This window comes from Primulina huaijiensis, chromosome 15 (genome assembly GCF_012295235.1).
Source record: "Primulina huaijiensis isolate GDHJ02 chromosome 15, ASM1229523v2, whole genome shotgun sequence".
Lineage (NCBI taxonomy): Eukaryota > Viridiplantae > Streptophyta > Magnoliopsida > Lamiales > Gesneriaceae > Primulina > Primulina huaijiensis.
Window position 1 is genome coordinate 15339260 of NC_133320.1, and position 72089 is coordinate 15411348.

A 72089-nucleotide genomic window follows, 5' to 3' on the forward strand; every position below is an offset into this window, starting at 1 on the left:
TACAAAATTAATTACAGTGAAAAATGAATAAAAAAGATTTTCAATATCAAATTTTAGCTATGTTTACATAAAATTTTTGAAAACTTATGGTTCCCATGGAAGGATTTAAATTCACGTAAAGAATAATTCAATTTTTGTAAAACTTAAGGTTTCAATAGATTTGAAGTTAATAATTTGAAACCCTTAATAACAAATTTGAAGTCTACTTGTTTATTAACTAATGCAATTGATTTCAAATTATCTCAAAAGAGATTCATTTAAAATTCTCGCTCAAATCATTTTCTCAAATCCAAATCCTCGATTGAGGTTGTATTTAGATTGAATGGGTTTAAAGTTATAGATTTCAATTCAAATTTTTTTGTTTGGAAAAATTCATTGGACAACGTATTTGTAACATGAATCAGTTTTTTTTAGTGTTTATTACGCATTTCAATATCGGATTATTTCAACTCATCTTTTCATATATCTTTCAAATCCAAATCCTCCACTTCAAACCCAACTTAAATTAATCGTGCAACCATGCTACAACTAATGAAGAATGCCAAGATTTTGCATTTATTAATACCAAATTATGAATTTCAAAGGAAAAAGAAACTAAAATCTCAAAGGGGATAGGCTTATCCAACTCTAGCATACGTGGCACCATCGAATGGGATCTCATATCCTTTCATAGAATATAAAAATCCACGTGGCAGACCAATATCCAATCAAAAAGATCAAAGAAACTCCACTCAGCCAAATAAAAATCAAATTAGTTTATTTCAGTACATTACTCGAACACACATCTTGCAATGGCATCTCTTGCAACCTTTGGCGCCGCCGCCGCCACCGTCAACGGCCTCTCCGGAAGCTCCATTACCGGAACCAGGCTTCATGTTAAGCAATCCCGTGCCGCCTTCCGGCCAACAAACTCCCGGTAACACGGTTAATCAATCAAATTTTATGTGCCTATAAATTATATATTTGTGTCATTTACTAAAATTTAGTAAAAAAATTATTGTAATGTTATTATTTTATACGACAACATTTTTTATGTACAACATTTAATGTATGCATGTATAGTATAAATGATTTGATCTGAGTTATTTTAAATTTTATAATGTAAATTAAAGTTGAAAAAAATTTATAAAAAAAAAATTAAATATTAAAAAATTGTGCAGGGCTGGTGCTGTGGTGGCCAAGTATGGTGAAAAGAGTGTGTACTTTGATTTGGATGATATCGCTAACACCACTGGACAATGGGACGTATACGGTTCGGATGGACCTTCACCATACAACTCCTTCCAGGTATTTTTAAATAATAATAATAATAATATATTTAAGATTTTGTTGATTTAAATATTTTTAAATTGATTAGTTAGAATAAAAATGGAAAACTAAAAGTAATAAAATATTTTTAAATTGATTAGTTAGGTAATACTTGTTTATAAATTATCAAAATTATTAATTGCAGAGCAAGTTCTTTGAGACATTTGCTGCTCCTTTCACCAAGAGAGGTCTGTTGCTCAAATTCTTGATTTTGGTCGGAGGCGCCACACTTGCTTATGTCAGCTCCCATGCCACCGGAGACATTCTGCCCATCGCCAACGGCCCTAAACTACCACCCACACCCGGGCCTCGTGGGAGAATCTAATCTTGTCTTAGTTCTTCGACTCTTTTTAATCGATCATGTATCATTTCAACAATCTTTTGCAAGTATGTCCAACCTACTTATAATCATACTATTTGTCACCAAAACTTTGATTTCATGTTCATTCGACTCATGCATGTTGTGGAACAAAATGGGGGCGACCAGGGGCGGAGCTAGAATTTTGATTCAGTGTAGGCTACGATATACTATAATTAATAAAACAAAAACAAAAAATCTTTTAATCATAAAACATCACAAAATAACTACGTTACAATTGTTCTTTTCAAGTCTTCATATTTTGAAACTTTTGTACAATAGATTCATTATCAACGTTACAATTGTATCCTCAACATGTTGAAGTGTAGTTTCTTGATTAACTCCCCGGCCACTTGAAATCTCACCTCTCTCCAATACATCAACAATAAAATCTTGTTTTTCTAGTTTAATTCTTCACAGAATGTGCCAAGATGATGGTAAAATGAAAGGTTGAAACAATTATAAAGCTATCAACATATAAATCATAATCAATATCTATCACCACAATATTAAATAACAACCAATATATTACATAAAAGTATTAGAGGCGGAAATTAGGAACAAATGGAACAGACTACATAATACTAAAATATTAAATATCAATCCACATAATTTATACTTGCAAATTTTTGCTCTAAATAAATATATAATATTATCAAGCATATAACCAAGCAAAATATCCATTTTTTTTCAACCATTTGGCCTCTACATTCAAGACAAAGGAAAAAAAACTGGAAAACCGAACAAATTTGTACATATAAACAAAATTAATTCATATTTCATGGCAATATTTATTCAAAATTTCAATTTGAAACGTAATATCTTATCACAAACAAAATTATTTGCCTACATCTATTTTACATACCTAAGTAAGAAGCCCAATCTATAATGAAATTAGAAAAGTGACGAGCATGGTGACTGGAGTGATATTTATTCGGCCGCACGAGTCAGGAAGAAATGGTTTGTGATTTGTGAATTGTGTGATTAGTTGAATTTGCAAACAAAATTAAAGAAAATGATTAGGGTAAGAGCTTGTGTAGAAGATTTTTAAAAAAATTATTTATTTGGCCGAATTATATATACTACTTTTTTTCTTGGGCTCAGCCCACACTGGGCATCAGTAAGCTCCGCCCATGGGTAGGGGTGTTCAAACTTCAGATAAAACCGAAAAAACCGAAAATCCAAATCGAAAGAACCGAACGCCGAACTGAACCGAAACCCGAATTTTATAATTCGGATATAAATGTTAAAATCGAAGTTTATTTGGTTCGGTTTCGGATTATATATGTCAAAATCGAACAAACCGAAAAAACTGAAATTTCATTAAATTAATAATTTTTTATATTTTTATTTATATTATATATTTTGATATGATATTTAGTGAATGAAAAATTATTTTGAACAATTTTTAGTTGATTGTTGTTTGTTTAATTAATTTAGACCTTATATTTAAATATTTTACTAAGAAAACATGTAGAAAGTTAACATATTATATTTTACAATATATTTATATTATTAATTTAAATAATTATACCAAAACCGAATTAACCGAACCGTTTTTGTAGAAAACCGAACCTAACCGAAGAAAAATGGTTCGGATATCGGATTATATATTTCTAAAATCGAAAACCGAAATAAAAAATCGAAAACCGAACCGAACCGACCCATGAACACCCCTACCCATGGGGGCGACAAAAAAAGTTTACATTTATCGTGACTGAGGAAAATAATATTTAACCAACTTTATCTCGAATTGAAATAAAAATCAATCTACTTGATATTTAAAATTGATCTAGATCAAGTCCGGTTTGGGTGATGAATAGAATTTATGTATTTATTTTGTTATCATTATTATTAAATAGAAGATCAAAAGAAAGTAATGGAAAATTTGTTAATCACACGATAAATAAACTTGTTTAAATGTTTACTAAAAAATTTGAGGAGATAAATTTTGTTTAAAAAATATTTTTAAACCGATTGTTGAGTAACCAGAGTCACCACTCACTGGACCAGCCGCGGCCGCTTACTAGGATAAGAAAAACATCTTCGTGTTCCCCAATCCCCTGTTGGTAGAGAAAATGCGAGCTAGCCAAGGGGTTCGGATGCGTAACGGAGTGCAATCATTCCACCCCTGCCCCGGCTGCACCACCACCACCTGTGACTCCTCCAATTACAACCCGTTCCGAGAGGTGCCCATTGGAGACGGATTCTATGAGGACACGTTGTATATTAAAGATAGTGTACATGTTCCGCAATTCATTTTCTCTTGATGAGTGATAAGGCCAAATCGTACAAAGATTTTAGGGATTTGATTTTATAATATTTGTCCTTATCTAGAATTTTTATCCCTAATTATGTGATTATTTGAATTAATAATTTTAGATTTGAATAAAAGTGAAAAATGTTTAAATTGAGAGATAAAATAAATTTACTAGATTTCAAAGGAAATAAAATATAAAAAGAAAGGAAATATAAAATAAAATCTTCTTATTCAACGATGATATTGAAATTTTCGAAAAATCTATGTAAATCTTGTTAAATATCTTATCTACACTTTTTCTTTATTGGAGATAAGCTTAAAAAGATTAGAAGGAGAAGGCCCATGGAAGAATAAAAAAGAGGGCAAAAGCGTACAGAAAAGGGGGGCAGCCGAAACAGCAGAAAGGGAAGAGAAGCGCATGAGAGGAAGGGCAGAATAGAAAGCTACTGTGAAGTAGCACCAGCGCGGAAGAAGGAAAATAAGGGAGGAAGACAGAAGATAAAAGCTGGAGGAATTCCTCAACACACGCCAAATCACTGAGAATTCTTTTCACTCTGTCTTAACTATGTGTTCTTCATTGAGTTTAAACACTGATTTTGACTTTTATTTTAAATTTATGGAGTAGATTTTTATAGACTAAGGCCACGATAAGGCCGAGACAGATTATTTTTGATGTTTTAAGTTTGATTTAAGTAGATTATTTATTTTATTCATTGATTGATGTCGTTTATCATGTGTTATTTTAATCTGGCCAATTAAATAGAATATTTGTTGGTTAATCTAAAACCGGAAGGCGATAGATTAATATTTGCTTCTTACTTCAATCAACACATGGTTAAATTGACTAGAAATAGTATTCGATTTCAGTGTGCGACTTTAGGTTGAAAAACTGGAATTTCACAGCGATTTAATGCGGTTGAATATAATTAAATTCAGTTAGAAATAATTGGACTGTTAGATTTAATTAGATTTATTAATTCGAGAAATCGTTTAATAAATAATTTTGATAATTCCGTCGTGAATTAGATAATTAATTTATTGAATATGAATTTGACACGTAGATTATAATTTGTCTCGGTACTGTTGTGCGCCTTAGTCGTTTTAAATAATTTGAATTTTCGTCGAATTTAATAATTTGGATTTTTTGTGATTTAGTTAATTTATTTAAATTATTTAATTTAGTTTTAATTAATTTATCTCCCCTCAATTGAATTTATTAGTCTAAATTAGGAAAAATAATTAATATTCTAGTAATTAAACATCGATCTCTGTGGGTACGATACCTGGACTCATCATCCAAATACTATAACTTGACCTAGTCCGCTTGCTAGATTTATTCCCAACCGAAATCGTCGGTCAAGTTTTTGGCGCCGTTGCCGGGGATTGAATTGTTTAATATTAGGATTTATTATTTTCTTGAGATTAGGTTTTTATTTAATTTTGTTGATTTTGCGCATATTCGTACGTTTAAAGTTGGTTTATTTATTTTCAGGAATTATCTTACTGTGCATGAGCCATGCTAAAGGAAGGACAGAATTGGAGCCATTTGATCCAGAGATTGAGAATACTTTTCGACGGAGACGTAGAGCACAAAGGGAGAAATCCTCAGACTTTGACGTGGAAGAACAATTAAAACAAGAGGAGAAAGTTGAAACAGCAGGGATGGAAGTAATGGACAACGAGGAGGATGATCGCACTGTCTATGATCTCACTAGACAAACCACTGGAGGTTATGGTTCTAGCATCACTCGCCCTACTGTGGAAGCAAATAATTTTGAGTTGAAGTCATCCATTATTCAAATGATACAATATCAAGTGAGATTTGGAGGATCGCAGACTGAGGATCCTAATGCACATCTGGAAGGATTTTTATCTATCTGTGACACAATCAAATTTAATGGAGTGAGCACTGATGCCATAAGATTGAGACTATTCCCTTTTTCTTTGTATGGTGAAGCAGCAGAATGGCTTAGAGATCTACCAGCTGGTTCTATTACTACGTGGAATGGTTTGGTAGAAATGTTCATGAATCAATATTTTCCACCCACCAAGCTAGCACAACTGCGTATGGATATTTCATCTTTTCGCCAGAAGGATGGGGAGACACTTCATACAGCTTGGGGAAGATTTAGGGAGATGTTGAGGAGGTGTCCTCAACATGGTTTCTCTTCATCTGAGCAAGTTCAGATTTTCTATAATAGAGTTGATCTTTACGTGCGTTCCATGCTAGATGCGGCAGCCAATGGTAGCTTATACAGGAAGACTCCACGAGTTGCACTGGAAATAATTTCAAATATGGCCGAGAATAGTGCAGGTTGACCGGACATTAAACGAGAAAAGAAGGCTGGAGTTCTTGAAATGGATGTCTTGAATGCACTTACTGCTAAGATTGATGGGTTGGCCCATAAATTCTATCAGCTACAATCAAATCAAGCAAATCAAGTCCAAGGAATAGTCATGGAGGAACACCCATTTTTGATGAAGAAACAGTGAATTTTGTGGGGAATCAATGGAGGCAGCAATCCAATCCATACAATTCCACATACAATCCAGGATGGAAGCATCACCCTAATTTGTCTCGGAAGAATACAGAGAATTCTCTTAATCCAACACATATTCCTCCACTGCCCATTCCTCAACAAGTGAGACAACAAGGATTATTGGTACCTGCAGCACCTCCAGGATTCAAGCAAGAAGATCAAAAATCAATTTATGAGGATTTTATGATGAAACATGTTGTGGGGATGGAGACGAGACTGCAAAATAATGATGCTATCTTACGCAGGTTGGATGCTCAAATGGGTCAAATAGCCAATCAGTTAGCAAATGGACCCCTTGGAACACTACCAAGTGATACTGAGAAAAATCCAAAAGGAGTGAATGCAGTGAGTACAGTGATCAAGGCCGAGGAGGAGGAATCAAAGAAGCTGAATTCTATAGATGTGGAAAAGAATGATGGAGGAGTGAAATCAAAGACAGAAGATGCAAAGGAACAAAACACTCACACCACCCCTCCATGGAAGACAGGTAAGAAAGGTAAGGAATTTGGCTCTAATGATAATATTGACATTAATACACTTCCTTTTCCTCAAAGAGCAAGGCAACTACAATTGGATCAACAATTTTCAAAATTACTTGAAGTTTTTAAGAAATTGCACATAAATATTTCTTTTGCAGAGGCTTTGGCTCAAATGCCTTATTATGCTAAATTCTTGAAAGATATTTTGACTAAAAAGAGGAAACTTGTTGATTTTGAAACTGTTACGCTTTCTGAGGAGTGCTCAGCTATTTTGCAAAATAAACTTCCTCCAAAACTTAAGGATCCAGGTAGTTTCTCCATTCCTTGCACCATAGGTAATTCTAATTTTAACAAGGCATTGTGTGATCTTGGTGCTAGCATAAATCTTATGCCTTATTCTTGTTTTGAGAAATTGGGGATTGGAGAAGTGAAACCAACCACTATTTCCCTTCAACTTGCTGATAGGCCTATTAAATATCCTAGAGGGGAGACAGCGGATGTTTAGGTTAAAGTTGATAAATTTATATTTCTAGTTGACTTTGTTGTGCTAGACATGGAGGAGGATCGTGAGATCCCCCTTATTTTAGGTCGTCCTTTCTTAGCTATTGGAAGAGCTCTCATAGATGTGCAAAAAGGTGAGTTAGTTTTGAGGTTGAACGATGAGAATGTAACTTTTAATGTTTTTCGTAGTATGAAATATCCTGTTGGATTTTCTGATTGTTATAGAATTGATGCTATTGATGATATTGTTGAGTGTAGTGTGCAGGATACTTTGATTGAAGACCCACTGGAAAAGCTTTTAGTTAACCCAAAGTCCACGGAATCAGACAGAGGAGAGGTGGAGGAATGTATGTACTACTTGGAAGGATCAAAGCCTCTGCCAAAATCAGTAAATTCGAAGATTGGGGAGCTTGGACATATTCCAAAATCACTCAAACCTTCCATAGAAGAACCCCCATTCCTCGAATTCAAACCACTTCCTCCCATTTAAAATATTTATTTTTGAAGGAAGAAGATAAATTGCCAGTAATTGTTTCTTCTTCCTTGACAGGTGATGAGGAAGATAAACTCTTGAGAGTGCTGAAGAATCATATATGTGCCATTGGACGGAGCATAGCTGATATCAAGGGGATTAGTCCATCCATGTGCATGCACAAAATTTTAATGGAGAAGGAGCACTCTCCCACTACTCAACCTCAAAGGAGATTGAATCCAGCTATGCAAGAGGTCGTCAAAAAGGAGGTAATCAAACTCCTTGATGCATGTATGATCTTTCCTATATCCGATAGCAAGTGGGTAAGGCCTGTGCATGTTGTTCCTAAGAAAGGGGGAATCACTGTTGTAGAAAATGAAAATAACGAATTAATCCCCACGAGAACTGTGACTGGGTGGCGTGTTTGTATTGATTATCGCAAATTGAATGATGCCACAAGAAAGGATCACTTCCCTTTACCTTTTGTTGATAAAATGTTAAAGCGTTTGGCAGGTCATGCTTTCTATTGTTTTTTAGATGGTTATTCTGGATATATGCAAATCCCCATAGACCCCGAAGATCAAGATAAGACCACTTTTACTTGTCTCTATGGTACATTTGCTTATAAAAGAAGGCCATTTGGTTTGTGTAATGCTCCTGCCACTTTTCAACGTTGTATGATGTATTTTTCATGATATGGTTGAAAAGTATATTGATGTCTTCATGGATGACTTTTCTATTTTTGGTTCTTCTTTCGACTCCTGTTTGGTTAATTTGTCAAAAGTTCTAAAGAGATGTGAAGAAACAAATCTTGTACTTAACTGGTAGAAATGTCATTTCATGGTAAGGGAAGGAATTGTCCTTGGTCACAAAATTTCTGAAAAAGGTATTGAAGTGGATAAAGCTAAGGTAGAGATCATAGAAAAGCTTCCTCCTCCCACTAATGTCAAAGGAATTCGTAGTTTTATTGGGCATGCAGGTTTTTATAGGCAATTTATCAAGGATTTCTCAATTATTGCTAAGCCTTTAACTAATTTGCTAATGAAAGATGTTCCTTTTGTTTTTTCTGATGATTGTTTACAAGCTTTTCAGGTATTAAAGCAAAAGTAGACCACTACCCCGATCATTGTTGCACCAAATTGGAATCTACCTTTTGAACTCATGTGTGATGCAAGTGATATTGCTTTAGGGGCTGTTTTGGGGCAAAAGAGGGAAAAATTCTTGCATGTAATCTACTATGCAAGCATGACACTTTCAGGAGCTCAATTAAACTATGCTACTACAGAAAAAGAGTTGCTGGCTGTTTTTTTTGCTTTGGACAAGTTTCGGCCATACTTGGTAGGGAGTAAAGTGATAGTCCACACGGATCATTCAGCTTTGAAGTATCTCTTAAACAAGAAGGATGCCAAGCCAAGATTGATAAGATGGATCCTTCTATTGCAAGAATTTGACATAGAGATCGTGGATCGCAAGGGGACTGAAAACCAATTTGCTGATCATCTATCAAAATTGGAGAAGCCCGAGGAAGGTAAATATGTAATTAGATATGAATTCCCTGACGAGAAACTTTATGCCATCTCTAATTTACCATGATATGCTGATTTTGTCAATTATTTGTCATGTAAATTTATTCCTTCTCATCTTACATATCAGCAGAAAAAGAAGTTCATTTCAGATTTAAAATATTATCTTTGGGAAGATCCTCTTTTGTATAGAATCTGTGCAGATGGCATTATTCGTAGGTGTATTCCAGCGGAAGAGGTAAGTTCTATACTTTCTCATTGTCATAGTGGTCCAACTGGAGGACATTTTGGGGCAAGTAAAACAGCCACAAAAATCCTCCAAGCTGGATTCTACTAGCCTACACTGTTCAAAGATGCACACACTTATGTTTTGAATTGCAATGAATGCCAACGTGTTGGTTATATTTCAAGGAGACACGAAATGCCATTGAATAATATTTTAGTCTGTGAGTTGTTTGATGTGTGGGGAATTGATTTCATGGGGCTTTTTCCAAATTCCTTAGGAAATAAATATATTTGGTGGCTGTGGATTACGTATCCAAGTGGGTGGAAGCAAGTGCTTGTAGAACCAATGACTCTAAGGTTGTTATCCAATTTTTAAAGAAAAATATTTTTGCAAGATTTGGCACACCTAGAGCCATTATTAGCGACGGAGGAACACATTTTTGTAATCGCCATTTTGAATCTCTTTTGGCTAAGTATGGGATCACGCACAAGGTGGCAACACCTTATCATCCTCAAACTAGTGGTCAAGTAGAAGTGTCAAATAGGGAGATTAAGAAAATTCTTGAGAAGACCGTTGGATCTTCGAGGAAGGAATGAGCTAGTAAATTGGATGATGCATTGTGGGCATATAGAACAGCATTAAAAACCCCTATAGGAACTTCCCCTTTTCGCTTGGTCTATGGAAAAGCTTGTCACCTTCCTGTTGAACTAGAGCATATGTCATTATGGGCTACTAAATTTTTGAACTTTGATGTGCAAGCTACAGGTGACCAGCGTCTTCTACAACTCAATGAGCTGGAGGAATTTCGTCTTGATGCATATGAGAATGCAAAAATCTACAAGGAAAAGACAAAGAAGTGGCATGATGAAGGATTGTGCACAAGGAATTTGAGTCTGGACAAAAAGTTCTTCTTTATAACTCTCGTTTGAAACTCATGCCAGGTAAACTTCGTTCCAAATGGTCTGGGCCTTTTACTGTTACTGAAGTTTTTCCATTTGGTGTTGTAGAAATCCATGGAGATTCTGGAATTCCCTTTAAGGTGAATAGGCATCGACTAAAAATTTTTAATGAAGGAATTGTGGAGCAAGAGGAGCCGAGTACTCCTTTGCACGATCCAACCTAATTTATAAAGGGAGTTGTCTACCTATAGACAAGAAATGTAGAGCTTGCTGGGAGGCAACCCAGTGATTTATTTTATTTCGTTTCATTTTATTTTATTTTATTTTTATTTTTTTCTTTCTTTTTGAGTCTATTAGGTTAATCCTCTGTGATTTTGGTGTGTGTAGGGAATATTGGAATGAAGTAAGATGACTTAGACTCTGGAATAGATACACTGTTGAAATAAGAGATTACCAGCACTGAGGAATTCCACCATCCCCATGTTGTACTCCATGGATCTTAAAGCACACTGCCAGGGAAGTGTTTTCTTACTATTTTACATCCAAATTCTATATACTTTTTGAATGGCATGACACTGAGGGCAGTGTAAATCTAAAGTGGGGGGGGGGGGGGAGAGATTTGTGTTTGGTTTCACGTCACAACACTTAGCATGCTCTTTAATGTCTAATCCTCGAACATGAAAATTTTTTTTGGATATTCTTTGAGAAACTGCACCCTCGTGATTACATGACACACTAATTGATTTTCTAGATTTTTTATCACTCAAGAGATTGAATCTCACCTAGAACTGATTGAGATACGTTGTAGTTGTAGCCGAAGAATTTAAGCAGAAACTAGTTTTGTATCATATTTTGAGATATCATCTATGCACTTTAAGTCATACTTATATGAACTCATTGTGAATTGGCAAGAGGTGTGCTCATATAAAAAAAAAATAAAGAAACAATCTAGAACTTGTTTGATTATCTTTCGAGGCGAAAATACGGAGGAAAATGACTTAGGGATGATTTAGGCGATCTTTGGACTGTTTGAGCCTTTCGAGCCTACCTATGCATTATTATATCACTAGTATCCCATTTTGAGCTTATAAAAATCGAATGGAGTGTGTCAACGACATACAATTAGCCCCCATTCGTATTCCTTCAAAATCCCACATCAATTACCCAATTTTAGCTCATACACTATCCCTCTACCTTAATTATGAGAGAAATAAACCCCTTTAGTGCTTTAAAATTTTCAATAACTCCCATGTGTTGATAATTGATAAGAATAGTTGGAGGAATTTTTTTAAAAAAAATTCATGAAGGAATGGAAGGGGATTGATGAAAAAAATATATATATAATGAAAAAGAAGAGGAGGAAGGATGTTGTATGATGTGGTGATTGAAAAAACTAAAAGAGAATGTAGTTGACAAAAAAAAAAGGCGCTGAAGGAAGATGAAAAGGTTAGATGGAAGATGATGAAATTCAATGAGGAGGAAGATAAAAGATGAAGGAATGCGCTGAAGGAATAATTGTTTATTTTCTCTCATTTTGAATCTCCCTAACTTTATTGTAGCCGTGAGCCGTGGCCTAACGTTATAAGCTTGAAAAGACCTATTAACCGGGTCATATTCCTCCAATATTTAGTGGAGAAAGATATGAAAGACAAGCTTATTGAGAGTTTCTTTGAAAAAAAAAATTTCAGAACATATGAGCACTCCTTGAACTAAAACACCTTTGAGGAATATGAGTTTCGACTTCCACACTACACACGTCTCATTATCTTGATCTTTTCTAGTGAATGCTTGAGTTTTAACGTTGCAACGAAAGTGAATTTTATGATTTTCGAAGTGTGATCTTTTGATTGAGTGTGACGGAATTTGGTAGGTTAAAAAGTGTTGATTGTGTAAACTTTTGTGGTGAATCATTGAATATTCCTTCGTTATATTTTCTGATTTGTTCGAGGACGAACAAAGGCTAAGTGTGGGGGGATTGATAAGGCCAAATCGTACAAAGATTTTAGGGATTTGATTTTATAATATTTGCCCTTATCTAGAATTTTTATCCCTAATTATGTGATTATTTGAATTAATAATTTTAGATTTGAATAAAAGTGAAAAGTGTTTAAATTGAGAAATAAAATAAATTTACTAGATTTCAAAGGAAATAAAATATCAAAAGAAAGTAAATATAAAATAAAATCTTCTTATTCCTTGATGATAGTGAAATTTTGGAAAAATCTATGTAAATCTTGTTAAATATCTTATCTACACTTTTTCTTTATTGGAGATGGGATTAAAAAGATTAGAAGGAGAAGGCCCATGGAAGAATAAAAAGGAGGGCAAAAGCGTACAGAAAAGGGGGGCAGCGGAAACAGCAGAAAAGGAAGAGAAGCGCAGGAGAGGAAGGGCAGAATAGAAAGCTACTGTGAAGTAGCACCAGCGCGGAAGAAGGAAAATAAGGGATGAAGACAGAAGACAAAAGCTGGAGGAATTCCTCAACACACGCCAAATCACTGAGAATTCTTTTCAGTCTGTCTTAACTATGTGTTCTTCATTGAGTTTAAACACTGATTTTGACTTTTGTTTTAAATTTATGGAGTAGATTTTTATAGACTAAGGCCACGATAAGGCCGAGACAGATTATTTTTGATGTTTTAAGTTTGATTCAAGTAGATTATTTATTTTATTCATTGATTGATGTCGTTTATCATGTGTTCTTTTAATTTGGCCAATTAAATATAATATTTGTTGGTTAATCTAAAACCGGAAGGTGATAGATTAATATTTGCTTCTTACTTTAATCAACACATGGTTAAATTGACTAGAAATAGTATTCGATTTCAGTGTGCGACTTTAGGTTGAAAAACTGGAATTTCACAGCGATTTAATGAGGTTGAATCTAATTAAATTCAGTTACAAATAATTGGACTGTTAGATTTAATTAGGTTTATTAATTCGAGAAATCATTTAATAAATAATTTTGAGAATTCCGTCGTGAATTAAATAATTAATTTATTGAATATGAATTTGACACGTATATTATAATTTGTCTCGATATTGTTGGCGCCTTAGTCGTTTTTAAATAATTTGAATTTTCGTCGAATTTAATAATTTATATTTTTTGTGATTTAGTTAATTTATTTAAATTGTTTAATTTAGTTTTAATTAATTTATCTCCCCTCAATTGAATTTATTAGCCTAAATTAGGAAAAATAATTAATATTCTAGTAATTAAACATCGATCTCTGTGGGTACGATACTTGGACTCATCATCCAAATACTATAACTTAACCTAGTCCGTTTGCTAGATTTATTCCCAACCGAAATCGTCGGTCATTGAGCAATGACACAAATGGCGTGTTAAGCCTCGATCGCTAGAACTCAAATTTCTTTGCACAAACAGGTGACGGGGTAGGTGAATTTGCCTGATAAGTTCTTTCTTTCCCTCCCCTCGTCGGGGTTGGGTAAATTGTCAATTGGGGACGTTTCCTCGTCAGGTAAATCTGGCGTATCCAGTTTGCTCAAGTCCGCTCCTCTGATCATAAATCTCAACAGGGTCTGCGGTGCCGGCCATCGACCTGGTTTTGCCTGGAACTTATGTTTACTGGAGGATCAGTGGAGCAAATTCGATGGTCGAAATTGGTCATAAAACGACGTGCCTTGGATTTGTGGACTCTGATCAATTGCAAAGTCCAAGGTCACATGCTGCGTTGCGGAGGACTTCGGTCATTGTAGGAACTCATCAATTAGAGGAGAATTTGTTGGTGTTTGATTTGGTCTCCTCGTAGCTTCAGTTCAGTTCTTCTCTTCTGGCCAGCGGCAAAAGCTGCTCCCGCGTTTAAGATTATGGAATGGAGATTTAATATCATTATGCTTTTAATTTTAATTTTAATTTTATTTGTGTTGTTACTAATTTCACGATAAATAAACACAAGACAATCGTAGATCAATTTTATGATATAAATATTTATTTAAATTACAAAAACTCATTTATTTTTTGGAAAAATTCTTTGGATTTTAATCAATTTTTTAATTAGTTTGATTTATATTATAAAATAAAATCAATATTTTAGTTGTTAAATTTTAATTTAGTACATTTATTTTGGTGTCATTTGTTAATACCAATAAAATTTTTTTTGACTTAATATTATATAATTATAATATAAATAAATGTACGCAGAATATTTGTAATAATTAATTTACAGATTATATTTTTGAGGCAACGGAAACGATGGTGATCTGGACTCGTTTATCTTATAAGCAAACTAATACACGACAAATTTTGTATTTTTGTTAATCACAATTTCATCTTATTTTTTTTAGTTATTAAGGTGGGTCATAATATCCTTTATTGCTCATATTTATATCCAAAGTGTAATATCCCGACCTTTTATCATGTTATTGTTGATGGTGTAACTCATGATTTTTTGTGATAAGGTATTGTTATAGATATTTTAATGATTATTGGTTATGGATATGTTTATTGGGATGATTAAATATGGTTATTTTTTGGAGTTATGTTTATGGTGAGTGATGATTATGGAAATAAATGGGTAGGATAGAAAGTTGATTTTGAGTCAAATATGAAATGGAAGTGCAGAAACGGTATGAAAAATGTGGCAGTAGTTGTGATTTTTAGTATAATGTTTTTTTATATTGATCCAATTGATGTGAGGCCAATTTCATTAGAAACATAAGGTATACGGATATAACTTTCATGTTTTGAGTTTTGTTCAAATCTGATGATATCAAATTTTCCCTGGGTCCGGTCTGGTGAGCCTGAGCTTCGAATCAGCAATGTGTGAACCGGAGCGGATGGACCACCATCGGTCTATACAAATTAGCGGATATTGGAAGGTGCTGAGAATTTCTCCGGCGTGACCACTCTAACGTCTTTATCGGATTTTATGGTTATGAATAAAGAAATGGGAAGATACAATATGTGGAATAGTGCTGAAGAAAGTTCATGTCAATATATCCTCAACCATGAAATATACTTAGGTATTTATAGTGGTTGAGAGGACTTCTTATCCTACTGTGCCGAAGTCTATTTTAGGTAAATTTACCTATAAAATTAAACTCTTCTCTAATCACTGCAAGTTCGGGCCGGATTTCTTGTCGCGTCTAATCATACGGTGAGATTCTAGCATGCAAGTTCGGGCCGGATTTCTTGTCGCATCTAATCATATGGCGGGATTTTAGCATACTTAAAGGTCATTCATGCTTTTGACATTTGGCAAGGTTTTTAGGATAGACACAGGACGCCTGGGCCTGCGATTCATGTCCCAAGCACATGTGCTTAACAGAACCCTGCTCTTGGCGCAGGTTGGGCTCGGTTACAAGAGGTTCGGCTGAGCTCTGCCCAAGGTTCGGCCACCATGGCTCGGCCGAGCGGCCAAGCTCTGCCTAGGTCTCGGCCGAGCATCAGGGTTTGGCCGAGCACCAGGGCTCGGCCATGTTCAGCCGATCTTGCCTCATGACGGCCGAGCACAGGGCTCGGCCATCAGTGGAGTGGCTCTGTTCTCGGCCGATCTTTCCTCATGACGGCCGAGCACAGGGCTCGGCCATCAGTGGCTCGGCCGAGCACGATCTTTCCTCATGATGGCCGAGCACAGCGATCGGCCATCAGTGGAGTGGCTCGGCCGAGCACACGGCCGAGCACAGGGCTCGGCCATCGATGGCTCGGCCGAGCACTAAGGCTCGGCCGAGTTTTACCCATGACTTGGCCGAGCACCAGGGCTCGGCCGAGCTCTGCCTATGACTTGGCCGAACACCAAACTCGGCCGAGGTGCTCAAGAAGAAACGGCTGAGCTCGTCTAGAGATGATATCGAATTCGTACGAGTCGTGCTCGACGGGTTGCGTTTAAGGTCCTCGGGAAGAAATAGGACTCGAGCATGGTTGAATATTGAGGGCATCAATAGTAACCCCCCATCTGTGGTCTAAAAGAAGTATTGAATTTTAGACCAGTGAATCGCTATGAGTGAGCCTTCAGCCCTCGTGGTCAACCTTGGTTGCGAGAAGATCTGGACCGTTCAAGTTGTTTGTAAGATTTTCGTCGGCTAGGATCAAACGCTGGTTCGAATCCCGAGGTGTTTGAACGGACATGATCCTGATCGTCTATTCTTGATTTAATCGGACGGTTCACCTTTGCTTGACCCTTCTATAAAAATGGCATTTCCTTCATTCTCAAATCTCACAATTCTCTTCATTTCTCTCTCAAATTACAAAGTGCTTCCCGCTCTTTCGACGTTCACGGTTCGGCCAACTATCCTGAGTTCGGTAACCTCTCGCTCCCAACTAGGGGTGTTCATCGGTCGGTTCGGTCCGGTTTTCAGTTTTATATTTCGGTTTTTTAAGGTTTTCGGTTTTAGAAATATATAATCCGATATCCGAACTATTTTTCTTCGGTTCGGTTCGGTTTTCTACCAAAACGGATCGGTTATTTCGGTCGGTTAATTCGGTTTGGTATAATTATTTAAATTAATAATATAAATATATTGTAAAATATAATATGTTAATTTTCTACATGTTTTCTTAGTAAAATATTTAAATATAAGGTCGAAATTAATTAAACAAACAAAAATCAACTAAAAATTGTTCAAAATAGTTTTGCATTCACTAAATATCATATCAAAATATATAATATAAATAAAAATATAAAAAAATTATTAATTTAATGAAATTTTGGTTTGTTCGGTTTGTTCGATTTTGACATATATAATCCGAAACCGAATTAAATAAACTTCGGTTTTAACATTTATATCCGAATTAAAAAATTCGGTTTTCGGTTCGGTTTGGTGTTCGGTTTTTTCGGTTTGGATTTTCGGTTTTTTCGGTTTTATCCGAAGTTTGAACACCCCTACTCCCAACTCTGTTCTTCTTGATCCCTTTGGTAAGTCCTTCTTCCTGTGTTAATTGCAATATTTTGGTTAAGGAATGGATGACNGAATTATGCATGGCTTATACGTAGTCTAAGTTAAGGGTTCTACAGGGCTCATCTCCCCTCCGACGGATATTGTACATTTTACTTGGACCAGATAGAGATGGGTCTTCGGTTTCCTCTTCCCAGGATAGTTCAGTGCCTTTGTGATCATTATTTTATATGCCCCAGTCAATTAGCTCCCAACTCCTTTAGCACGCTTCTGGCCTTGGGGGTATTGCTCATGTATTTCGATATACCCCTCTCCGTAGCCCTTTTAGACCGCTTTGTACAAATAAAAAGAAAAGAAATGGGTCGGTTATACCTATCACCCCGGCCCGAGTGCGATTTTCTTGGCGGGAACCCTTCATCCCACAAAGGTTGGATGAACAGATATTTTTATGTGGAGTCAGAGTCTCTTCCTTGGCACTGCGATATGGCTTGGGCCGATCAGTTAACCCTTAGAGATCCTCCCGCACCCAGGCGTGTCATTGACCTGACCCGCTTCTTTGCTAGTACCTCGGAAAGGTGTTTTGACGTCAAAAGCCTGATCCAGGATGATCTTCTTTGTGAATTTAGGTTCTGCAAGAAGGGAATCGAAGTGGAGGGGGACCTTTGTATATTTTCGATAGCCTTTCCCTTTTCATATTGAAAACCAATATTATGCTGACTATATGTTTGTTTTGCTTCTTATGTCTCATCTTCCCCGACATCTTTTTTTTTTTTTTTTTTAGACGAAAGAATTATGAAGTCTGAAATGCTTCAGAACATGAAAAGGAGGATAGGTGAGGTCGGAACTTCTTCGAAATCTTCTACCGCCTAAGCCAAAGGGAAACAGAAGAAACTACCCATGGAGTCTGATGGGCAACCTACGAAAAAAACTCTTAAGATTACTAGTTCATCCCAGACCCCCAAGGGCTCTAGGAAGGGGACTCACAGTTCTTCCACTGTTCTCGTTAGCCACGATTTCGAAGAGGTCGAGCTGGAGGCACATCTCGATCACGAGACTTCTTTCATAGCCCATCCTTCTGGATCGGACGCTCTAAATTTTGTTCGGCACTTGGTATCTTCGGAGGATCTTGCCATCGTGAAGGCCGCTACCGACCTTCAAGCCATAGAAGCTATGTCCCTTAATTTCATGCACGTAACTATTTTTGTCTATTTTGTATCAACTGTTCTTCTTTAACAAACTTATATATTGAGTTTCGCAGGCTTTTGTTTGGGGAGGGGAAGTCACTGATCGAATATTTGGAGCCCAAAAATCCATGAATGACATCCTCAGCCGACACGGGGAGCTTATGAAGCGCATGGAAGATATCCATACCAAGAATGAGGCAGAGAAAGCGGCTTTCTTAGCCGAGCTCAAGGCCGTCCGAGCTTAAGCACAAATCTTTGAAGACAAAGACGCTTGGGCGGAGCAGAGAGCACTTCAGCTCGAGGAACAACTGCGCAATAAGGAAAACGAAGTCGAGACCATGTGGCTTCTGAAGAAAGAAGAGTTCATCCGTTCTTCGGAATTTGATTCGTTGTGCTCCAACAAAGCCACCTCCTACTTTGAGCACGGATTCAATGGGAGTATTGCTCAGGTACGAGTCCATGGATATTCTGAAGCCGAACACCCTTTCTCTTTCCTCGATGTTGTTAAGGCCCTAGAGGACATGCCAGATGATATAGAGATGGGTGATGGAGAGTGAAGGTTCGGACCCTCGAAAGAAAATGAAAGATCCAGTCGGGCAGGCTTTTCGCCTGTCATTTCTTTATTTTAAGTCTCCTTGGATCAATATATTTGTACTCCTTCTGTTTCTGTTTTGAGTGTTCTCTTCGTCATGTTTCCCTTTCCTTTATCATTGTCCAATGTTTTGAACATATGTCTTTAGTTTTCATATAAGTTAATGAAATGTTATTAAGAAAGTGGTTTGCTCGAAAGATAAGACGTATAACTTCAAAAAGAGAAATCGAACTAGTGCATCTTCATAATTATAAACTTATTATCATAGAAAGGTTGATAAAATATCATGTTTAGTGCGGATCTGATCCCTTGTACTGGGAGATCAGACTTTGTTTCGTGTCGAGCTCGAGATCGACCCTTTAATCGTGCTAATCACGGGGTCGGACTTTGCTTTGGACCGAGCTTGAGGTCGGACTTTGCTTCGTACCGAGAGCGAGGTCGGGCTTTTAATCGTGTCGATCGTGAGGTCGGACTTTCTTTTTATTGCCGAGCGCGAGGTCGGACTTTTAATCGTGCCGAACGCGAGGTCGGACTTTCTTTTTATTGCCGAACGCGAGGTCGGACTTTTCCAAGTTTACTTCGATTAAGAGATATGATATATCAACGCCCAATTCTTTATTCATGGTTTTGAAAATAAAAACATAATTTCAGAAAATAAAGACAAAACTAACATGATGGGTTGAGACTATGACTAAGCATAATATTTCTTCAAGTGTTGGACGTTCCATGGGCGTTTGGTTTTCTTTCCCTCAGCATCTTCTAGCTAGTAAGCTGCAATTCCTGGTTTCCCAATAACTTTGTAGGGTCCCTCGTATTTCGGGAATTTCCCTCTCTCTCCCTGAAACTGGATTTTCTTCATGACCAGATCCGCTGTTTCGAACGACCGAGGCCGCACCCTTTTGTTATATGCTCGAGCAATCCTCTTCTGGTAAGCAGCCATCCGAACAGCTGCTCGATTTCTCTTTTCCTCTACTAGGTCCAAATCCATGGCCCTCCATTCATCATTATTTGGCCCATACCCTATCACCCGAGCACTTTCTTGTCCGATTTCTGCTGGCAGGACAGCATCAGTACCATACACTAAATTATATGGTGTTTCTCCAGTTCCGATCCGAGCCGTTGTTCGGTAAGCCCACAATACACTAGGTAATTCCTCAACCCATTTTCCTTTGGCGGAGTTCAGACGTGTTTTAAGGGCGTGCACAATGGATCTATTAGTGACCTCGACTTGTCCGTTGCTCTGGGGATAAGCCACCAATGTAAATATCTGCTCTATCTTCATCTCCTAACACCATTCCTGAATTTTAGAACCACAAAACTGTCTCCCATTGTCAGATATAAGCCTCTTTGGTATCCCAAACCGACACACTAGGTTCTTCCATAAAAATTTTAAGATCTCTCCTTCAGTGATTTTGGCCAACGGTTCAGCTTTAGCCCATTTAGAAAAATAATCTACTGCTACCAATAAGAATTTCCTTTGACCTGTGCTTACGGGAAATGGTCCCACAATATCTATGCCCCATTGATCGAAAGGGCAAGGGGAAACAACTGACCTCATAAGTTCGGCTGGTTGCCATTGTAAATTAGCATGCTTTTGACAATTATAACAGGACCTCACCATCATGAGCGCATCTTTTTTCATGGTTGGCCAGAAGAAACCTGCCATTAAAGCTTTCCGAGCCAGAGCTATACTCCCCAGGTGATTACCACAACATCCTTCATGGATTTCTCGAAGGACATAATCAGCCTCCTCTGGTCCCAAGCATTTCAAGAGAGGTCTAGAAAAAGACCTCTTATACAGTATCCCATCCAAGAGCGAGAAGCGGAGTGCTCTCCTCTTGACTTCTCGAGCTCTTTTTGGTTCAGCCGGGACTTTCCCATGACATAAATATTGCTGAACCTCATATCTCCAATCTTCTTCCAACATATTTACTTTACCAGCTTGAAGGTGATCAATTTGTGAGACAAGCTCTTGTCCGATTAGTTCTGGCTCTGTGGGCTGATCAAGAGAACTGGCCATCTTGGCCAACCTATCCGTCGTTTCGTTCTCAGCTCGAGAGATTTGTTTCATGATTAACTCTGAGAAGTCTTGCTTAGCTTTTTCAATAGCTTGGGCGTATCAGACCATCTTCTCATTTTTCACTTCGAACTTACCCTTACTTTGCTGTATTACCAATTGAGAATCATAATAGAGGACAGCCCGAGTAACACCCATACTTCGGGCAGCCCTTAGCCCGACCAAAAGTGCTTCGTACTCGGCCTCGTTATTGGAGGCCCGGAAGTTCAGCCTCACCGCTACTTTGGTCTCTTCCCCCCAAGGAGATATTATCACGATTCCGACCCCACTTCCTGTTCGACAAGAAGAACCATCTACAAAGATTTTCCATTGTTCTTCCTCTGATACTTGAACAGTCTCCGCCAGAAAGTCGGCTAAAGCATGGGCTTTAATAGCAGTTCTGGGCTCAAACTTGATATCGTATTCACTGAGCTCGGTCACCCGCTTAATCAATCTTCCTGAGGTATCGGGATGTGAGACAATCTTCCCTAGGACGCTGTTAGTGAGGACAGTGATAGGATGTGATAAGAAATAAGGCCTCAATTTTCTGGCCATGATGACGAGGGCCAAGGCCAACTTTTCCTGAGTAGTATAATTGAGCTCTGCTCCCTTTAAAGCGTGACTCACAAAATAGACCGGCTGATGAACTGCATCCTCTCTTCTGCCTAGAACCGAACTTGCAGCCTGAGGAGTGACTGCTAAATACACAAAGAGCTCCACTCCAGTGACGGGTTTATTCAAGATAGGGAGTTCCCTAAGATAAGTTTTCAGCTCCTGCAGTGCTTTCTAACTCTGATCATTCCACTCGAAATTTTTAGCTTTCCGAAGTACCTTAAAGAATGGGAAACTTCGATCTGCGGATCGAGATATGAATCGGGCTAGAGCGGTGATCCTTCCTATCAATCGGTGTACTTCTTGGATATTTCTAGGAGAACTCATAGAGGATAGTGCTTGCCCCTTTTCTGGATTAGCCTCAATGCCTCTGCGAGTCACCATATACCCCAAAAACTTGCCCTTCTGAACCCCGAACACACACTTGCTAGGGTTCATCTTCAACCTGTACTCCCGCAGAGTCTGAAAGGTTTCCTCCAGATCCGTCACAAACTGATTGACTGTCTTGGACTTGATCAATATATCATCTACATAGACCTCAACGTTCTTCCCAATTTGCTTTTTGAAGACCTTATCCATAAGCCTTTGATATGTAGCGCCAGCGTTCTTTAATCCAAAAGGCATTACTACATAACAGAATGTCCCCTCGGATGTGATAAAACTGACCTTGCTTCTGTCCTTTTCGGCCAAGTGAATTTGGTGATATCCTTGATAGGCATCGAGAAAACAAAGGAGCTCGTGTTCTGCCGTGGAATCGACCAATTGATCTATCCTCGGGAGAGGATAACAGTCTTTGGGGCAGGCCCGGTTTAAGTCGTGGAAGTCCACACACATCCGCCATTTTCCAGCCGATTTAGGAACCAAGACCACATTAGATAACCATGTCGGAAAATAGATTTCTTGAATGTGTCCTGCTCTTAATAAATCTTGCACTTGCTCCTTGATGATAGCGTCTTTTTCGGGGCCAAAATGCCTCTTCTTCTGAATCACAGGTCGGCATTTGTTCAAGACATTCAGCTTATGCTCCATCACCTCCCTCCTAACCCCTTGGAGTTCGGACGGACACCAAGCGAACACATCTTTATTTTTCTCCAAACACCGGACCAATTGTTCCTTCAAGGGCTCTTCCAAGGTTCGGGCTATCCTCACGACCCCGGATGGGGGATTTAGGATAAGCTCCTCACACACGTCTTCCGAAGTCACCTCCCCTGTTTCTTCGATTAGATGTAGTTGATCGAATCGCCTGGATTCAGGTCGACTTGTATGTTCAATTTTAGCTGACTTCTGTTCAACCCTTACTTCTTCCACATAACATTTTCGAGAAATCTTTTGATCTCCTTTAACCTCTCCTACAGCTTCTCCGATAGAGAACTTGATCTTCTGGTGCAGAGCCGAGGCCATTGCCATGAAAGCGGCCATGGCTGGCCTCCCCATAATAGCATTATACGATGAGGGGGCATCAACTATCACAAAGTTGATAATCCTGGTCTTTCTAGTATCCCCACTCCCCAAAGAGAGAGGGAGATTGATGACTCCAAGGGGGAGTATTGCATGCCCCGTGAATCCAAACAAAGCCGTGGAGATAGGCTCTACCGTGTATTTGCCCAAGTCCATCTGATCCATTGCCTCTTTAAATAGAACATTGACAGAACTTCCGGAGTCCACAAAGATACGTGCAACCTCATAATTGGCGATCATAGCTCGGATAACCAAAGCATCATTATGCGGGTCGGCCACTCCCTTCATGTCCTCGGGTCCAAAAGAAATCATTAGTCCTGAGCGTATTCCAGGGCTACTAATCTCCATGTTCTCCAATCTTCTGCTGCTAGCTTTCCTGGCCCGGTTGGAGTCTCCGTCCGTAGGCCCACCCAATATCATATTAATTACCCCTCGAGGGGGTTGTTGTTCTCGGGGTTCCGCCTTCCGCATATTCGGGTTAGCGTTTTGAAAATTTTCCCTTTGATTCGGAGCCCTTCTCCTTTCAGGATCATTTTCCTCTCGAGTTCTCTTAGGGGGTCGGTGTCCACCACCTGGGCTGGCTATAATTGATTTCATTTCTGGATCTCCCTGGATGATCCGTTCTATTTCTTGATTCAAAAGATGACATTCATCGGTAGTATGACCATAATCCTTGTGAAATCCACAATACCTTTCTGACCTGGGATTACGACGTCCTCTGTCACTACTCCGAGGTCTTCGAATGAGTTGTCGCTCATCACATCGCTCCAATGCTCGGGATTTGTTGACCTTCAAAGGTGTGTAAGCGGCGAACTGTCCCAGCAACGTAGGTGGTTCGACACGCCCGACCCTTGGCACAAGGTTAGTGGGTCGAACGTCTCGCGTAGCCTTGACCGAGGCTTTCGGTTCGCTTTTCCTAGCCATTTGTACTTCTTCCACATTCATATACTTCTCTGCCCTAGCCAACAGTTCTTCAAAAGTAGTTGGGGGCTTTTTTACCAACGACTTGAAAAAATCACCACCTCTTAGTCCTTGTGTAAAGGCACTTATCAGTATATCCGGAGTAGCCGAGGGAACATCGATGACCATCTTGTTGAACCTCTTAACAAAATCTCGTAGGTTTTCCTGTTCTTGTTGTTTAACATTGAATAAATTTAGAGACGTCAATGGATGTTTCTTGCTGCTTGCAAATTGGTGGAGAAAAGCTCTTCCAAAGTCTTGAAAAGTTTTGATGGTCCCCAGCCTAAGCAAATTGAACCACTGCTGGGATGACCTGACCAAAGTGGTTAGGAAGACCCTACATTTGATCGGGTCTGAGTATCGGTGCAACAACGCCGCGTTCTCGAACCGAGATAGGTGCTCTTCTGGATCCCCCGAACCGTCGTATTCTCCGACGTTAGGGAATCCGAAATTTTGAGGCAATTCAACAGCCAATATCTCGGCCGAGAAAGGGATCCCCCTAGCTAGAAGGGGGGGAGAAGGGGGCGCATTCCTTTCTTCTCTAAGACGTTCCATCTCCTCCCTTAAAATTTGTATCTCTTGCCTCTGAGCTTCATGATCTTCTCCTGGAGGGGGATTGTTGTCTGGTCTCTGTGCCAAGATTTGTTCTACAGTCATAGTGATCAGCCGGACGAGCTCTGCCATGTTGGACGTTGGTTGATTGTCCTCTCCTGATCGACTCCTGGTACTTGCCATCTTATCTCTCTTTCCAATTTTCCCACAGACGGCGCCAATTAATGATATAAAATTTTCCCTGGGTCCGGTCTGGTGAGCCTGAGCTTCGAATCAGCAATGTGTGAACCGGAGCAGATGGACCACCACCGGTCTATACAAACTAGCGGATATTGGAAGGTGCTGAGAATTTCTCCGGTGTGACCACTCTAACGTCTTTATCGGATTTTATGGTTATGAATAAAGAAATGGAAAGATACAATATGTGGAATAGTGCTGAAGAAAGTTCATGTCAATATATCCTCAACCATGAAATTTACTTAGGTATTTATAGTGGTTGAGAGGACTTCTTATCCTACTGCGCCGAAGTCTATTTTAGGTAAATTTACCTATAAAATTAAACTCTTCTCCAATCACTGCAAGTTCGGGCCGGATTTCTTGTCACGTCTAATCATACGGCGAGATTCTAGCATGCAAGTTCGGGCCGGATTTCTCGTCGCATCTAATCATATGGCGGGATTCTAGCATACTTAAAGGTCATTCATGCTTTTGACATTTGGCAAGGATTTTAGGATAGACACAGGACGCCTGGGCCTGCGATTCATGTCCCAAGCACATGTGCTTAACAGAACCCTGCTCTTGGAGCAGGTTGGGCTCGGTTACCAGAGGTTTGGCTGAGCTCTGCCCAAGGTTCGGCCTCCATGGCTCGGCCGAGCGGCCTAGCTCTGCCTAGGTCTCGACCGAGCATCAAGGTTTGGCCGAGCACCAGGGCTCGGCCATGTTCGGCCGATCTTTCCTCATGACGGCCGAGCACAGGGCTCGGCCATCAGTGGAGTGGCTCGGTGCTCTGCCGATCTTTCCTCATGACGGCCGAGCACAGGGCTCGGCCATCAGTGGCTCGGCCGAGCACTAGTGCTCGGCCGATCTTTCCTAATGACGGCCGAGCACAGGGCTCGGCCATCAGTGGTGTGGCTCGGCCGAGCACACGGCCGAGCACAGGGCTTGGCCATCGATGGCTCGGCCGAGTTTTACCCATGACTTGGCCGAGCACCAGGGCTCGGCCGAGCTCTGCCTATGACTTGGCCAAACACCAAACTCGGCCGAGGTGCTCAAGATGAAACAGCTGAGCTCGTCTAGAGATGATATCGAATTCGTATGAGTCGTGCTCGACGGGTTGCGTTTAAGGTCCTCGGGAAGAAATAGGACTCGAGCATGGTTGAATATTGAGGGCATCAAAATCATTAGAGAAGACGAGCCAAAAGTGGCCCGAAGTGTGTCGTGTGTATCGTTGTTCCTGCACTGACACATGTTGGGAGAATGAGCATAACTTTTTACTCAGACCTTCAATTGACATGAAGCCAATTGAAGATGTAAGAAAAGACATAGGGCTACAACTTTCATGTTTACCACTTTGGCTAATTAGGAAGAAAAGGTATGGTTTTGGCCCTTGGCAGAGGGTACATGGACCTATACATGGACCCTTACACGGGGTCTGGGTCTTGGCATGTAAAATGTGTGATTTCCAGTGTGTACACGGACCCATACATAGAGAGCGGCACGGGGTCCATGTCTATGGTATAGAAAACACGTTTTTGGTGTACTTGAAGGCTTTTAGATCCATTTTCTAGAGGCTTCTTCATAGTTCTCCCTTCTTCTTTTTTTTAAACGTTTCTTACTCTTTTCCCTCAAGATTTTTCTCTTCTTAATTCTCCATTCCAACTCCAAGGATCATAGCTGATTTCTTAGTGTCTCCTACCTTTACTTTCAAGCTTTAAGGTAAGGACTTTGTATTTTTGGGAGTTGGAAGGGTTTGATATATTAAGGGTTAAGTTAGGTTTATTGATTCATTGGATTATTGATGATGATTGTTGGTTATATTGTATAATTTGGTGTAGAATTTACTTCAAGATCATCATAGCCATCATTTAATTGTTGGATTGTAAGTATAAGCTTCCTTTCAAATGCTCATATGATATTTATATGTATACAAGCTATGTTTATTGTTAACTAGCTCCTTCCATTGGCATATACTTGATATATATTGTTATGTATTCATTGTTCAAAGCTTATCATGGAATTCATTAACAAAAGAGCTAGTACTTAATTGTTCCTACCAAGTGTTTGTGAAAATGCCTCAATGAACTTTCTTACAATTAAAGCCAAGAAATGATAGTAATTCATGCATGTAATAGGCCAATCACATGATTATGAGTATCTCTCACAGTTTTGATATATTTATATATCAAAGAGATATTATCCACAGGTCACAGGTCACAGACTATAATTTCCTTTCCTTTAATTCATGCCATGAAATACCATCTATATTGCTTTGTTATCTATTGTTCATTGAAGATGGTATTATTCATTGTTTAATGCTATTGATTCTTTGTCCATTGCCACTGATTCATTGTTCATTGTCATTGCTATAGATATGTTCCAAGCCAATCCCATGTATATGTATTTGTTATGTACAACTTTCTGCTTACTGAGTTTTATCTTATTCCAGTTAATATCATGTGATGCAGGTGATAAAAAGGATTGAAGCGGATTGTCTGAGGCAGGAGAAGTCATATAAAAGGCAATGTGAAAGATTTTGTTTGTTCATGTCACTTTTATTTTTGATTATGGTGAACATGAGAAGTTTAATTAATTATGTATTTTGCTAAAATAAATTATGGGGTGAATGATGTTGAATTTTGGTTTTCTTTTGGGATGATACAAAAGTTAATGTTTATGTAAACTAAATTTGAAAATGTTATTATGTTAAATGGGGTATTGTTATTTCCCTTTCAAATTTTAATGCTTCCGCGTATGTTTTTTCTTTTAAATTTAAATGTCATGAAATGGGGTTGTTTCACAAAGTAAGGTTTTTTAGAGTTTTAAAAAGTCGTGTTATATTTAAAATTGACTTTTATAAACTCTACAAAAATATAAAGGTATTCAAAACATGAATAGATTTTTAACGACTCCATGTAAGTACATGAATTAAAGTCTATAATATAATTATAAAAGTTCAAAAATTTCTTTGATTCAACCTAAATATTTAGATTGACATTTAATTGAAAAATATCACAAACTCACATACTAACTTTCATTTCTAAAAAAATGATGTTTATAATAAAATTTAATTCATTCTTTAATCCTCCATATGTTTTTTTCTCTTTTGGATTTTTTTAGAATATATTTTTGTGTAATGGAAATTTATTTACAATAGTTTAAAATCAAAATTGTTAACTGTTAAGATCAGAGGATTAATTAGAAAGAGGTGTTAAATAAACAATATCAATAATTAATGCTCAAAATAATTCGGTTGGATGATAAAACTGAATTGTAATTCTTGTCTGTTAGGCTTCAATGAGGCATTAGTTGGATACTGTAAGGAAATAGACTCACTGGATCAGTTGGATATAATCAATTAGGCTAAAAAATAGTTGGGCTATAAAAACTGGTGAATTAAGTATTCTTACGTCTCCTCTTATTTCTTTCTTGAATGATTTTACTAAAAGACTTTGGTGATTACAAACAATTTACAACAACTCATTTCAACAGGACTTATATCCGTCCTATTGAAACTCATAGTTAACTCAAAACATATTCAATCTGATTTGTAAGATTCTTAGTATCGGTTACAGGTATTTTAGAACAAAATACACTTAGCACACATTTTAGAACAAAATACACTTAACACATTTAACTCAAAACGTATGTAAGATTCTTACTATCAGTTCGGTCCGGCTTAATTTAATACACACATTTAAATTAATAGCTTTTTGTTAACTTACCAAAACTTAATTGATCCAACAATTTCTCTTCTTTGGTGATTGACAAAATATGTGCATTGTAAAAGAATGACTTCATATATAGCTGAAAAACTGAAATAAATACAAGACAATTATGCTAAACTGATACTGAAACAGACTATCTCATGCGATACTCTTTGTGACTACTCGAATGCTTGCTAGATTCTGATGGGGGCTTGCTAGAATCAGAAGGCTTTCTGCAATTGATCGGCCTAGGATGTTCTTGGGAGTGACTAGATTCTATTTTCCTCTAGCTGTCTTTCCCTTTTTTTATCAACACCACCAGAGTTTTTTCAGAAAATAAATTACCGTGTTCAGTTGTGAGATCACTCCATCAGTCTTTGTATATATCTGTGAATTTACTCCATCAATCACCAAGAGTAAACATTGATCTAGATTTTGATTTATGAATATATCTGTCTGATTGGAAAGCAATATTAGTGTAACATTCTATTTTAAGATCTCTTGAGGTGTCTTAGGACACTGCTCCTTGAAGAGTATGACTCCAAGTCGGATTGATAGATAACTTTTCTTGAAATATTTTATTCTATAAATTAATACATCTTATCAAAATAAGTAGCTTGAGACAGTGTAATTTGTTATAATTGCGATCTAGAACAATTCAAATTCCAAGAACATAATTTGCTTCTCCCAAATATTTTATTTGGAATTGCTTGGCTAGCCAACCCATTATTGTAGAAAATCTTTCCTATTGTAGAAAATCTTTCCAATAATTCCCAATAACCGAATGTCATCTACGTAAAGCACTATGAATATCACCTTTCAATCTTTGATGTGATCGTATTATATGTGAGGATCCGGATTATCGTATCAAATCACCTCGAAAAGCTCGGAAAGTAGCTCAAAAGAAAACCGAAGCAATGCAAAACCATGAGAATTGAAGGGACGTCGCTCGGAAGAGGAAACCCTCAGCTCAAAGAAGCTCATTGAAGAAACCCTCAACTCATGAGCTGTAGTGACCAAAAGTAGTACACGTAAACCTCATGCACGATTGAATTAATTAAATAATTTATTTAATAATCTAAGTAATGCATGTTATGTGTTAAACTATTTTAAATGTATATATATTTTATTATGCAATTTAAGATGCTTTCACAAGTTTTACTTTTTAGACGAATATTCGATGCCGAACCGGGGAAGGAGACCAGAGACGATTAAAATATTAAAATATTAAGGTTATAATTTTTATTTTTGTGGGGACCCGGACGCTAATCATGTTCTTAATCGTCATTTGGGACGATTTAATCAATTATAATAAACAGGGTCTAAAATTTTTTTTTTTTTAAAATACAAAGCGGAAACGTAATGTAAATCGATCTGAAATACATATTAAACATAAACATACAGATCTTGTATTGTATATAATAATTCAACTAGGTCCAACTACATATCAGTGATGAATCTTAGTTTACTTCTGAGCTCGGATCTCCACGCTAACTAATCCTGTCTCGTTCTCTTCTTGACCCTGATCCTGTCCCACCTGTTGTCATGCACACATACAAACAAGACACCAGCCGGATAACTCCGGTGAGAATTATATTCTCAGTATAAACCATGTACACATGCAATCATATAATCAATGTAAAAGCATATAAAAGATATTCATAACATGCATACTAATCAAAACATGAATAAAGTATTCGTCGCATGTATCACAATCCGAAACATGGATCAATATCAATAAAAAGTCATATTCTAAACATGTACCAAAATCAGGAACATAAATCAATATCAATCAATGAATCACTCTCCGTGATTCTCAGACTCAGACTCGACTCAGTCCTAATCTAGGGATCCCGATCAGAATAAGAACATACACCCACCTACACTCCCGATCGGGGTGGTGGTACGTTCTTATTCACAGACTTTGGCCCTTTCCATATCGAACATCAGTAATAGAAGCAACTCCAATTCTATCCACTTCGATATGACCAAACGTCCGATGTCCTGACCTATCTGTCAAAGACTATGGCACTTCTGCCATATTCCTATCCTGTGACAATGTGCAATGTGCCAGTGACGATTCTATCACTATCAGGCACTTCTATCACAAGACCAATCATTTAATACCTGCTATCTATATATCAATAGAACAAGCATATCAATTCATTCATTAATTGCAAATATCAATGCAATAAAATAAAGTATGTGATTTAGGGAAACTCGAGTCAAACCTCGCTCGAGTTGTGCAATCCCAACTCAACATTAATTTATACCTTTATCTTCTCGGTCCGACGAAGACGAAGTCTCGAATTCAACTCTGTCCATACCCAATCTGGCAATGACAATATCGAATAGATACAATATCAGTATATAACTCAGTTCAAAACCTGTTCTGATCAATACTCAAATCAAGACATACTCTGATCAATGCCAATAGACATACGGTACCACACTACAATCTCAATAAATACTGAATCTGATCAAATGTCAATCTGCTGATATTTTGACGGCATAATAATACAATCTCAATAACCCCGTCAATCTCAACATCACAGATATAATCCCAGAACTCATAATCGATATCGGTATAACTCAGAATCTCAACGATAATACAAATCTGATATAGAATCTCAATCAATTCCTTCCGAAAATCATAATAATTCCATACGGTATCTATTCTTCAGTCCGGTTTCGATTCTACGATTTTTACTATGTCAAGAACATCATACATGAATTCTGTTCAATTCTGACAATATCATAATTTCAAAACATATCACAACGTAGCAAAACTTACGTCAAGTTGTAGCCTGCATCGATAGGAACACAGTACTGAAGTCGGATTCAAAATCGGACGGACGGATCTTTCGTAAACTTCAAATTTTGACAATAAAAGGCGTAAGGATTTTTTGGCAAGTCTCCCCGGAGCTTCTCTCGATTTCCTTGCCATGGAATTGAAGGAATGCAACTTTTATATATATCACTTGCATGGCTAAAGAACGTGGCATAATCCTTCACGCAACACGTCTCGCGCATATGCGCGACATCACTCGGCGCATAAGCGCGAGACCATATGTCTCGGCGCGTGTATCTCGGCAGCTCTCGCGCATATGCGCGCCTCCCCTCGGCGCATATGCGCGAGGTTCGCTGGACATGGCGCTTGGCTTCTCGCGCATATGCGCGTTCGTCTTTCGCACATGTGCGCCACATTCTCTGGAAATTTACTTTAGCTACTGGACGCATCGCGCGTATGCGCGCCCTTGCTCCGCGCATATGCGCGAGACCTACTGTCTCGACATATTGCAACTCGCGCATATGCGCGCCTCACTTCCGCGCATGTGCGCGAGGTTTTCTGGAATTCACACTTTAGCTTCTGTATCCTCGCGCATATTTTACGTCTTTTCTTGTCTTTCCCGGTCTAATCCTTTCCATCTATAATTACCGAGATTAATCAATAATTCATTTAAGATTAATCTCAGATTACGATAATCAAAATTTCGGGCCTTACAATTTTAATCAAGAAATTTATTATTTTAAAATATTTTAAATTTTAGTATTTTATGGATAAATTTAGCTTATCGAGTTTATTAAAGGCGTTAATCATTTTAATTAGAAAAATTCGAAAATAAGAGATTTAAATACGTCCACTCGAAATAAAATATTTAACAATTATTTTTACGACTTAAGTAATTAAATTAAGTAATATTTAATCAATTGTAGAATTTAAAATTGTAGGACTCTTAATTTAAAATTGGAAGGGTAAATTAGTAATTTAAATTATAAGGGCTTAATTAGAAATTTTAAATTGAGTTTTGATTAAACTAAACTTCTAGTTATTTTCTTATTTAATTACTAGAAGAGTCCTACCTTTTTCACCTCAAACCCACGCACACATATTGAACACACACAATTTCACACAAAACTCCAAACTCTCGGCCACTTTCTTGCAAGGGAAAGGCTTGTAACTTTTTATTTCTTTTCCACCAACAGCTCAACCAATCACTCCCACAATATTACTTGATTAGTTTAGCCACTTTTGATAAATAAAACGCAGCACAACGCCTTCCGTTCATCCTCCGTTCTTCTCCACGTTGATGTTCGATAATTCGTGCATTTTAACGCAAAGACATGTTTAAACCCTTCTTTAACGCATCGATCATGTTATATATTGATATTTTTTATAATTCGATTAGATTACGATCGAATTAACTCGTCCCAATTGCAAGAATATCGAGTTCAGATTAATATTTGAATATGCAATATACCACAACTAACGGTGATCACAGAAAACTGAAAATAAGAAATGCGATCAACAACACAATGATTTAACGTGGTTCGACAATTCGTCTACTCCACGGACAAGCAACACCCGATCAATCTTTATTGAACTCAAGAACACCTTGATGGTGAATTACAAGTTTCTGGATCAATCTCGCATGCGCAGATTTCCACTCAATTCCTCAACAATGAATCCGAAAAGAATAAGAGAAAATTCTCTCTTTTGTTGTGAGTGTTTGTGTAAAGAAGAAGAAGAAGTAGTGATGAACTGCAGAGCTTCTGAACATATATATACTTTCGTGTATGTGTACACTATATGTAAGCAACTGCCACTCTCAACCGTTTCATTCGTTTCTTGACTTCTCATAATTCACCATGTGTTATTAAGCAAGCTCCAACTGAAAACAACAAGGCTCCATCGAAGAGTCAATGTCTTGAGATAATATCCACAATTCTCCACCTTGTCTCAAGATTGAACCAAGTGCTTCTTGTCGGTATCTGCCCTTATTCTAAGGACCCTCCAGCTCTTCAACATTGATCAATTTTAAGCAATGTTGAAGTTTATCTTTTGTGATTGGCTTGGTTAACATGTCAGCTGCATTGTCATCAGTCTTAACCTTTTCCAATTCTACATCTCCTTTGCCAACTACTTCTCTTACAAAATGTAATTTCACATCCACATGTTTAGTTCTCTCATGAAACACTTGATTCTTTGTTAGGTGAATTGCACTTTGACTATCACACAATAGCCTTAATGTTTCATCCTGCACTTCTAGTTCAACAACTAATTCACGTAACCACAGAGCTTCCTTAACTCCTTTTGTAATGGCAATATATACGGCTTCTAAAGTTGACAGTGCCACCACTGGTTGAAGGCTTGCTTTCCAACTGATAGCTGTTCCGAACATTGTAAAAACATATCTAGTGATAGACTTCCGAGTGTCAAAGCACCTGCAAAATCAGAATCCACAAAATCATTCAATGCTTTAGTTATTTCATCGTCTCCACCATAGACCAAACTATACCTCAATGTACCCTTGAGGTATCTCATTACCCATTTGAGGGCTTCCCAATGAGTTTTCCCTGGATTGGCCATGAATCTGCTCACCATACTTACAACATATGCTAGATCAGGCCTTGTGCATATCATTTCATACATGACTGAAACTACAGCACTTGCATAAGGTACCTTAGTCATGTAATTCCTTTCTTCACTTGTTTCTGGTTTTCGAGATGCAGTGATTATGAAATGTTGTGCTAATGGTGTTAGCACACTCTTTGAACTTGACATTCCAAACTTACCCAGTAATTTCTCAATATATGATCGTTGTGACAAGTATCACCAAGCATCATCCTTGCTGGACCAAGATCCTTCATGTCAAACTCTGTTTTAAATTCAGTCTTGAGCTTGGTAATCTTCTTTCTCTCTACACAGGCTATCAATATATCGTCTACGTACAACATTAGATATATCATTACACCTGTTTCACCGCGTTTAAAGTACACACACTGATCATATCTACTTCTACTGAAACCAGTTTTCAACATGAAGCATCGAATCTCTTATTCCATTGTCTTGGAGACTGTTTTAACCCATACAATGATTTCTTGAGTTTACACACTTTGTTCTCACTTCCTTCCGCAGCAAAGCCTTCGGGTTGAAGCATGTAAATGTCTTCTTCTAGCTCTCCATGTAAGAAAGCTGTCCTTACATCTATCTGTTCCAATTCCAAGTCCCATTTTGCACTAATGGCCAATAGAATTCTAATTGATCTGTGTTTTACTACTGGAGAGAATACCTCATGGAAATCAATTCCTTCTCTCTATGTGAATCCTTTGGCTACTAGTCTTGCCTTCAGCCTTGGTGGTTCAACTCCAGGTATACCATCCTTTCTTTTGAACACCCACTTTGATGCAACCATCTTCTGTCCATGTGATCTTTCTACTAGTGTCCAGGTCTTGTTGTCCTGTAGCGACTTAATCTCTTCCCTCATTGCCTCTAACCATTTGTTCTTATGTTTACTACTCAAGGCTTCTTTGTAGGCCTTTGGTTCTTCAATATCCAGAATTTCAGCTGTAATCAAGGCATATGATATGAGATCAGCATAACCATACCTTTCTGGTGGTTTGCTTGCTCTTTTCTTTCTATCTCTTATTAGATTATACCCTTCTTCTGGTACTTGTGTGGGTTCTTTATCTATAGATGGGGAATCATGATCAGCTGCACCAGTCAACCCTTCAATATCCAGCCTCATTTCCACACCAGCCGATTCAGAGTCAAAAGTTGGTCCACCTGCTGTTTGGTTGCTGATATTTGCCATATTTGCTTCATTGAACACGACATCCCTACTTATAATCATCCTTTTTAATCCTTTTTCCAAGCACCAGAGTTTATATCCTTTAACTCCATTTGGGTATCCAATGGATATGCATTTTAAGGCTCTTGGTGCAAGCTTGTCTTGTCTTAAATGTGTATATGCATTACACCCAAAGATTCTTAGGTGCTTATATGTTGCTGGTTTACATGTCCATATCTCCTGAGGTGTTTTAAAACCTAAGGCAAAAGAGGGACATCTATTGATGAGGTAACAAGCCGTGCTCACAGCTTCTGTCCAGAAGGTCTTTGGTAAGTTAGCTGCTACCAGCATACACCTTAATCTTTCAAGGATGGTTCTGTTCATTCTTTCTGCAATGCCATGCTGCTGTGGAGTACCTCTTACTGTCTTGTGTCCATTGATTCCTTATTTTGCACAAAACCTGTTGAACTCATCAGATAAGAATTCAAGTCCATTGTCTGTCCTTAAACATTTCACCTTCCCGTCTGTCTATTTTTCCACAAGTGCTTTCCATTCCTTGAACGATTTGAAGGCTTCATCTTTACCTTTCAGAATATACACCCACACTTTCCTGGAATAATCATCTATGATGCTCATAAAGTACTTAGCTCCACCTAGTGAAGCTGTTCTTGAAGCACCCCAAAGATCCGAGTGGATGTATTCTAAGGTAGCCTTGGTTCTGTAAGTTGATGTATTGAACTTGACTCTACAAGATTTTCCATACACACATTCTTCACAAAATCCCGGGTTTTCTATTTTATCCCCATAGAAAGCTCCTTGTTTGCACAATTCCAATAATCCTTGTTCACTCGCATGGCCTAACCTTTTATGCCACAGCTGAGTCTTATTGCCATCACCTTTTGCCACTGCAGCAGCCGAACCAATTATTGTGCTTCCAACAAGAGAGTATAGTCCATTGTTTCTGATTCCCTTCATCATTACTAGAGCACCTTTTGAAACCTTTAATACTTTATTTTCTACCTTGAATGTGTACCCGATTTTATCCAGTGTTCCAAGAGATATCAAATTTCTCTTTAATTCTGGAACGTATCTTACCCTCTCGTAGTATTCTCTCAGTTCCATCATACATCTTAATTCTTACAGACCCAATTTCAAGTACCTTGCATGCCTTATTGTTTCCAAGGAGTACTGAACCATCTTCCATTTGGTTTAGAGTTTAAAACCATTCTCGGTTGGGTGTCATATGATATGAGCACCCTGAGTCCAATATCCATTCTTTTGAGGGATCCTCGTCAGACACTGTTAGAACCTCGGCTGACTCATATCCATCTTGTACAATGGCTGCATCCCCTGTTTCAGATGGTTTTCCATGGATTTTCTTCTTCCTTTCAGGGCATTCAATCTTGAAATGGCCTTCTTTATGACAAAAGAAGCATCTCTTTCTAATTCTGGACTTGGATCTTGTCTTGAACCTATTTTTACTGAATTCCCTCCTCTCAGATCTTCCACGAACCATCAGTCCTTCACCTGATTCTTCTTCTTTGATCTCATATTTCTTCTTTAGCTCTTTAGAAACCAGTGCTATTTGTACTTCCTCCAGGGACAAGGATTCTCTTCCAAAGATCAAGGTATCTGCAATATTCTCATATTCTTTGGGTAGAGATCTCAACAGCAACAGACCTTGATCTTCATCTTCAATCTTTATCTCGATATTTTCAAGATCAAGTATGACTTCATTGAATTCATCCATGTGATCTTCTAGAGACTTCCCATTCAGCATCTTGAATGTATAGAGTCTTTGCTTCAGATAGAATCAATTGGCCAATGACTTTGTCATGTATAAGTGTTCAAGTTTCGTCCAGATTGCAGCTGCCGATTTTTCCTTCGAGACTTCCCTTAGGACTTTATCTCCAAGATTCAAGATCAGAACACTGTGGGCTTTGTTCAAGATATCTTTCTTTTCCTTATCAGATAATGAAGAAGATAGTGTCTTCTCCCCTAAAAGTGCCTCACCCAATCCTTGATGAACCAGCAGTGCATGCATCTTCAGACGCCATAGACAAAAGTCATTTTTTCCGATGAATTTCTCGACTTCATATCTTGCAGACGCCATGCTCCTTCAAACCTGTGCTCTGATACCACTTTGTTTTAATTCGATTAGATTACGATCGAATTAACTCGTCCCAATTGCAAGAATATCGAGTTCGGAGTAATATTGGAATATGCAATATACCACAACTAATGGTGATCAAAGAAAACCGAAAATAAGAAATGCGATCAACAACACAATGATTTAACGTGGTTCGACAATTCGTCTACTCCACGGACAAGCAACACCCAATCAATCTTTATTGAACTTAAGAACACCTTGATGGTGAATTACAAGTTTCTGGATCAATCTCGCATACACAGATTTCCACTCAATTCCTCAACAATGAATCCGAAAAGAATAAGAGAAAAATCTCTTTTTTGTTGTGAGTGTTTGTGTAAAGAAGAAGAAGCAGTAGTGATGAAAGGCAGGGCTTCTGAACATATATATACTTTTGTGTATTTGTACATATATAGGCAGGGCTTCTGAACATATATATACTTCCGTGTATTTGTACACTATATGTAAGCAACTGCGACTCTCAACCGTTTCATTCATTTCTTGACTTCTCTTAATTCACCTTGTGTTATTAAGCCAACTCCAACTGAAAACAACAAGGCTCTACCAAAGAGTCAATGCCTTGAGATAATATCCACAATATTTGATGATAAAAGTGTATGAGAAACAATTTTATATGTCTGCATATGAATAAAAACGGTTTTAAAACGAGTTTGGACATTTGTGCATGGAACTCACGTTTTCTTCCCAAAATTTTGGTGTGTGCTTCGGCTAGGGCTCTTGGGACATTGCTGCTAGTTATGTGTAAGCTTTAGGGGTGTCTTAAGGTCCTAGGGTGAGCCTAGATAGGGTGGTTCATGGGCTGGTTGGCTGGATAGAAGGCTGGAACTAGAAAACCATAGCTGCACAGGATTAGGGTGCATGTAGGGGCTGTAGGTGTTGGATCTTGTTGTTCAGCGTATGGCTGGTCTAGGGCTCTTGGCTACGGTTTGAGGCATGTCTTAGGGTCCTAGGATGAGTCGTTTGGTAGCGGTTCATGCTTTGGTTGGCCAGGAAAAGAGCTGGAATTAGAACACTATAGCTGCTCAGGTTGGGGTACATTTAGGTGCTGTAGATCCTCGGCCATATGGTTTCAATTAGGAGCTGGGTTGGGGCTCTTGGCTATAGTTTAGGCTGTTTCTAAGGGTCCTAAGACGAGCCTAGTTAAGGTGGTTCAAGGCTTGGTTGGCTGGAGAAAGCGCTAGAACCAGAAACACGAAAGCTGAAAAGATGGGGCCTCAAGAAGGGGCTATCACGGTTTTAGCTTGTTGGAGGCCTGGGCAGCGGGTCTGGGCTGGAAAGGGATAGACTAGGGTCTCATGGTATATCTAAGGGTCGAGTCTAGGGTCTGGTTTGGGTCCTGTTAGCGTTAGTCTAGGCCTGAAGTCTTGTAAAGCGTTTAAGTGTCATAGCACACCTAAAGGGGGCTGTTTCGTGGATAGGCTGTTTCTCATGTGTTTTTTGGGTCTTGTTCATGGTTCGGGGCTATTTTGTGGTCTTGGAAAATAGGTTAGGATGTTGGCTAAGTATGGTTCAAGTCCCGAGTCATTCGGTAGGTCGTAAGCTATTTTATTTAATTCGGGAATCGTACGCGTCCGAGTGCATCTTTGGGACTATGTTTCGTTAGTTAAATATTAAGGTTTTGGAAGCAAGTCCAGGGCGTTCCAACGGATTCCACGATATCTGTAGATATGTATCACGTGCAACATATTGTTTTTAAGCTATACGATTTGTTTGGTGGCCAAATTATGTTATGAGTTTGGAAGCCGTAGAACGTGTCCGAGGATCTCTTCAACTTATTCGGAGGAATTATGTTATGTTACGGAGTGGACATCCAGCTCAAAGCTGTAGTGATCCCTGCCGACCCAGTATTTTGGTTTAGTTTGATCAAACGATTTATGTGTATGTGCCACTTGCATTGAACAGAACTCTACGCAAAATTATTTACGTTTATGTTTATGCATAACAAGTATGAAATATGATTTTAAGATTTTTATGAAATTGTTTATGCAAGAAAATCGTGTTATTAGACTCACTAGACTTGATCGATGTAGATGATGTAGTTGAGGAGACGGGAGGTTGTGACCAGTGAACAGGCTCGGGCCAGTGGCAGTGCAAACCCGAGGACCTTGTATTTTAAGTTATATTATTACGAACATTTTTAAACTATTTACTATGACTTTTGATTTATTAGGAATGGTGAAAAGCAAATTAAATTTATAATTTTGTTAGACTATTTTTGATTAAATTAGTAATTTTTTTTTATTTTAAGATTAATTGGATGTTGGTGATTTATTTTAAATGATGGAGTTTTAATATTAATTTTATTTTAGTATAAGTGGTGACCGTTAATTTATTTTAAAAGCTATACTTTTAATAAATTATTTAATAATAAAATTTTAAGTTTTTTCGCAAATGTTAAAGTATTAGTATTTTAAGATACAGTTCATCACATTAGCTAAAACCCTTAGATGAAAGAAGCTCATTGATGCTTGTCCTAGAGGATACAAAAATTCATCTATGGGATGAGCTAAAAAATTGGACATATCAATGTGTAAGAAGTGACCATTGAGTGCACCAAAGTGATATTTGGTTTTTGGATAAACTTTGACCACTTGAAAGCTATTTTGTGACACCCTAAAAACAAAGGTGCATAAATGCATTTGTATTAGTATAAATTTTACTATTTTTATTTTTGAATTTTTCCACATTATTTTTTCGGTACAAATTTTATTTGTTCAAAGTATCTAGAAATACATTAAAATACATCACAATACACTTAAAAAATTCATCAAGTACTATGATGTTCCCATTCCAAAACCAAATACCCAAAATATAATAAAATATGATAATATGTGCTAAGTAATTAAGTACAATAATCATTAGGTTCAATGTAAGATAAATTATAATTAGGTTCAATACATATGTTTAATATAATATAATAATTAGATACAAGGATATAATAATATTAAGTTTGGATAAACATAACATTTTTTCAATTTAATAAATTAATAAATAAAAAAAATAAAAAAATAAAAAAAAGATAAGCATGGAATCTCGGCTATAAATATAACTGAACCCTTCAATTCACAAACAAGCCGAGAGAGAAAGAAAGAAACGGAAAGGGAAGAGGAAAGGAAAGGGAAAATAAGAAGAAAAATAGAAGAAAAATCTACAAACCTTTCCGAAAAATTCCAACAAATCACTAACTATTCACCTCATATCTGAAAACAATATAGCGCTGGAGGTGATATAAAAAGATCGATAAAAAACAAGAAAATCAAACAAAGATATTCCAAGAAACGACGACGAAATCCCGTTTCAAGCAAGGTAATCTACGCTCATCTTTCTTATAGCTACACGCCAAACTAGAGGTTGACTTGAACACAAAAGTTGTACCTCTTGTTGCATAGATAAGGTACATACCGTCCGTCGTCCCAAAATATTTCCGGAACTAACATTTTCGGAATGTCGGAATACCTTAGTTCTCCACAGGACGATATTTAAATCTGGTATTGATCGGGTAGGAATTTGAAAAAACTTTCAACATAAGAATTAAAGATCTTGCAAAGTAACATAATCTGGATAAAAAAACCCGGCCGCGCATGGCCGCCGAAAGGCCAGTCACGTGCCGGAACCGTCGCCGCGTGTATCTCACGTGCCGCCGTATCGGCGATTTTCCTGTGGCCGAACCTTTCTGGTGATGTTTCCGACTTTCTGGCCAACTTTCGTAATGTTTAGAGATATATTCCAATTAATATGAATTTTACAAACTTAAATAAAATCAACCAGGTTAAATTCTGAACAAAAATAATCTGAAAATGATTAGCTATTTACTTAAAACTCTAACATATAAATATCATTCATAATATATTTTGAGGACTTGCTCCAGCAACTCGGATTACTAATCAAGCCTAAACTGTAAGTTATCAGGTGAGGAAATTACTATTCATTCTTCTATTAAAACCTTTGGCATTTGGCCTGGAAATTTCAATAGCATTTATTTAATGTTCAAATATCATCCACAGTTCATTTCGATTACTGATATATTTTTCTTGAATATTTATGAATGGATTGATATATCGTTAATGAATGGAGTCATGGACAACGGATCTCGGTCCGGAAATTGAGTCCACTGGACAACGTGGCTTCGGACCGGAAAATGAATCCAATGAACAATGGGTCAAAAGTCCCAGGTATATGGTTCATCTGAACAATGCGCACCGAATATTTCGGTCCGGAGAATGGTTCACCCGGCTCGTAAAAAGTGCTCAATTAGAGCCAACAATGTTAATTTATGAAATTTTCATATTTCTATTATTCCATTGCATAGCATTCATAACATCTAAATTGTTATGCCTATTACTTCATGCATAGTTATAATGAAGCGTTATTTTAACTAATTTAAAAGCTATATATTAATTTCAACTCACTAAGTCATCAAAGACTTAACCCTCAGTTTCTTTTCGTCTATTGTAATTTCCAGATACAGGAACCCCAGAATTGGAACATGAGGAAAATAACTGAAGCTGAAATAAGAGCATTTGAAAGTTGGGATGTTCTTTTTATAAATAAATGTTAAACTTCCGCTGTAAAATAATTGTACATATTTGAAATAAGAATGTAAATGTTTGTGTATAATCTTTTAATTATAGTAGGAAATATTTAAATTTTTATCTACAATATCTTTTTAATAATAATAATGGTAAAAATAAAGATAGTAATTCAATAAAGAAAGATTGTAGAAAATGTGGCACTTAGTAAGGGAATACTTATGAATTCTTAAACCAGGCGTCACGGAGGTGGTATCAGAGCCTGGTTTCTTAAAGTCTAGAGACGAGAGCCTAAGGTTTATTATAATGTCAGACGTTAATCTTTATGTTTTCCTCATAATTGAAATGTCTCTCTTCAGGATGACAGAGTCTAGTGGGACATCAATGAAAAAACAAACTATAATCATCAAACAAATGGAGGAAGAAATAGCAAAATTAAGCAAAGAAAACTCGGATTTGAAATGTCTAGTGAATATGTATCGGGAGCATTTTGAAACCTTTGGAACAACTTAAAATTTTCATGGATTTATTGAAGAACGGATGAGGGCTGATAATCTAGCATATCAGGTAGAATTGGGTCATGTACTATATGAAAGAGACTGCACTCTTATATACTTACTAGACATGCATGAATTATATGACCGAGGTTTGATTAGTTTCTTAAAAAGAGTGTCACACCCTTCGATTCACATTGACCACTTAATCATGCATGGGCGGGAACTGGTTTATCAATCTATCCAAGGAATGGAACCTGGTGTTATCGGTCCATCTTACCCAAATCAAGCTAATCAGACCACATTACCTCCCATCACTAACACATTTGAAACCTGAGGTAGTAGTATTCCAGAGTATGTACCAACCCCTTTTGTAGAATATTCTGGAGTCATGAACACAACAATAGATCAAAACCCCTTTATGGTAAAAGATTATATGTTGCAGTCACCGGAAGTTGAATTTCTTCCTGACCCCATGTGGGAAAACTTGGTATTTGGAGTAGATGAACTTGTTCCATTGACTATTCTACCTAAAAGTGAAAATGTTAATGAGCTTAGTTATGAACTGGACCCAGTTGAACCACATACATCACTGCTGAATATGGATCAAAATGTTACCATGGGAACCACCGGTACAAATGAAGTCTCGAGCCACACAACTTTTATAGATCTCTCAGACGACGAATGAAGACAATGACTATTTGGCACTAGTATATAACTTGTATTAATAATCATCATCTTTTGTAGGTATGATGATTATCAAGGTCATCACTTTTTGTAGGCATGATGACCCAGTTTGCTAGTTCTGTTTGTATCATGCTTGGGTATTGTAAATATTTGAAACATGTCCTGTTTATAAATAAAACTGACTGCTTACCCTCTGACATAACTATGTACATTTATGATATATATATATATATAGTGCAAGATATGTTCATATTTTATATTTATGTGTTTATAATGACGTCTTCACAAAATAGTACTCAAGCCAGAATCGGACAAGACATTCCCTCTCAAGATGACCACAACTCGGCAACTGGTGGAAATTCCAGAAACACTCAACACAATCCCCCCAAGAACAAAACATACAAAATATGTTTGAAATAATGCATCAATTTGTGCAGTTTTGTCAGCAAAATCAACCACGACCTCATGATCAAGCTCAAGAACATCACATTGAGGCAAATGATCGAGCTCTTGAGAGATTTTTGATATTCAAACCGCCAAAGTTTGAAGGCAAACCAGAAGCGTATCAAGCAGAATCTTGGCTAAGCAAAATCAACAAAATATTCTCTATTCTCAATTATTCTGAAGAACAAAAGGTGAATTTTTCCACTTAATTATTTGAAGAAGCAGCTCATAATTGGTGGCGTACGGTGGAACATAAGTAGACAAAAAATCACACCCCAAAAATGTGGGACAATTTTGTAACGTCTGCTTAATCGTTTTTTTTCTTAAAACGGGCTAGAAATTTTTTTTTTCAAACCTCACTTAGCATCGGCCGAACCATAAAAATTACATAAAATATTTTGGACACCATTTTAAAATAAAACAACCAACTATATATTTGAATGTCTAGGTGTGAAAAGACCGTTTTACCCCTGGACTCGACATTTTACGTTTTTGACTTTTTCTTAATTCCATTGACTCTAACATGTTCCAAATAATTATTTAAGCTTACATGAATTTTCTCATATTTTAATTTAGCTTAAAACGAGGACTTTTAAATTAATCTTTAAATTTGACGTATTAATGCGTTTTAATCCCGAATTAAACCAAACCTTAATATAAAATTCCAAAATTTAAAACTTAGACTTATAATAATTATTTAAGATTTAACCTAATTTTTCATAATTTTATAAATCTTAAAACTAGGCGTTTCCATTAACTCGTTAATTAGCGTTTCGTGTGGCGATTAAATCCCGATTACATCAAAAACTCGTTATTTTGATCCCAAATTTTTAAAATAACCTTTTTATTATTTATTCTACCCTTCCAAGTCATGAGCCACCCACGTGGACCCTTGGATCAATTTTTCTTTCTTAAATTTTCATTTTTGACACCTTATCGAACGCACCGAGCCATCTTCTAATTTACCCAAGCCACGCTCGAGCCACCTTGAACCAAAACCTAGCCAACCCATCTAGGGACCCTACTGTGCAAGACCAGCCCGTAAAACAAGCCCTAGCCCGCTCAAAAGCCCCCTGGAACTTGACCCAAATTCTGCATGTTTTTGTGTGTGTGTCTCCTAGGATATTTAGGACTCCTAATTGAACTAGGACACTTCCAGCACCTAACCACTTGACCCCTTATGACCCTAACCTTCCCTAGCCCACGTCCAGACCAAGCCCAGACCGACCCAAGCCCTGGAACTCAAGCAGCGACCCACTGAACCTTGACAGCACTTCACGCACAGCCCTTGCTTCCATGCGCCTACCTCCCGTTCCTCGCACCAGCAGCCAGCCCAGCCGTCCCAGACCCTGGCCCGACCCCTGTGCACCCTCCTAGGACCCTAAGGACCTAGCCTAGCCAAGCCCAAAGCCCCTAGGCCGAGCCCTTTCTTCCTGCACAACAGCAACACCTGCGCTACTTTCTTTCTAGTTCTCGGGTGGAGTCCTTCTTGGTAAGGACTCCTCCCAGCCCCTGGTTTTCGAGTCCTAGCCCTCCTAGGACTCTCCCTAGGACCTAACCATGACCCCTAGGACCCAACCACCGAACCTGGTCGAGCCCTCTTGCCCCATGCACAATCAGCCGAAATTTGCACCTTGAAAGATCACCCAATACCTACGGCGTCTTTTTTCTGTTTTTGTGCAGCGTTTTGTTGCTTTTGTGTGTGATTCTGGACCTCTAAATTCATGTAAAACAATGTCTAAACATGCCCTAATCATGGCACCCCCTTTAACACATATAAAACATGATTTTGGAATTCAAAAACACAAATTTAGAACACATAGGCATGTAGTTACGAAAATTCAACTTGTGTGCTATATTTTTCCTTAAAAATCAGGCATTAAAATTTACTATGGTGTGATGATGTTTGAAAGAAAGAAATATGGCGTGTCTTTGCGTTTTAAACGCACGATTTTTCGTTGACGATTTGCGAAGAACGGGGCAAAACCTTGGCTTGAACTTTTCCTTGAGCTTTCCAAATTTTCTTCAAATTGTGGTGTGTGCCGTGGGGTTTGTGTGGTGGGAGAGAGTTTTTCAGAATTAAAAGTGTGTGGCCGTGAGTTTGAATAAGAGTTGGGGAGGGTTTTCATAATTTATATGCTAATTAATCCCTTAAACAAGCTTAGGCCCATTAAGAATTTACTTAGGCCCAATAAAGCTCACTAGTGATTAATTAATATATCAAAAATAATTTTGTTAAAATACGTTTGTGAATTTATTAGCCGGGTTGTCAAAAAGCTCGCATTTTTGTTGAAAAACCAATACCGATAAAATTTACATCCCGGCGTATAAAATCACCTAAAAACCCCATATTTTCAAAAATAAGAAAAAAAACATCACCCATAATTAAAATAATTAAAAACAATTATTTAATAAAAACATGTTCTATTTTTCAGCCCTCGGTCTCCGTTCCTCGATCGCAACTTGAATATTCCTTAAAAATACATTTTAATGCAACCATGTAGAAAATATAATTTTAAACATGCAATTATGCACAACATAATTAAGTAATGCAATTAAAACATTTAATTAAAATACAAAAGAATTTAATAACTCAAATGCATGTGGTTCGTGTGGACCTTAAAATTTTCGGGGCGTTACAATCTTCCCCCCTTACATTGAATTTCGTCATCGAAATTCGCTTATCCTTAATAACCCAAAGTTTAGACTTAGTTCTATTATCCCAAAAATCCACGCTTCCGCAGTGATTACTCTGATAAAACTTAATTTCTAGAATGTTCTTACGTCTCCTTGATCCCAATTAAATTTTCCTTCTAGATCCTTATTTACAAATCGCAACTTAAGAAAACCCATAATGACTTAGTGTTATACTATTTTAACCTCGAATTTCAATTTTTCTTACATTCCCAATATTAAAAAATCTATGACCATACTTATCGTATTTTATTTTCCTTATTTTATACCCAAAATATTCATCAACTTATCAAATTTCAATCTTAAAATCCCAAACACATCCGCTAACGCGTAGATTTTCAAGCCTAATATTGATTCATCCTTAAAAATCATTGATTAACCTTCTTATAACATTATAACCCAAGATATCCCAAGGTTCCAAATATTCTTAAAAGTCTAAATCCTCAAAATTCTTACCCTTAAAACCATTAAATTCTCACTTATTGCTAAACTAGTCCCCAAATTCTTTAATAATTGCGAAATAAATTCTTAATTTCCTCAAAAATTATCATAATTGGTCCTTAAATTTCGAAAATTCCTTAATTAACCCATAAATTTTTGGCATTCTTAATTTCCTTCTACAGGTTTCCCATTACATAATTTCGATAATTTTAAACTTATTAACTCAAAATCAATTCTCATAATCAAATCTTAACTTTCATCAAACTTAAAATCCTAATTTATACATTTCTATATTCCAAAGTCGTTACAAATCCTCGAATCATTATTCCCTACGTCTAATTCTCAAAAATTAATTCAACTAGTAACCATGAATTATAAATATTTTCTTAGAAAATCTACATGTCTCAAAGCATTCATAATATTCATGATTAATCTTATAGCCCAAAGAGTAAAACGTCAATTCTAAAACCCAAAAAAATCAACATAGTCCAATTCCACCACGAAGCCAACATGCGTTGAAAAAAATAATTTTTCATTTCATATCATAATGCAGGTAACAACATAAAATCATATAAAGCATTTAAACTTACAAGTTTGAGGCTTGACGATTGATCTTCCCGGCTCTGATGGTGGCACAACCCTTTACCGGACCTTTGCTCTGATACCAACTGTAACGTCTGCTTAATCGTACTTTTTCTTAAAACGTGCTAGAAATTTTTTTTTTCAAACCTCACTTAGCATCGGCCGAACCATAAAAATTACATAAAATATTTTGGACACCATTTTAAAATAAAACAACCAACTATATATTTGAGAAATACAGCCCATACTATAATCTCTCAAAAATCACTCAAGAGCATAAATAAAAAGTCGTAAAAATATCTTTAACATAACTTAAAATCATTAATCATAACTAGTGTGGAAAACTAGCGTCGGTCCTCGGGTTATGTGCACCTTCAGTCCAGTCAGATCAACCCCCAAGACCTCCATAAACATAATCATCATAATCACCTGCATCAATCACACCTAGTGAGTCTAAAGACTCAACACGTCATACCCTTGATAACAAGTACTACATATAAAACCACAAGCAACAGTGAAAAATACTTGTACTTAAAATAACGTTTTCATGACATGCATAAACTTTAAAACATAAAAATTTTCGTAAACATTTTCATAATGCATACAATTTAAATAAAAACATTTTCATAATGATGCATCACTTTAAACATAAACATTTTCATAAACCTTTTCATAAACATTTTCATATCAACATAAACATATTTATATTCATATCCATATCCATATTCGTATCCATATTCATATTCATATTCATATTCATATTCATATTCGTATATGTTGAATTCAGATCGTGATTCTGACTCGTATTCTTAATCTTAATGGGCGATAGATCCATCTAAAGAAAACCACAGTACTGGGCGGCGGGGACACCAGCAACACTCTCACCGGTCAATTGGGCCTTGGCTTACGTATTAACATATTCGTATTCGTATCACGTATTCGTATTCGTATCCGTATCCAAGGAAACACGATCGTCGGGCTCCCACTGGGACCATAACCCTCACGTTATTTCCAACATGTAGTAGTCACAATCCCTTCACATCCTTAACATGTTATCATCACTTAATAAAAATCATGTATATACATATCGTTTTATTTTTGAAACCAAGCATGCAACATATCTTTTAAATGCCCATATTTAAATCATAAAAATCATAGACATTTAAAATTTTTAATTTAACATATTAAAATCATAAAAAGCCATAAACGTTTTAAAATCAACATTTTAACATCATAAACATTTAAAATAACATTTTGACGTTTAAATCATAAACATTTAAAATACCCATTTAACATATGAAAATCCTTAAACATTTAAAATAGACATATTAACATATAAAAATTCATAAACATCCGAAATCATTGAAAATAATCATGTTAGCATGTAAAACAACATTCAGGGCACTGCCATGACGTTATTAATTTCTAGGTGTGAAAAGACCGTTTTACCCCTGGACTCGACATTTTACGTTTTTGACTTTTTCTTAATTCCATTGACTCTAACATGTTCCAAATAATTATTTAAGCTTACATGAATTTTCTCACATTTTAATTTAGCCTAAAACGAGGACTTTTAAATTAATCTTTAAATGTGGCGTATTAATGCGTTTTAATCCCGAATTAAACCAAACCTTAATATAAAATTCCCAAATTAAAAACTTAGACTTATAATAATTATTTAAGCTTAAACCTAATTTTTCATAATTTTATAAAGCTTAAAACTAGGCGTTTCTATTAACTCGTTAATTAGCGTTTCGTGCGGCGATTAAATCCCGATTACATCAAAAACTCGTTATTTTGATCCCAAATTTTTAACATAACCTTTTTATTATTTATTCTACCCTTCCAAGTCATGAGCCACCCACGTGGACCCTTGGATCAATATTTTTTTCTTAAATTTTCGTTTTTGACACCTTATCGAACGCACCGAGCCATCTTCTAATTTACCCGAGCCACGCCCGAGACACCTTGAACCAAAACCTAGCCAACCTATCTAGGGACCCTACTGTGCAAGTCCAGCCTGTAAAACAAGCCCTAGCCCGCTCAAAAGCCCCTGGAACTTGACCCAAATTCTGCATGTTTTTGTGTGTGTGTCTCCTAGGATATTTAGGACTCCTAATTGAACTAGGACACTTCCAGCCCCTAACCACTTGACCCCTCATGACCCTAACCTTCACTAGCCCACGCTCAGACCAAGCCCAGACCGACCCAAGCCCTGGAACTCAAGCAGCTACCCACTGAACCTTGACAGCACTTCACGCACAGCCCTTGCTTCCATGCGCCTACCTCCCGTTCCTCGCACCAGCAGCCAGCCCAGCCGTCCCAGACCCTGGCCCGACCCTTGTGCACCCTACTAGGACCCTAAGGACCTAGCCTAGCCAAGCCCAAAGCCCCTAGGCCGAGCCCCTTCTTCCTGCACAACAGCAACACCTGCGCTACTTTCTTTCTAGTTCTCGGGTGGAGTCCTTCTTGGTAAGGACTCCTCCCAGCCCCTGGTTTTCGAGTCCTAGCCCTCCTAGGACTCTCCCTAGGACCTAACCATGACCCCTAGGACCCAAACACCGAACCTGGTCGAGCCCTCTTGCCCCATGCACAATCAACCGAAATTTGCACCTTGCAAGATCACCCAATACCTACGGCTTCTTTTTTCTGCTTTTGTGCAGCGTTTTGTTGCTTTTGTGTGTGATTCTAGACCTCTAAATTCATGTAAAACAATGTCTAAACATGCCCTAATCATGGCAGCCCCTTTAACACGTATAAAACATGATTTTGGAATTCAAAAACACAAATTTAGAACACATAGGCATGTAGTTACGAAAATTCAACTTGTGTGCTATGTTTTTCCTTAAAAATCATGCATAAAAAATTACTATGATGTATTGATGTTTGAAAGAATGAAATATGGCGTGCCTTTGCGTTTTAAACGCACGATTTTTCGTTGACGATTTGCGAAGAACTGGGCAAAACCTTGGCTTGAACTTTTCCTTGAGCTTTCCAAATTTTCTTCAAATTGTGGGGTGTGCCGTGGGGTTTGTGTGGTGGGAGAGAGTTTTTCAGAATTAAAAGTGTGTGGCCGTGAGTTTGAATAAGAGTTGGGGAGGGTTTTCATAATTTATATACTAATTAATCCCTTAAACAAGCTTAGGCCCATTAAGAATTTAATTAGGCCCAATAAAGCTCACTAGTGATTAATTAATATATCAAAAATAATTTTGTTAAAATAAGTTTGTGAATTTATTAGCCGGATTGTCAAAAAGCTCGCATTTTTGTTGAAAAACCAATACCGATAAAGTTTACATCCCGACGTATAAAATCACCTAAAAACCCCATATTTTCAAAAATAAGAAAAAAAACATCACCCATAATTAAAATAATTAAAAACAATTATTTAATAAAAATATTTTCTATTTTTCAGCCCTCGGTCTCCGTTCCTCGATCGCAACTTGAATATTCCTTAAAAATACATTTTAATGCAACCATGTAGAAAATATAATTTTAAACATGCAATTATGCACAACATAATTAATTAATGCAATTAAGACATTTAATTAAAATACAAAAAAATTTAATAACTCAAATGCATGTGGTTCGTGTGGACCTTAAAATTTTCGGGGCGTTACAAATTTTCTGCTAGAATTCGAAGGTAAATATATAACTCAAGTTATATTAAATACCCAAGAATGTGAATTTATGGATTTAGTCCAAGGTGACATGACCGTAGCTCAATATGAGGCAGAATTCCACCTTCTTATACATTATGCACCAAATTACATGGAAGATGAGGTGAGAAAAAGAAAAAAATTTGTTCAAGGATTAAAGCTCGATATTCGTTGGGCAACACTGTCCACAGAAGTTGCCAGTTATGTTTCTGCTGTTAATCAAGCTCTACGAGTGGAAGAAGACATAAAGGCACTTCTTAAAAAAGAGGAAGAAGAAAAGAAAATCAGGAAGCCCAACCCTTTTGAGGATAATAACTTGAAAAGAAAATTTGAAAAAGAACACAATCAGTCAGGCAAGGAGAAGCTGTTAAAGGAAAAGGTCCAAAAAACAATAAAAAGTGTGGATATTGTGGATTACCAAATCATGAAGAAGAAAAGTGCTGGAGAAAAGGTGGGAAATGTCTTATTTGCGGAAGTGAGCAACATCGTATTCAAGATTGTCCAAAAAAAACGCAGAAGACTCAACCCACAACAAAGCCAAAGATACCTGCTCGAGCCTATGCCCTCTTAGGAAACAAAGAGGAGGAAGTTGACCCCACTGCAGTCGTAGAAGGTATTGTTACCATATTATCCAGTTCTGTAGAAACTTTATTTGATCCAGGAGCTACTCATTCTTTTATCTCAAAAGTTTTTGTACGTAAATTACCACTGTTATCGGAGCAGTTACCATATAGCTTCGAAATTAGCTCACCTTTAGGCACAACGATGATTACTGACATCATTTACAAAAATTGACCCTTAAACTTCCAAGAAAAAGAATATCTACCAGATTTGATTGAATTATCTATCAAAAACTATGATATTATTCTTGGAATGGACTGGTTATTTAGACACCAAGCCCAGCTCAATTGCTACACAAAAGAAGTTTATCTTCAAACTTCTCATCCAATTATTTCCAAAGCTAACCATACCATGTGAATAGTATCAATAGCAGAAGCTAGGGCTATACTAAAAGACAACGGACAAGGATTTCTAGCTTATTTGATAAATAAGGCAAAAGATCAACTCAAGATCTCAGAAATCTCAGTTGTACAAGAATTTCCAGAAGTTTTTCCTGAAGAGATCAATACTTTACCTCCTCAGAGAGACGTAGAATTTTCCATTGATCTAATACCTGGAGCACAACTCAGATCTAAAACTCCATACCGAATGGCACCTTCAGAGTTAAAAGAATTAAAACTTCAATTACAAGAGCTCATGGACAAGAAATATGTCCGGCCTAGTACATCTCCATGGGGTGCTCCTGTATTATTTGACAAAAAAAAAAGATGGAACTCTAAGGATGTGCATTCATTATCGAGAACTTAACAATGTTACCATCAAAAACAAATATTCTCTATCGCATATCGAAGAATTGTTTGATGTTTTACAAGGGTCTCAAGGATATTCAAAACTTGATTTGCGACAAGGATATTACCAATTGAGAATTAAGGAGGATGACATCTCCAAAACGACTTTTAATACCCGTTATGGACACTGAGTTTGTGGTAATTCCATTCGGATTAACCAACGCTCCTACAGCTTTCATGGATATGATGCATCGAATATTTCAACCATTCTTGCACAAATTCGTAGTCATATTCATAGATGACATCTTGATATTTTCAAGAAGTCATGAGGAACATGCTCAACATTTACGATTGATTCTCAAAACTTTGAAAGAGCATCAATTGTATGCCAAATTCAGTAAGTGTGAATTTTGGCTAGAAAAAGTGTCATTTCTTGGCCACTTTATCTCTGGGAAAGGACTGGAAGTAGATCCTCCAAAAATAGAAGCCATATCTCGCTGGAAACAACCAATCAACATCACAGAAATTAAAAGTTTTCTCGGCTTAGCAGGATACTACCGAAGATTCATTAAAGATTTTGTGAAAATTGCTGTTCTCCTGACACAGCTAACTCGCAAAGACAACCCTTTCCTGTGGAATGATGAGTGCGAGAAAATTTTTTGCAAATTAAAAGAAATGCTTACTAGTGCACCTGTATTAGCTTTACCAGAAGGGACAGAAGGATTTTTGGTTTACACAGATGCCTCAAAATAAGGCTTTGGATGTGTATTAATGCAAAACGATAAAGTTATTGCATACGCATCTAGAAAATTAAAGAATCACGAGTTAAATTATCCCACTCATGATCTGGAATTAGGAGAAATAGTGTTTGCATTAGCAAAATGGAGACACTACTTGTATGGTTCCATTTTTGATATTTATACAGACCACAAAAGCTTGAAGTATTTATTTACTCAAAAAGAGCTGAACATGAGACAAAGAAGATGGATTGAATTTTTGGAAGATTATGATTGTTCCATTCTTTATCAATCAGGTAAAGCTGATGTAGTGGCTGATGCTTTAAGTAGAAAGATTAACATGGCTTATTTGGAAATGAAAGAAAAAAAAAGAACGGGTACACATCCATTCACGTGGGCACTTGGTCGGATTGAGAATCGAACCTAAATTTCATACCAGAATTAAGCAAAATCAAGAATTGGACCAATAAGTTTCAAAACTCCGTACTGATACCAATTTTGTCACCAATTCACAAGGAATACTATTATATCATGACCGTATTTGTGTGCCTAGCTCAATGAAAAGAAAATAATGGAAAAACCACATCAGTCTCAGATCAGCATTCATCCAGGAGGATCTAAGATGTACCAAGAGATTAAAAAACACTTCTGGTGGAAAGGAATGAAACGAGATATTGCAGATTTCATTTCACAATGCCTATCTTGCCAAATGATAAAGGCTGAACATCAAAGACCAGCGGGTCTTTTGCAACCACTTCCTATACCAGAATGGAAATGTGATCAAATAACTATGGACTTTGTGACCGGATTACCCCACTCCCAGGAGGTTTTAATAGCATATGGGTGATCGTTGATCGCTTGACCAAGTCAGCACATTTCATACCCATAAGTCATAAATATGGGGTAGAAAAACTGGCTGAACTCTATCAGAAGGAAATTATACGATTACATGGTATCCCCACTACCATAGTATCTGATAGAGATCCAAAGTTTACGTCAAGATTATGGAGAAAACTTCAGGAATGCCTTAGTACCAAATTAAATTTTAGCACAGTAGCACATCCGCAAACTGATGGTCAGTCTGAACGAACCATTCAAATATTGGAAGACATGCTCCGTGCATGTGTGCTGGATTTTGGGGCAAACAGGGGAAAACATTTGCCTCTAGTTGAATTTTCATACAACAATAGTTATCAATCCTCAATAAAAATGGCGTCATATGAAGCATTACATGGAAGAAAATGTCGCTCTCCTCTTAACTTGGATATGGATGAATGGAGAGGCACAAAGAATGGACTAGAATTAGCAATCAGGCCTGACATTATGCAAGAAGCTATCGACAAAATACAACTTATCAGGCAACGAATAAAAACAGCTCAAAGTAGACAGAAGAGTTATGCAGATAAGAGGCGGAAAGATTTGAAATTTGAAGTCGGAGATTACGTATTACTAAAAGAATCACCAAGAAAAGGAATCAAGCGTACTGGAAAGAAGGGAAACTTGCATCCTCGATTTGTTGGATCCTTTGAAGTGATAGAACGAATAGGCACTGTGGCTTATCGTCTATCTTTACCCGAAAATATCTCTGGTATACATAATGTATTCCACGTATCACAATTAAAGAAATGCAAATTAGACTCAGTCCAATTGATTGACCACCAACAGATAGATCTGGAAGAAAATCTAACATATGAAGAACAACCTGTGAAGATTTTGGACCAAGGAATAAAGGAACTTCGTGGTCGACCAATTCAGTTGATAAAAGTCCTATGGAAAAACCACAACATTGAAGAAGCAACGTGGGAAACAGGGAAAGATATGAGATGTCAATATCCTCATTTATTCCAATAACTCTTAAATCTGAGGACCGCATTTTTAAAAGGAGGGGATATTGTCACTCCCTAAAAACAAAGGTGCATAAATGCATTTTTATTAGTATAAATTTTACTATTTTCATTTTTGAATTTTTCCACATTATTTTTTCTGGTACAAATTTTATTTGTACAAAGTATCTAGAAATACATTAAAATACATCACAATACACTTAAAAAATTCATCAAGTATTACGAGGTTCCCATTCCAAAACCAAAAGACGCCTTTTTTTGTAACAATCATGGGCCATTAGGCTGAACCAACATGGGCCTCGGTCCATACCCATGCACCACTACTGATCATGGGTCGTTAGGATGGTCCAGCATGAGCCCTAGCCCATGTCCATGCATTGCCACTCATAGAATATCCCACCTCTGGAAAATGATTTCTTTCTCCTCTCCCAACACTTGAACCTAGGACCTCAGCACTTTAAGAATCTAGGTACTTAAGCCTGGAGGTCCTAGGTTCAAGTGTTGGGGGAGGCGAAAGAAATCACTTTTTAGGGGTGGGATATTCTATGAGTGGCGGTGCATGAGCATGGGCTAGGGCTCATGCTAGACCATCCTAAAGACCCATGATCAGTAGTATTGCATGGGTATGGGCCGAGGCCTGTGTTGGTTCAGCCTAATAGCTCATGATCGTTACAGATATATTATGCTACGTAAAAAGAAGGTGGTTTTAAAATGTTTTGTATCAAATGTTTTCGGGTATTTGATCGACTCCACTTGCTGAGTGTTTCCCAAAACCCTCAACGCCCCCTTATGTCCCTCTCCAAATGAGAAAGAAGAACAGGTGGAAGAAAGGGAGCAGGAACAATTCTGGTGCTGGTAAAGAATCACCAACGCCTCGGTCTCGGGGTGTGTTATTTAAGTGGTATCAGTGCCGCCAGGTTCATAATCCGGCTGAAATTTCGATAGACAAAATTTGGCGAAGTAAAATTTTGGCAAAAACCCATGCCTTTAGATCCAAATCATTCTGATAAATCATACTCATCTCTGTTTGTTTAAATCCTCAAATTCAAGTTGTCACCATAGTTGGATGTCTTATTCTTTCGTATAGAATCTCGAAACTCAATATTGTCACTGCTTTCAATCTATGCAAAAATACCACTTCTTTCTACTTGTGAAAAATTTAACGAAAATTGTGTTCGATCAAATTATTTTACTTGTCCGATGTTGTACTTTTGATTTTTGTCATTTCTTTGATTCTTAACCTTTCTAATTCGATTTCACTAGGAAATGGCTACCTCTCGTACTCGTGCTCAAGCTGCTCTTCCATTGCGTCAACTTACCATAGACAACCAAACCTGTGAGATTGCTGCCCTAAAAGCTCAACTATCTAGGGAGAAACAGGAGCTCATGGATTGCAAAAAGAAGAGCATCAAACTGCAGACTCCAAACTAAGAAGAGATCATATATCATGGCAAATCTAGAGAGCAAAAATCTCTTCTGTCTGCATCACAAACTTGGAAAGCCATGAAAAGTGGTGAAAAAATTTACCTAGCAATGATCAACGAGGTGAAAGAAGAATTTACTCTAAAGATAAAGGATATTCTGGTTATTCAAGAGTTTCCGGACGTCTTCTTTGAAGAATTTCCTAGCACGATTCTTGACCGTGAAGTGAAGTTTGAGATCAACTTGATCCCTTGGGCTGCACCGATCTCAAAGGCACCATACCGAATGGCGCCAACAGAGTTAAATGAGCTAAAGGATCAACTCCAAGAGTTGTTGGATAAAAAGTAAATTCGACCCATTGCATCTCCATGGAGAGCCCCTGTATTGTTTGTGAAAAAGAAAGACGGGAGCATGAGGCTATGTATCAACTATAGAAAGTTGAACAAGATTACAATTAAGAATAAATACCATCTTCCGATGATAGATGTTCTTTTCGATCAATTGAAAAGAGCCAAGGTCTTTTCAAAACTCGATTTGAGGTCAGGATACCATCAACCGAAGATCAAAGCAGAAGATATTCCTAAAACAGCCTTCAAAACATGATACGGCCATTACGAGTTTACAGTATTGCCGTTTAGGCTTACCAACGCTCCAGCAGTTTTCATGGACCTCATGAATAGAGTCTTCAAACCATACCTTGATAGGTTAATGGTCGTATTCATAGACGACATCCTTGCGTACTCAGAAAATAAGGAAGATCATGAAGAACATCTTCGCTTCACTCTACAAATACTTAGAGAAAAAAACTGTATGCTAAATTAAGAAATACGAATTTTGACTAACAAATGTCGTCTTCTTGGGTCACATAATCTCTGAAGTAGGTATTTTAGTGGATCCCAAGAAAGTAGAGGCAATTGTGGACTGGCCTCGACTAAAGACAGTAACCGAGATTCGAAGCTTTTTGGGTTTAGCTGGTTACTATAGAAAATTTGTTGAAGGTTTTTCTTCAATAATCATACCTCTCACTAAACTCACACAGAAAAACTCTAGATTCATTTGGGGCGAAGAATGCGAGAAGAGTTTCCATATTCTTAAAAAGAAACTCACATCTTCACGGGTACTTGTACCTCTCGATGATACCAAGAACTTCACGATATACAGTGATGCATCAAAGGAAGGATTGGATGTGTACTTATGCAGGAGAGTCTGGTAATTGCCTATGCATCAAGGAAATTAAAAACCTATGAGAAAAATTACCTAACTCATGATCTTAAGTTAGCATCAATTGTATTTGCACTAAAAATATGGAGACACAATCTATATGGTGCGAAATGTGAAATATTCATTGATCATCAAAGCCTCAAATACTTATTCACTCATAAATAATTAAACATGAGGCAGAGGCAGTGGATTGAACTCTTGAAGTATTATGACTTAACAATCAACTACCATCTGGGTAAAGCCAACAAGGTAGCATATGCCTTAAGCCGAAGAGACTTAGGAAGAGTATATTTATTGGCTCTTTCAGCTCAACCATGCTTTCAAGAAACCATCAAGCTGAAACAAAATCACGATCCTTCCATAGAAAAATTTAAGGAGCAACTTCAGGAAAGAAAAGCTCAAGAATTTCAAGTTGATGAGAAAGGTGTCCTGTGGATGAAAGGACGTTTGTGTGTACCAGACCTCGATGAGATTCAAAGAGAAGTAATGTCTGAGGCACACAAGTCAAAATTTTCAGTGCACCCTTGAAGCACCAAAATGTACCGAGACTTGAAACAGAAGTACTGGTGGAATGTAATGAAGAAAGATGTAGCTGAATTTGTCGTTAAATGCCAAATCTGTCAACACGTCAAAGCCGAACATCAACGACCTGGACAACTCCTACAACCGCTAGAGATCCCAACATGGAAGTGGGAGCAGATTTCCATGGACTTTGTAGTAAGATTACCAAAGTGAAAACAAGACCATGATGGGATCTGGGTTATCATCGACCGACTAACCAAATCAGCAAACTTTTTACGAGTGAAAATGAGCTATAACCTGGATAAACTAGCCACCTTGTATATGGACAACATAGTGAGATTGCACGGTGTTCCAAAAAGTATATTATCCGACAGGGACCCAAGATTTGTGTCCCGATTCTGAAAAAGTTTCCAAGAAGTCATGGGAACCAAAGTCACCCTCAGCACGAGCTATGACCCACAAACAGACGGCCAAATCGGAAGGACGATCCAAACCTTGGAGGATAAGTTAAGGACGTGTGCTCTAGATTTCAAAGGAAATTGGAATAAGTATTTACCCCTAATAGAGTTCGCTTACAACAACAGCTATCACAGTAGCATAGAGATGACCCATTATGAAGTGCTCTATGGAAGAAGATGTAGATCTACACTATATTGGGATGAAATCGAGGAAAAAGACATCACCGATCATGAACTAGTACAAATCATTGTTGAGAAGATAGCTATCATCAGGGAGAAACTCAAAGCGGCACATGACCGACAAAAGAGTTGGGCTGACTTGAAAAGAAGACCGTTGGAGTTTGAGGTCGCAGAGAAGACCATGCCAAGGTTTCACCTATGAAGGGAGAGGTCCTCTTCAGCAAATCGGGGAAATTAAACCCAAGATACGTTGGACCCTTCAAAATTCTTGAAAGAGTCAGAAACTTAGCTTATCGACTAGCCTTGCCGCCTGAAATGTCAAGAATCCATAACGTCTTCATGTTTCGCAACTAAGAAGATACATTCCCGACTCGAGTCATATTCTCGAGGCTGCACCACTGCTACTCGACGACAACCTGAATGAATAACTAAAATATGAAGAAGTCCCTATCCGTTTAGTGGACACCAAAGAACAAGTTCTACGACACCGGACCATTCCGTACGTAAAAGTACAGTGGTCAAACCATATTGAGCGGGAATCAACATGGGAGATAGAAGAGAAGATGCGCACCCTGTACCCATACCTTTTCAAAGATTAAGCAAACACAAGTTTCAAGGACGAATCTTCCAATAAGGAGGGAGGGATGTGAGGATCCGGATTTTCAGATCAAATCACCTCGAAAAGCTCGGAAAGTAGCTCAAAAGGAAACTGAAGCGATTCAAAACCATGAGAATTGAAGGGACATCGCTCGGAAGATGAAACCCTCAGCTCAAGGAATCTCATTGAAGAAACCCTCAGCTCAAGGAGGCTCATTGTTACTTGTCCTAAAGGATACAAAAATTCAGCCATGGGATGAGCTAAAAAATTGGACATAATCAATGTGTAAGAAGTGACCATTGAGTTCACAAAAGTGACCTGACCTTTGGTTTTTGGATAAGCTTTGACCACTTGAAAGCCATTTGGACCATCATCCTTGGGGCATTTCAAGGGAAAATAGTTGGCTGAATGGAGGGTAGAGGAAATGTCCTTTTTCACCTATAAATATTCCCATATGTTGAGGCAAACAACACACTCAAATCTCCTCTCATTTCACTTCAAAGTTCGTCCAAGGCAAAGAAGAAAAGGAAGCTTCGTGTGGTCATTTCTAGCCTCAACAAAACACGTCAAAGTGCTGCTAAAATAACTCCATACTCTGCTCAAGAAATAAACGAAGTGTTGTCCGAGTTTCGGCCGAAACGTCGTTCAAGTAGCAATCAAATTCGAGCCCTATTTTTCTAACCAAGATTAAGTGGGTTTATATATGTTTTAAATATTATGTATGATTTAAAATTCGATCGTCTACTACATGTTATGTAAAAGTGTTGATTTCGAAAGGTGCTTCAAATCGTTTTCGTTCCGTCTGTTTGTCTTCTAATGCTCCTCTGTTTCGTTCTATGTTGGTGTCATTCTGTTCGAACCAATCCCACTCCGAATGATAAGTTATAAGTTTGAATCTGATAATGATGCATCGGGAAATTCTGTGAGGTCAAAGGTCTCAGAGGGAGCCTGTCTATGAGAGAAGGCTTTAGAGGGATCCCATTTACAGGAGAAGGCCCCAGAGGGAGCCCAAGATCAAGGATAGCCCATGATCATTATAATGTGTTCGTCTGATAAGCTTTGATAAGTTCTGTTTTGAAATGTTCTGATCTGAAGTTCTGATTTGTTCTATGTCTGATTTCTGTTCATCCAACGCAGATATATTATACTACGTAAAAAGAATGTGGCTTTAAAATTTGATGTATCAAATGTTTTCTGGTATTCGATGGGCCTCACTTGCTGAATGTTTCTCAAAAAGAACAACTTGTGGAAGAAAGGGAGCAAGAACAATTCTGGGGCTGGTAAAGAATCTAAAAGAATGAGTTCAACTACTGGATGTTCGAGCCCATTAGTGTTCCTTTGTCTTTCTTTAGTAAATGTTTGTACTTTTCCTTCGCTTCCGCAAACTCTGTATTTTCCTTTTATGTAAGACAATGGAATTTTATGAAATAGACTGGTATTTGGCTAATTTCTACGAGGCTTATTGTTATTTGATTAACAATGTCGGATGTCATCGACCCATCGGTCTGGGGGTGTGACATTATACACAAGGATAATCAACACTTTGTTGAAAGCCATAAGACTTGATCGTTTCACCAAATCTATGATCTTGAGGATTGTTTTAGTTCATAAATGGACCTAAACAATTTGTAAAATGTTGCTCTTGGCCTTGGACTATAAAACCCTCTGGTTGCTTCATATAGATTTCATTATCTAGATGACAATTCAAAAAGACAGTCTTGACATCTATCTTCCAAATCTCATAATTAAAATGAGCAACAATTAAGAGTAAGATGTGGACAGATTTAAGAATGGATACATGAGAGAAAGTTTCTCCATAGTCATCCCTCAGAATCTACTTTAAAGAAATCTGACAGGAAGAGTAAAGACAAGAAACAATAGATAGTTTATATTTTTTATCAGATTTATCATAAATTGTTGGAATAGTTTATTTCAGTTTATCAATTTTAGAAACTCGATTTATCATAATTGCTTATCAGAATTTATTTTTGCCTAAATTGGATGTATTGCTTAATTATGTCCAACACCAAAATGGAAAAATTGTTGGAATGGAACTTTTATGTTTTGGTGTTAACAAATAATTCAGGCAAAACTAATCTAAGCTAAACTGAACTCCAAACCAAGCGGAACAGATCTAAGTTGAACTTAATTCCAAACCAAACAGAATTGACTAAGCTAAAATATTTTACATAATCTGGACTAGTCAAAGAAGAACTGACTCGGAGCTAAACTGAAATATATCTTAACACTCTTTATCAGTTTATTAGTTATCATCATTCGGTTTCAAGAACATCAATTTACAGCAGATGGCTAAATTGATATTTGGATATTTTTTCCGTACTGTGCTGACACAGTCAGAATCTACCAGATTACACTTTGTACGGATGTCAAGAATGATGACCTAGACAAAAGACAAAACAACGACTACATTATATAGAACGGATCCTTCTTGAAGCTTGAGACCGTTGCAATTCGGAATCTATAAATAGAGATACAGATTAGTTGAGCAGAGGTTTTCATGTTACCGAAATTATCAAGTTTCAACAACACTTACCAAAATCTCAAAGCTAAGAAAAACTGTTCATACACTAAGGCACAATTTACAAAGTATTGCATCTTATCATTGAGGATCATTAAGTGCCATGAATTCTTTGTAATTTATTGTATTCGAGAACAGTTCGTATATTGTTTCTTCATTCAGTTGAGTAGAATAGAAATTTTAGTTTTAGCAGTGTTAACTCCAAATTGAAATGGGTTCTTGCAAATTTCTTGTAAAGATCAAAACCTTCTAGTGTGAGTTTTCGCAAAAAAGAAGAAAGGGAGATGTAGGAGATGAAGTTCTACGAATTTCCAGAAACAAACTTGCGTACATTTTACTTTCAGTCTACCATTCAGTTTACTTAGTCAAGTCATTATTTGAAGTGTTCTAATCAATCAGTTTGGTTTCTTTCCGCACATATTTTTTTAGCCAACTGACATTGAAAATCAACAAGACCAAGTTCAGTTTCGAACCAGATTGAATTAATTTTTGATAAAAAGAATGTTAGGAAGTGTTTATTTAACCCCTGCCCTTTCTAAACTGTAAGGTACAAAATTAAGACGACGTAAGTCAACTGTATGCAAATCTAGAAAATATTAAAAATGAGGTATTAAATGATTTTAATTGCTAAACTGATTATGTGACACGCCATATTCTCTTTTTTACAATCATTCACACAATAGTAATTATTTAAATTCTGTCATAGGAGATCCTAGGGGCTCGGTTTTTGACTTGGGCGCTTGGCTTGGTCACGGCTTGGGGCCAGGGCTTGGCCAGGGTCTGAGTGTGTAAAGGAAAGAGTCCTAGCACACTAGGACGCAAGTCAAGGGGGATGGAAGGAGTCCTAGCAAGCTAGGACTCCTACCTGAGAAACACATGCATCGTGTGCAGGGTGCGCGGGCTTGTGCAGGGCAGATGGCTCGGCTTGGGGGCTTAGGGATGGGCTAGAATGAGTCCTTAGGGTCCTAGGAAGGTGAACGAGAGGCTGTTCTAGGGTCTGATTGGGTTGGCTAGGTCCTAGGCGTGAAAACAAAGAGTCCATGCACAATACGAGTTCTCTACCGAGCGCATGGTCTGCTGCTATGCCTTCGATTTCAAGCTAGGGGTCTGGTCAGTGGATTCCAAGGGTCTAGGAGGGTGTCCAGAGGTTTTGGTCAGGGTTTGGTCCAGCATGGTTCGAGGGTGGCTCGAGAAAATTGGACCGCGGCTCGGGGTTGAAACTCATGGGTCAAGTTAGGGTTTTCTAGTTGAAAATTAATTCGAAACACGACTCACGGGGGTCGAGTCATGGTTCACGAGGGCTAAAATAATATAAAAAGTCTAAGTTTTGAATTTAGGAATTTTATATTAAAGTTTGAAATTTTTCGGGATTAAAACGTCTTCAAAACGACTAATTAGGAATTAATTTAAAAGCCTAGTATTTAAGCTAAATAAAATTTTGAGAAATTTAATTTAAGCTTAAATAGTTATTTGGGACATGTTAGAGTCAATGAAATTAAGAAAAAGTAAAAAAACGTGAAATTTTACGTCGAGGTGTAAAACGGTAATTTTACACCCGAAAATTAGTAAACGTCATGGCAGTGCTCTGATTGCTGTTTTATATGTTAATATGATTATTTTAAATATTCATGGATATGTATATGTTAAAATGTTATTTTCAAAATGTTTATGGATTTTATGAATTAATGTGGACATTTAAAAGACATGTTGTATGTTTGGTTTAAAAGAAAAACGGTATATGTATGTCTAAATTTTATAGAGTGATCAGAATATGAAACGTTGAAGGAAGTGAAGTAATTGTGAGTAATACGAGGATATGTTGGAGGTATCGTGAGGGTGACGGTCCCAGTGGGAGCCCGACGATCGTATTTACTTGGATACGAATATGTATACGATGATATGTTAATACGTAAGGCCAAGGCTCAGTTGATCGGTGAGAGTGTTGCTGATTTCCCTGTCACCCAGTACTATGGTTACATGTAGATGGATCCATCGCCCAACACGTAGACGTAGATGAACACGAAAGTCACAATTAACGATATGAATTCAACGAAAAGGAAAAAAGAATACGTATATGTTGATGATAATATGGATATGAATATGTTGAAAATGATATAAAAATGTTTATGGTTGAAGTTTATGCATGTCATGAAAATGGTATTATTACGAATAAGTATTTTTCACCGTTGCTTGTGATTTATACGTATTATTTGGTATCAAGAATATGATGTGTTGAGTCTTTAGACTCACTAGGTGTGATTGATGCAGGTGAGTATGATAATAATGTTGAGGGAGGCTCGGATGCATGATTTGACTAGACTTGAGGTGATTTTCCACACTTATGATTTACGTTTTTGATTATGTTAAAGATTTTACGACTATTTAGTTATGCTTTTTGAGAGATTTTTGAGAGGTGGTTAGTTTATAGAAACTTTGCTATTGTAGGAATTTTCAAACATTTGACGATTTCATATTTAACTATTTCTTTTGATTTTCAAATATTAGTTGGTTGTTTTATTTTTAAAATGGTGTCAAAAATACTTTATTTATTTTGTAAGATTTCAGCTGAATGTTAGTGAGTTAGGAAAAAAAAATTTCTTAGTACTTTTTAAGTAAAATGAATAGCAGATGTTACATAAAAACCTTAACTGATCCTATCAATCACACTTTGCTTCATATGGTAAGGTCCATGATGAGCTATTCATCACTTCCAATCTCGTTTTGGATTATGCAATAGATACAATCACTTTTATTTTGAATGCATTATCTTCGAAGTCAATCAAAAAACACCTTTAGAGTTTTGGAATGGGAGAAAACCTAGTTCTATCTCATTTTCGTGTATTGTGGGTGCCCAACACGTGTGTTGGAAGGAAAGATTGGGAAATTGCATCAAGTTTGAAAGTGTTTTTGTTCGTGGGATACGCGAAATGAACGAGGGGATGCTTGTTTTATTATCCTCAAGATAAGAAGACAATTGTATCAACGAATGCTATTTTTCTTGAAGATGAATACATTACCAATTTCAAGCCCCGAAGTAAGATTGTACTCGAGGAGTTACTCGATGATGAAATCATATAGCACTCAACAAGAGTTTTTTGAAGGATCATTAATGATACCATTGAAACAAGTCAGGATATGATGCCACCTAGACAGTTAGGGTAGTGAGACCACCTCTTTGCTATTTTCATTGAGTAATGGGCCATGGGATAACCGACTCCCGCCAGTTGGATCGGGAACAGCCCATGGGCATTACATCTCAGCAGCTTGAAGAGTTCCAACCGTTCGAAGTTTTCCAACCGGAAACTTAAAGACTTCAATCGCTTCATTTAAGGAGCTACTTATTGAACACTTAATGAAGAACATTCTCTAACCAGCTCAGAATTTTGCACCGCTACAAGTCAACTACGTCTTGCTCCAGTCCCGATAAAGATCTTTATTTATGTCACTATCCCAAAATGGAAAGATTGTTCAAATATCCTACAAGTTCTAATGGAGATTACAGTTACTATAAAAAGGATATCTAACAACTCTTCAGAGGAACGTGATTCAAAGCTGCACAAGCAAAAAGAACATTAAATGTTTTTACAACTGATAGTGACACATCATTTCAATGCTACAGGTTTACGTTACATATTTTTTGTCGACCGTTGGACTGATGGCCTATATAAATGAAGAGTTGAAGAATGCAAAGATAGATCGCTGACTTTAGCACTCTACGACATACAAGCTTTTCAACCGCTACATTGGCACATCACTAAGCTTGCATCTAAGATGGTGGAAAAGCATCGATATGAATTGACTTCTGAAGATAAAAAGAAGACAAACTTTGACAAGATGGCCAAGGATATCTTTTACAAAACTCTTGATAAGAATGTGTTTGTTAAAATTAAAACTTGTTCTACAGCGAAGGAGATCTAGGAGAAGCTCACACAACTGTGTGTAGGAAATGATCAAACCAATGAGAATAAACTAAAAGTTGCCATCCAGAAGTTCGACAATGTCAAAATGAAGTCTGGTTCTTTCTGAGTTTGATGAACGGTTAGCAGTATTATTATTGAACTTATATCTCTTGGTAAAGAATACTCTAATCGTGAAATTGCTTTGAAGGTAATGAGAGCCCTTCCTAGAGAATGGGATGTAAAGATAGTGGTCATACGAGAATCAAAGGATCTAAACAAGCTAGAGCTTCATGACCTTTTGGCTGATTTCAATGCATATGAGTTCGAGCTTGGAATACGAATTGAAGAAGAACCAGTTACACCTCAATCAACCAAAGCTCTTGCTGTAACCACAGTGACTCTTCTGGTCGAAGAGTCTCCAAGTAAGAAATCAGCCGAGCAATTAAGCAATGAGGTTATGTCTCTGTTTGTTAAGAGATTTGGTAAATTCATGCGGAAAAATCAATCTAAGTTTATTAACCCATATTACAAAAATGACCATACAGATAATGGTCAAGCATGCTTTAACTGTGACAAAAAGGGGCATTTTATTTGCAGAATGCAACAAGCCAAAAAAGGATGAGAAGAAACCGACTTAGAGGAGACGATACAAAGATGATAAAAAGTTTGCCAAAAAGAAAGATCAACGAGTTTTAATTGCAGAAGAAGGTAAAAGCAAGCGGGCTGATTAAGACGCAGAGCAGTATATCTCTGTGGAATATCCTCAAGTGAAAGTGATGATGAAGCAGTCAAATGTCTCATAGATAATGAAGAGTCAGATACTACCGAAGATATGGATTTTGATTTTGATTCCTTAGAATTTTCACGAAATGATCTTGTCACAGCACTGCATGACATGGTAAATGAGTTTAAAATACTCTCGCAACGGTTCAATAAAGCCAAAGCAGAAAACCAAGACTTGAAAAACAAGTCAAGTTTCTCCAGCTGTTCACAGCAAAATGATGATAGTTTGAAAGTCAAGATAAGTCTTATACCGACTGAGAATGATGATTTGCGAAGATTATTCCATGATACTTTGAAAGAAAACAAACGGTTGATAAATGTAATCAACTCATGGAATATGTCATCTGCTTCCCTTGAGAATATTCATGAGATGCAGAAACCAACCGGGGATAGAATTGGGCTTGGTTATGGCATCAATGAGTGCATTAATTCTGAGGTACAAACTCAACCGTTACTAGATCAAGGCAATTCAAAATCAATTAAATTTATCATATCTAGTACTATATATGAACATGATAAGCCTGAAGTCCAAGTTAATCGAAATGTAAATTTTGAGAACAATAAAAGGCATCATGGTCTAGGTTACGTCGAATCTGAGATTTTGAAATCCAACCGATCTTGGCTTAGAAGAAGGACAAATCCAACTGCTCACAATAGTTCAGATTAGTCTCGCAAAAAATCAAGTTCAACCGGACATCACTCAAAGGAATTAAGACCTAGCCGGTACTAGCTACAATGGTTGACCTGTTCAAAAGAGATACAGACTGAATGACAAGGACAAAAGGCCAAAAAAACATATGGCAAAAGAAAGAACACATCAAGCACCACCTGATTATGCACCAAACCGCATTCAATTTGGGACACACAATGAAAAACTTTGGGACACACAATGGAAAGTCTTTCAGGATAATTCAAGTGTGAGTCCCGAAAGATCTAATCAGTTCAGGACCCAAATAGATATGGGTACCAAGTTCTTGTTTCAATAATTTCAGGTATGAAAGAAGAAGAATTTAGAAGAATCCACTTGGTTTTTAGACAATGGTTGCTCCAGAAACATGACAGGAAATAAACATCTTCTATCAGATATCATTGACTACAAAGGACCAATAATCACTTTTGGTGATAATTCTAAAGGTAAAGTAGCGGGTAAAGGTAAGATCACCCACGGAAAAATAGTTATCAATGATGTTAAATTAGTCAAAAATCTGTGTTACAATTTGATTAGTATTCGTCAACTATGTGATAACGGTTACACCGTTGAGTTTCACAATCACACTTACACGGTTAAATCTGTTGCAGGAAATATTATGTTAACTGGTATGAGAGAACAAAACACAAATAAGGTGAGATGGAATGATAATAATCTAAATGCACCTACTTGTTTTATCCCTTTAAATGGAAATAAAAATTGGTTATGATGTAAACGGCTTAATCACCTAAACTTCAAGTCTATTGCTACCCTTAGCAAGCTTAAACCGGTCTCTGGTCTACCTAACATTCATTTTGCAAAAGATATAATTTGAAATGCTTGTCAGCTAGGTAAACAGGTTCGATCAACTTTCAAGAACAAAGGAAGAAACTCATCGGTTCGATGTTTGAAACTAATTCACATGGATCTATTTGAACCTATATCAGTAATGAGCTTAGGGGGAAGGAAATATACCCTAGTGGTAATTGATGATTTCTCCCGATTCACATGGATAATTTTCTTGAGTTCCAAGGATCAAACCGCTGCCCAACATATTAAACTTCTCAAGAGACTTCAGAATGAGAAAACTACAGTGGTAGGTCGAATCGAGAGTGACAGAGGAACTGAATTTTTGAACCAACTCCTGTCATCCTATCTTGAGAACCATGGCATCAAGCATGAGCTCTCAACTGCCAGACCGCCTCAACAAAATGGAGTTACTGAGAGAAGAAATCGCACTCTTAAAGAATCGGCTAGAACTATGCTAGCAGAATCTAGGATCTATTAGAGATTTTGGGCAAAATCTGTCAACCCTGCTTGCTACACTCAAAACCAGTCCATGATCAGCAAGAATCATGAAAAGACTCCATATGAAATGTGGATCGATAAGCAGCCCGGGATTGGATATTTCCGCATATTTGGTTGTATGTGTTTCATACTTATCAATGGAAAAACACATCTAACTTCTTTTGATGCTAACTATGATAATGGTGTCATTTTGGGATATTCAGCAGTTTGCAAAGCTTATAGAGTATACAATCGAAGAACTCTAACTGTTGAAGAATCCGTACATATTGTATTTGATGAATCATCTATTTGTTATGATAATAATTGTAACAATATTCATGATTTAAGTAATAAATTAGATGGGACTAACCTTGACTCTAGCAGTGATGATGAGATAGATCTGAGAAGAACAGGTGAACATATTTCCTAACAAAATCCAACCGTCCAAGAACAATCTCATCAGGTGGATGAACCAGTGAACAATCACCACCAGCCAGAAACTAATCAAATAGAGGAGGAAATGGTGGAATAAAAAGATGCCACTTCTCAACCAATGGAGCTCAATCCATATGGACCAAGTCTCTGGTGGAATAAGAATCATCCACTCGAGCTGGTCATCGGTAACCCAACCACTTCTTTTAGAACTAGAAAGCAAATGGTTGATGAATTTATGCATGCAGCATTTGTCTCTCAATTAGAACCTAAAAAATTGATGAAGCACTAAATGATACTAATTGGATAGATGCTATGCAGGAAGAACAAAATCATTTTGAAAGAAGTAAAGTATGGCATTTAGTTCCTCGACCAACTAACATGCATGTAATTGGTGCTAGATAGGTGCTTAGAAATAAAATAGACGAGAACGATTCAGTTGTAAGAAATAAAGGTAGACTAGTAGCACAAGGCTATATACAGGAAGTAGGTATTGACTTCAAAGAATCATTTGCTCATGTTGCTAGATTAGAAGCCATTATAATATTTCTTGCATTTGCCACATTTAAAAACTTTAAATTATATCAAATGGATGTCAAATCAGCATTCTTGAATGGTTTGCTTAATAAGGAAGTATACGTTGAAAAACCACCTAGCTTCTTAAGTCATAATCATCTTAATCACGTCTATAGATTAGATAAAGCATTGTATGGCCTAAAGCAAGCACCACAAGCATGGTATGACACTTTAACCAAGTTCTTACTCGATCATGATTTTTAAATTGGAACGGTTGATAGAACATTGTTTAAATTCTCAAAGGATGATCATTCATTATTTGTACAAATTTATGTCAATGATATAATATTTGGATCAACTAACTCTAAACTGTGCGAAAGATTCTCCAAGATGATGCAGAATTAGTTTAAGATGAGCATGATAGGAGAATTAAACTTCTTCCTAGGACTGCAAGTCAAGCAGTCAAAAACTGACATTTTCATTAACCAAGCCAAATATACAAGAGACATGTTAAAGAAGTTTGGTATGAAAAATTGCTCTAAATCTGCTACCCCAATGAGTTCATCAATAAAACTTGACAAAGACGATGGGGTAATTTCAGTGGATACAACTATGTATCAGGGATTGATTGGTTCATTACTATATTTGACCGCTAGCAGGTCAGACATCATGTTTGCAGTCTGTTTGTGTGCGGGTTTTCAAGCTAATCTTATGGGTTATTCAGATGCAGATTATTCAGGATGTAAAACTGACCGTAAGAGCACCAGCTGTTCATGTCAATTCTTGGGCGATAGACTAATATATTGGTTCAGCAAGAAACAAACCTCTATTGCTACCTCAACCGCTGAAGCAGAATATCTTGCGGCTGGGAGTTGCTGTGCTCAATTACTGTGGAGTCAACAGCAGCTCAAGAACTATGGAATCCAAACCCCTGACTCTCCTATCTTCTGTGACAACACAAATGCAATAACGATTACATATAATCTTGTATTGCACTCTCGAACAAAGCATGTCGACATTAGACATTATTTCATCACATAACATGTCATGAAAATGGAGATTCGCCTTGAATATGTTCCAAAAGATCAGCAGGCAGTGGATATTTTTCCAAGCCTCTACCCAATGCTAGGTTTTCTTCTTTCTGAAATATTCTTGGATTAATTGATCTATCCAGATTTCTTTTACATATTTGTATATTGATTATTTCCAGAATTAAGTGTTGGATAGAATAAACAGAAAGCATAAACATGAAACAAAGTAATAAACAAAATAAACTTTTACTCATTAAATCAGGCCTCTATGAATAGTACATTGGATGAGACTAAACTCTAGTGTTCTAGATTACAGTAGAAAACAAACTACTAGAATACTTCTTTATATGCTTGGAAAATCTCTTTATACCATCGTGGTTGATGAAAGGGATGATTCCGCAGCTTAGCCCTACTAAGAACAATCTAAAATCTGGCTTTTACATTATTTATTTCTCTATCTATAGCTACCCTCCGGACAGCCATCCAGGTGCCCAGTCCACCTATGCAGGTACTCTGGAAGTCATCTGAGAAGAAAATCTTTCTCAGGACCTTCTGCTCTTTGAAGAGCATGAAAATGTAGACACCTTCACCCCTGAAGATGTCGGCAGCTTGGGGGACGCTGAGGCGCCCTTTGTATTTCCTCTCTCGTGCCACAAGTTTCCTTGTGGGAACAGGTACTCTACAATGGAGACCTATCTCCCTGTAGAGCTGCAGTTCCTGGAGCTTAGACCATGTTGACAGTATCCTGGAGGAGACACTATCCTCATACTTCAGCTTGAGGCTGGTCACTATGGATCGCTGGAACTCTTCGGCTAGATCTGGCTCTGAAGAACATCTAGCTTTATCCATCTCTTTCTTTGCTATAATTTTATTTGTCTCTAAAAAGTTTTCAGTGATTTCATATCTAACTTGTTTGCTCCCATTTATAGACTCAAACCACATGAAGGGTTGCCATCATTATGGAGACTGTTAGATTGAAAGGAAAATGCGAAGAGACCTCTGTCAACCGTCGACTGTTCATTCTCCAAGGCTAAGTTCATTTAACCTTGTAAAATGCATGTATTTAGGCGGAAATTGTCACGTCCCGAGCCCGGGCCCGCGCCTGCGTGACTGCACAATGGGCACCTATAGCAACTACTTCGTATTCGTCCTCGCTTTACGAAAATGATTAACCCAAGTTGTTATAGAAGTCCATTGTAAGCCATTATAAGCTCATTTTAAATCTTTGATTTTTCAGATGTGGGACAAGGGTATCGCAATCACCCCTCTTTTAGAACGCGAGCCTGACCCCTCGATTCACCAGCACCGAGAATCTAGAGGTGGCTCCCGTCAGTAGCACTTTGCCCCACATGTTCAAGAGGTGGCTCCCATGCACGTAGCACTTTGCCCTGCATAGCACTTATTTCCAGGTGTTCCATGCCGGTGACCGGCTCTGATAACAATTGTAAGGGCCCGTATTTCGTACTCGTNCACTTATTTCCCGGTGTTCCATGCCGGTGACCGGCTCTGATACCAATTGTAAGGGCCCGTATTTCGTACTCGTAATTTTG

General features: G+C 37.4%; 5 protein-coding genes across 5 annotated transcripts; 3 read left to right on the forward strand and 2 right to left on the reverse strand.

Moving 5' to 3' along the window:
* Positions 1-735: 735 nt before the first annotated feature.
* Positions 736-1719, forward strand: LOC140958448 (photosystem I reaction center subunit VI, chloroplastic-like). Its single transcript, XM_073415889.1, has 3 exons — positions 736-916; positions 1161-1287; positions 1454-1719. Exons 1-3 carry the CDS (start codon positions 792-794, stop codon positions 1631-1633), a joined length of 432 nt encoding a protein of 143 aa, XP_073271990.1. The 5' UTR covers positions 736-791; the 3' UTR covers positions 1634-1719.
* Positions 1720-5435: 3716 nt separating this feature from the next.
* On the forward strand, positions 5436-7450 carry LOC140959329 (uncharacterized). The gene is made up of 3 exons (XM_073417187.1): positions 5436-6240; positions 6345-6953; positions 7104-7450. The coding sequence occupies exons 1-3, from the start codon at positions 5436-5438 to the stop codon at positions 7448-7450; spliced, it is 1761 nt and encodes a 586-aa protein (XP_073273288.1).
* Positions 7451-21319: 13869 nt separating this feature from the next.
* LOC140959331 (uncharacterized) lies at positions 21320-25021 on the reverse strand. Its single transcript, XM_073417188.1, has 2 exons — positions 22088-25021; positions 21320-22030 (listed from the first exon to the last, which is right to left on the reverse strand). The coding sequence occupies exons 1-2, from the start codon at positions 25019-25021 to the stop codon at positions 21320-21322; spliced, it is 3645 nt and encodes a 1214-aa protein (XP_073273289.1).
* Positions 25022-35861: 10840 nt separating this feature from the next.
* Positions 35862-36455, reverse strand: LOC140959332 (uncharacterized mitochondrial protein AtMg00300-like). Its single transcript, XM_073417189.1, has one exon. It carries the CDS (start codon positions 36453-36455, stop codon positions 35862-35864), a length of 594 nt encoding a protein of 197 aa, XP_073273290.1.
* Positions 36456-52562: 16107 nt separating this feature from the next.
* On the forward strand, positions 52563-53135 carry LOC140959333 (uncharacterized mitochondrial protein AtMg00860-like). Its single transcript, XM_073417191.1, has one exon. The coding sequence runs from the start codon at positions 52563-52565 to the stop codon at positions 53133-53135; it is 573 nt and encodes a 190-aa protein (XP_073273292.1).
* The last annotated feature ends 18954 nt before the right edge of the window (positions 53136-72089 follow it).

What these genes read in the sequence shown, in the direction of transcription:
- LOC140958448 (XM_073415889.1), top strand. Translation starts at nt 792, where the DNA reads ATGGCATCTCTTGCAACCTTTGGCGCCGCCGCCGCCACCGTCAACGGC. An exon ending in TTCCGGCCAACAAACTCCCG is followed by an intron (nt 917 to 1,160) that starts GTAACACGGTTA and finishes AAAATTGTGCAG; the next exon opens with GGCTGGTGCTGTGGTGGCCA. An exon ending in CACCATACAACTCCTTCCAG is followed by an intron (nt 1,288 to 1,453) that starts GTATTTTTAAAT and finishes TATTAATTGCAG; the next exon opens with AGCAAGTTCTTTGAGACATT.
- LOC140959331 (XM_073417188.1), bottom strand. Translation starts at nt 25,021, where the DNA reads ATGGCAAGTACCAGGAGTCGATCAGGAGAGGACAATCAACCAACGTCC. An exon ending in GAAGTTTCCCATTCTTTAAG is followed by an intron (nt 22,031 to 22,087) that starts GTACTTCGGAAA and finishes AAAGCACTGCAG; the next exon opens with GAGCTGAAAACTTATCTTAG.
- LOC140959333 (XM_073417191.1), top strand. Translation starts at nt 52,563, where the DNA reads ATGGACACTGAGTTTGTGGTAATTCCATTCGGATTAACCAACGCTCCT.
- LOC140959329 (XM_073417187.1), top strand. Translation starts at nt 5,436, where the DNA reads ATGAGCCATGCTAAAGGAAGGACAGAATTGGAGCCATTTGATCCAGAG. An exon ending in TATGGCCGAGAATAGTGCAG is followed by an intron (nt 6,241 to 6,344) that starts GTTGACCGGACA and finishes AAATTCTATCAG; the next exon opens with CTACAATCAAATCAAGCAAA. An exon ending in CACCCCTCCATGGAAGACAG is followed by an intron (nt 6,954 to 7,103) that starts GTAAGAAAGGTA and finishes TTTCTTTTGCAG; the next exon opens with AGGCTTTGGCTCAAATGCCT.
- LOC140959332 (XM_073417189.1), bottom strand. Translation starts at nt 36,455, where the DNA reads ATGGAACTGAGAGAATACTACGAGAGGGTAAGATACGTTCCAGAATTA.